The sequence below is a fragment of the Monodelphis domestica genome, chromosome 2 (genome assembly GCF_027887165.1).
Source record: "Monodelphis domestica isolate mMonDom1 chromosome 2, mMonDom1.pri, whole genome shotgun sequence".
Classification (NCBI taxonomy): Eukaryota; Metazoa; Chordata; class Mammalia; order Didelphimorphia; family Didelphidae; genus Monodelphis; species Monodelphis domestica.
This window is the reverse complement of record NC_077228.1, coordinates 412743729-412815817: the sequence shown is the minus strand read 5'-3', so window position 1 is coordinate 412815817 and position 72089 is coordinate 412743729. Positions and strand designations below refer to the sequence as shown.

Genomic DNA, 72089 nt, shown 5'->3' with positions numbered 1-72089 from the left:
TATGATCTCACTTTCTTCGAGGTGCTTAATTCTGGTCGATAGGGACTGGTTTTTCTTTTCAGCTTTGTCTGCCCTTCTATTGGATGCTTAGAGCTCTTTTTCCAATTGAGCAGTCTTATCTGTCAGACTGCTGATCTCTTTCTCCCATTTTTCTTTCCAGGTTTCTATCTTTTGGGTAAGTTCCAGTTTGAGATCTTCCAGAGCTTATTGATAGTTTCCATTTTGGGAGGCATGTTCTGATTTTTTTTGGATTTCATCCTCATCCTCTTCTTTTCCTTGGGTACTTCCACCATAAAAGTTTTCAATAGTCACCTTTTTCCCTTTCTTCCTGGAGGCTTGATTTTGGGCCATGTGAGATGTCCCTTTGGTGGTTTTATTCCCCTTTCCTTTTTGGTCTGGGGTCTGGGTGATATGGGCAGGTTTTCTGTGAATTTAGGTTGCCTCAGACTAGTTCTTCCTAGCCTCCGAGGTTTCTTAGAGAGCTGGGCCCCTGATCACAGCCAAACTGCCCAGGTGTTCAGCTCCACCCAGATGCTCAGCACAACCACCCCGAGTATGGCTCCCTGGGCCCCCTGTACTCAGAGCAGGATTCTCCCATGAAACCGCCCTGGGATGTTTTTTCCTGGCAGTCCCCAGATCCTAAGGACCCTGGAGTGCCCCATCAGACAGAAACGTTCCCCACTCACTCGCTGTCCAGGTGAGCGCTCAGGTAGCTCACTCTGGTTTGGTGGGGGAGGTGGGGCGGGGAAGGGAGGCTCAGTTCACTTTTCTGTGCAAGCTTTTCCTCCTTCTTATTATAGGGTGGAAATGTTCAAACCCCATGTACCTTCACCTCTGTGGGGTACTGGGGAGTACTGGGGAGTCCTTCTGTTCCTCCAAAGGTGATTTTTATGCTCCTTTGATGTAGTCTATTTCGTTCGGTGCTGGGGAGAGGAAGCGTGTGGCGTCTAGATTGCAGCCATGATTACCCGGGCGGTCCCTACTTTCAAGAAGCTCAGATTCTTATGGGAGAGATCACAGGCTAACCTTTACATACATACAAGATCAATACAAGGTAAATTGGAATTAATCTTATGGAAGTCACTAACATAACTATGGTGGGACATAGGAACCTCAAAAAGTCTTGGAGACCCCCTAGCCCTAAAGGATATGTAATAAACATCCTGGCCTCTGAACTCAGGGATGCTGAGTGGCTGGAGAGAGCCCAGGTGCAATCAAAAAGCAGGTGTGTAAACCCTGCAAGAGTTCACATATTATGTCCTGTATATTTATGATCTGAGCCCCTTGCAGAAATGTAGACATTCAGCTCACTACACACACACACACACACACACATTGACTCCTCACAGCAATGTATAATAATTTATCTCACTGATGTGTACCTTCTGTTTGCACCTCAAACATCAATAGCTTCTCCAAGATATGCATATCCCCCACCTTTATGATGAGTGCTTGAGCACAGATATGTAGCTTCATAAACATATTAAAAACAGTGTGTAGCTTGGCTTCGACCCCAGACACCAAGGTACCTCACACAGTAATGTCATTTCATCCTCCTTGTTAGTTTCCTCTTTGCTTACTTCCTGTTAAATAAGCTGCGTCTATGTTCCAAGCTTACCAGTAATTACCCATTGTACAATAATAGCGGATAATTACATAAACTTTAAGGTTTGCAGAGTGTCCCAGAGATCTCCAGAAAAGGTTCCTGGCTCTATTCTCTAGCAGGTCTGGGTTCAGGCCTGGAGAAGCCTGATCCCAAAGAGAGGTAGAATTTGGCTTTTCTCACATTTTCTTGCTCTTTATCTCCACTCCAGTTTTATGGGAGAAATCTCAGGAATAAAGCTTATGCTATCATTCATGCCTAGGGATTCCCCAAAAATATATTATAACAAAATTCCTTCCAAAAATATTCTTAAGAAACATCATAACTATCATGTATGAAAAGAGCTATATTTTTTCTTCTACTACAAAAGAAATGCTTAAAAAATAAAAGACACATAAGCACCTATTAACAAATTCTAAGACCATAAGATGATCACTTAAAGCCTATATTATACTCTCTCAGGAGGGAAGGATGACTCTGTGGGATCCAGGAAGAGATCATTTCACTTTTGCCTCCCATTGGCAGTCCAAGAACAATGTCTGGATCTTGGGGCCACCTGCCAGAAGCATTCTTTTCCAAAAATCTGTTGGAGAAATCAACTCTGATTGAGCAACGAATACTCAGAGGAGGAATTCTCAACTTCTGGAACTCACAAGGACATCTCTAAGACTAGAAATTTCATTTGCCAAGACCATGATTCAATAATTTGTGCTCAGTGAAAGAAACAGAATGTAACAGGCAGTTAAGGACTTGAGGTCTAGTCTCAGGCTCACCAGAGGCTAGTACATATTCTCATGGTTTTGTGAAGGTAAGGAAGAGAGAAGTCTCTCTGCCCCCTTGCTGAAAGTCCAGTGGAAAGCTAGCATTGGCTGTTTCCCAACAAAGAGACCCCTTGGAAGAAGCTAAAAGCCAATCCTCAGCACTCCTTTGCCCACATACACACATAGTGGGAGGTTTTTTCTGACTCATTTGCTCCAGTTACAAGGACCAAGAAATATTAATATGAACTAATATACACACATATATAAGTGTTATGGTTTACAAAGCACTTTACATGTATTTGTATGTTTATATACACCTATATATGTATTTTATATGTATGTACACATGTATGTATATGTATAATCTCATTTGAGATTGCTGTTGAGTCATTCATTGTGGCCAACTCTTCACGACCTGTGGACCACAGCATGTCAACACTGTCCATGGAATTTTCTTGGCAAAGATACTGTAATGGTTTACTATTTCCTTCGCTAGTGGATTAAAGCAAACAGAGGTTAAGTGACTTGACAAGGATCATATAGCTAGTGTCTAACGCTATATTTGAACTTAATTCTCCCTAACTTACAGTCCCTCTATCCACTGAGCCACCTAGCTACCTCCTTGTAACTTGCAATAGCCCCAAAAGGAAGTGTTTTTATAACCCTCATTATAGACATATGGAACCTGAGGCTGAGAGAAATTGAGTGACTTCCCCAGAGTCAGTTAGTTAATAAGTGTCTATGGAAAATTAGAACTCAGAACTTCCATCCCTAGGTCCAGAGCTTTACCTACTGCATTACCTGGATGCCTAGATCGACTAAGATCAGGAGTACTTCAATTGTTTTGTGTCATAGGTCTCTTAAGCAGTCTGGTGAAATCTATGGACCCCGTTTCAGAATGTTTGTCTATATTCATAATCAGAAGAAATGTTAAATTTCAATTCAAGGGTGGGGAGCAGCTGGGTGGCTCAGTGGATTGAGAGTCAGACCTAGAGACTGGAGATCCTGGGTTCAAATCTGACCTCAGACATTTCCTAGCTGGGTAACCCTGGGCAAGTCACTTAACCCCATTATCTAGCCCTTACCACTCTTCTGCTTTGAAACCAATGCATATTATTGATTCTAAGACAGGTAAGAGTTTAAAAAACATTTCAACTCAAGGATAGTGAGATATTTTCCCCCATCCAAGATCAAGGACTCTCTGAAGTCTATCCACACATCTCTTGGAAGGTTAAGAACCTCTGCTCTAAACTCACCTAGGAGCCACCAGTTAGGTATGTTATTTAGCTAGGGGTCAGATGGTGTTTCACTACAAGGGGCCAGAGCACATGCCTCAGTTCATAGGAAGTCATCAGATCCAACTCTGACTTCGTCTTAGTTTATCTAATCCTTCCAATAAACTGGTGAGCTTGATGCTACAGGGACTTTTAAATATGCATTGTGTAAGTACAGAAACTGAGGCTCAAAAAAGTGATCAGACTTCTCCGTAATATAGCCAGTACGTGTCAGAGGAAGGTTCAAAAGCAGGTATCTTCAGATCCTAGACCCAGTATTCCACTATAAAGAAGCTGCTTCACTCAATGAGTTATCTTCCTGTTCCCACCTGACAATATCGAGTCAAATACCATCTATCAAGTACCAAGTTGCATTTAATGTAATATACTCAGATGCAACCATTTCTCCCCACTGCAAAAGACCAAAATAATGGCTTGATTCGGTGCAGGATGAGAATGAAGCAAATTACCCTGAAGAGGAACCCTGAAACAGGACTGCCATTGAGGGCTTGATGTTGTCAGTTACTCTGTCGTCTTCTTAGTAAAGCAATGTGGTTTGGAGGACAGAGCACTGGTGCACGAGTCAGAAAGACTGGGGGCTCAAAACCTACTGACTGTGTCTCACCGGGAAAGATATTTAACTGCTCAGTGCCCAACAAGGATCTGCATGGAGAGGAGGAACTCTCTCATTGAGATTCTGCTACCAAAGGGAAATATTACTTACAGTAAAAAAACAACAATCAGTACTCCTAATAGTGCCTCATTCTATTATCTGGGACAGCATAAAGATGCAATTAACTATTCTAGGATCAAATATGAAGTCCTCTATTTGGCATTGAAAATCCTTCCTAACCTGACCCCTTCCTACCTTTCTAGTCTTCATACACCTTATTCTTTGCAGCCCAGTGAGACTAGCTTCCTTGCTATTCCATAGACAATAAGACCTCCATTTCCCAGCTTTGCTTATTTTCAGTGACTGTCTCCCTTACCTAGAATGCTCTCCCTCTACCACCTTCTAGTCACCCGCAAGTCCCAACTAAAATCTCATAATCTAAAAGAGGGCTTTCTAGCTTTCCCATAATTCTAATGTCTTTACTCCATTGATTATCTCCAATTATACCATATAACTTATATGTACATAGTTGTTAGTATATTGTCTCCTCCACTAGGCTGTAATCTCCTTGAGGTCAGGGATAGTCTTTTTGCTCTTCTTTGAATCCTCAGTGCTTAGTACAGTGCCTGGCACATAGGAGGCCTTTAATAAATGCTTGTTGACTGACTTTAATACCCAGAAAAGAGAGATTTCATGCATTCTTAGTTTGGGAGACTAGTTTTATAATGCTGCTGAATATAGATATAGGATAAGGAGAAAATACAAGAATGAGAAATATTTCATACTCTACTAAAAACCTGATTCATTGAATCTTAACTCATGGGTAAACACAGAATGTTAAGGGAATGGAACCTTGAAATTTGTTTAGCTCATTTCCCCTTTTTTTTTTATATGATGACACTGAATCTGAGAAAGAGGAAGTGACTTTTTTAAGACTGTGCAACTAGTTTGAGGCAGTCAGGAATAGAACCTGCCCAGTTTCCTGACTCCAAGCCAGTTTGCTTCTGCTATACCCTATTTCCCAAGACAAAGAAATAGCTTACCTTTAATTAGAACCATTTCATAGATTATGTTCCTTTCACTGTCCATCAGACCTCAGCTTCCTACTGAACCCAAAATCTTTGTAAGAATTTGTCCTCATTCTCTGCAGAGAAAATTATGGATAGTTGATTCCCATGAAGTCTTTTCTTACCTCTTTTGTGCTAAATACCCAATATTCAGACAGGTGCTTTGTTTTGTTTTGTTTTTAAGTGCAGCTAAACAAACCAGAAATAACTTGGCCATATAAATCCCTGACAGGAAAATAAAAATGTTAATTGACCAAAGATGTTGGTTATATGACCAAATACTAGTCATTTCCAGTGACATTTTCACAACAACCAGGCAAGTGTATCTCAAATTATCTCAAAGCTTATAAAACTCTCAAATCAAGTACAACCAGGTTAGCATAAATAAACTTTCTGTTACACATTTTATAAAGTTCAAAGGAGAGAACTAAAAAATTACACAGCACTTAAGACAAATTGCTCCCCAAAAGTTAAGGAATTTCTGCCATGAATCCTATCTATGGAATGCTAGCACACAAGGAGAGAAATGTTATTCAGTAAAAATAAATGAAGGCTTGTAAAATTTCCCCTCCATTTCTTCTTTTTTAAAAATAAATGTGTTTATTTATAACTTATTTCATGTTTTAAAACTTTTGAGTTCCAAATTCTGTCCCTTTTTCCTTACTCAATGAGAAGACAAGCAATGTGATATCCATTATACATGTGAAATCATGCCAGACATACTTTCATATTAGCTATGTTGCCAAAAAAGGCAAGAAAAAATGTTCCCTCCATTTCTCAAGAGAATCAGTACATTATAATGGAACATTTGGGGAACTCTTTGACCTGCAAAAACACTCCTTAATCTTTCAGTTATAGACATTTGTTTATTTAGATTCCATCAGGGGAAGGTTATTCCTTGAGAAGAAAATCCCTCTGCCAATGTAGATCTGCACCTGCTCTTTGACTTATCATTCTGAGAGAATTTCCTGCGGATACTGAGAGTTGAAGTCATTTGCCTAAAGTCACCCAACCACTGGTGTCCAAGGCCTGACATTCAATCTCCTAAGTTACCTCTATCTATTGTCACACATTACCTCTCTTCACATATGGTATACTGAAAAATAATTTTAATAACATTCTAACATTGATTCATTTAAACAATAAGTACATAAGAATTATTTTTAAAAGATATGCTATTTTATTCTGACTTCCTTTTTATTGCTAGAAAAAAAATTACAAAATGCAAGCATTCAAAACGACAGCTTATTCACTTTTTTTGGTTTAGTTGTCCCAAGAGAAATCATCTCAAAGAATTTTAGAGAAGTGAAAATGACCTTTTTATATACCTTTCTCATCATATAAAGCAAGCAGTTTTTAAAAATAATACTAGTTTACAAAGTAAATTTCAATCTTTTCTTTTTTGATGTTGGGGAATTCATCATATAATGGAGATATTAAAAAAATGTCTTAATATATAAAAAATTTTACTCTCTGAAGAAATACTTGAAGGAACATTTTGAATGTTAAATCTCAACATTGCCCCTACCTTGCTATTTATTTTTACTAAAACTTGTGAGTTTTCTTGTACTTTGATCCCCTCCCCAGAATGGATATAGATCATTAGTTGTCCTAGAATGTTAAGAAAAAAGATAACCAGAAGTGATTTTGATGAAATTTGTATATACACACACCCCCACACACACAGGCATACATACCCCCAAAATACTGGAAATAGCATACTCTTGGTCTGACTGTCAGCAAGGGCAAGCAAAAGAACAAAGCCTAGAATTAGGGACTTCTCATCCTCAATGATTTTTTGAACACATTATTATATCAGCTAAAGTATATAGATACAAGATATATTGACCTTGCTTTGTATATCGGTTGCATTGTTGTTCATATTTAAAACAGTTTAGATGTATATAATAGCATACTTTCCTACTGACATTTCAAACAAATGAAAAAATATCTGCTCTAACCTATAATCAAAATCAAACAGTAGAATCATAACATCTACATAAATTCTATATAGTCCTTGCAAAGAGTTAGTCCAAAGGAAAATCAATTCTTTTTCCCCTTAACTATTTATTTGCAAAGACAACACATGTTCTACATAAAGAAATATTTTTTGGCAATGTGATTGATATTTCAATTTAGAAGCATAAGGAGGTGCTCTGGGGAAGAAACTTTTTTTTTAATTTGAAAATTTTTATTTAATTAATTGATTTAGAATATTTTTCTATGGTTACATGATTCATGTTCTTTCCCTTCCCTCCTCCCACCCCCTTCCTGTAGCCAACAAGCAGTTCCACTGGATTTCATAGGAAAATCAATTCTTAAGAGAGTTTCATAATCATTAAGCCATAGTTCACAGACTAAAACATGTCATAAACATTTTCTCCTCTTAAATCTTTTCTTTATTAGCTTCATAAAATCACATGACCTGGGCAATTTAAAAAATATCCTCATTTTCAATCACTCTCATTAACTCTTTAGGACTTTGATGTTTAAGGAATTCCACTGAAAATGCCAATAATTCAACTAAAGGATCCTTGACTTCATATGTAATTTTGGCTCCCAAGACTTCAATGCCTTAGTAGACTCTGTGAGTATTACAAACACACACACACACACACACACACACACACACACACACACACACACACACACACATCTCTGTATTACTCCCCTATGGCCAACATTCCAATAATAAGACCCATAAGGTTTAGCTAGACTGATCTTTGTATGATAGGCATATAAATAGATCCATTGCTTAACAGTAAGACTTCCCAGTTTGACAGGCCTTATCAGATTTTTTGCTCTAGCAACCTAAACTTTGGTCATCTCTATGCCAGGCTGAATATCAGTTAGTGGAAAGATAACGATATTGTGGCAGGAATTTACTAAAGTCCCATAATCATATTCTTTGAAATAGTGCAAACTTCAAAAATTTACATTACATTACAAAAAATTACATTACACTGATTTACATTCTTTTAAAAAATTTAATTCAATTAATTTAATTTTAATTTTAATTTAATTAGGACAGCTAGGTGGCAAAGTGAGTCAGGGCCTAGAATCAGGAAGATGTGGGTTCAAATCCATTGTCAGATACTTAATAGCTAGGTGATTTTGAACAAGTCACTTAATGTTTACCTCAGTTTATTCATCTATAAAATTATTATAATAATAGCAGTGTTGTTGTGAAGATCAAATGAGACATTTGCAAAGCACTTAGCACAATTCCTAGAACACAGTAGGCACTATATGAATGCTACATGCGACTACTACTACTATTAAACTTCAACACCAAAAAGCAAGTTCATTTGTATACACACACAGAGCACAACACAAAATGAGGATTCTATATGAAATTGTAAATCTCCATATCATAACACCTGTTCTTTTTTAATCACATAAATTCTATACCTTACTTTCGAAACTGCCTTCATCTTCTTCACTGCTTTCTGAATTTCTGTTCTCTTTTTTGAGTTTTTAAAAATATTACAGTGGTCCTTTGTTTCTAACCATCACTATTTCTAGCCCCTAAATCTCTTCCCAGTCAACAGAAAGAAAAACCTTTGTTTTGTAACAAATGAGAATAGTCAAGCAAAATTAATTTATACAATAGCAATGTCTAAAAATATATGTCTGTGTACCCTGGCTCCATCAGTTCTCTTTCAGGAGGTGGATAGCATGTTTCATCAAAGGTTCTCTAGAGACATGGCTGGTCATTGCTTTGATCAAAACTCTTAAGCCTTTCAAAATTGCTTTTCTTTACAATGCTATTATGTATATGTATATGTATATGTATATACATTGCTTTCCAAAGGCTATGTTCACTTCAATGCATCAGCTCCTACTGCCCAGGATTCTCTAAAATAATTTTTAATCATTGCTTGCAGTCCAAAATATTTCATTTCATCCCCGTGACTCAATTTTTTTAGGCATTTTCCAGTTGCCCTGATTTGCATTCTAAAAATAAAGACACTATCATTTCAAGCATACTAGAATTAATTACTAGAATTAGTATTAACAAATGTCCATTGATTTAATCCTCTCCATTCTTAATTCTACCAGCCTAGACTAACCCTCATCACATTATTCCTGAACTTTTAAAGATATTTTTAAATTGGACTTTCTGACTTTAATGTCTTATGCAAAGATAGATATCAATATCTACACACACACACACATATGTCTTTTATATATGTCTAGGTTAATTTATCCTAAATGTCACTTTTAACAAGTCACTCCCCTACTTAAAAATCCTCAGGAAGCACTTAGCACAGTGCTTGGCACATAGTACTTGTTATAGAATTGTTAGATATTATTAGTGATGGAAATGACTGATGACTCCATGATCTTTGCCAAAAAACACCAAATGAAGTCATGAAGAATCAGACACAAATGAAATGACTGAACAACAACAAAAATTATGAATGATAGTAGCCTCCTAAGCTGTTTAATGAACAAGACATTTTATCTCTGAATACTATCTTTTTTTTTGTCTGTCCCTCATACCCAAAATTCTTTCCCTCTTCATCTCAACCTATTGACTTCCCCAGCTACCATTAAGTCCCAACTAAATGATTTACAAATATTATTTCTTCTGATCCTCACAACACCTCTGGGAGCTTGTGACACCTTGTGCATAGGCAGAAATTGAATATTAACTATTAAATAGATTTGGATAAGATGTAATGAAGAATTTATGTTAAAACTGTTGAACTGTAGCCTGAGAATATTCATATTAATGAGATTATAAATCCAAAGACAGATAGAAAATTCACATTTTCCAAACCTGTTTTCTATTATTCACAGGTATCTTGAAGTACAAAACCTTTATATTGTGCTGGTTTCTATTTCCTCCTTTCAAAAGACATTATTTTTAAAAAATAATTCCTTGAAAGAATTTCTTGAAAAATAATTCCACTTTTTCCCCCAAGAAAGCAAGCATTCATACTATATAGAACCCTGAGGATTGAGAATCAATAGGTGTCAGATCCTTTGGTCAGCTAGGACTAAGCCTGAGGGAAAACTCTTTCTTCAGGCAAACTCCAATATTCCCAGGTGTCTGTCTCATCCTTCTACAAGTTTAGAGGGAGCCATAGTCATCCCCCTTCTGATACCAAATTGTGAGGGAATTCTTTTAACGGGCAGGAATGGAATCTTTGGAGAGAAGCATACTCATTGGTAAAGATCAGCTAACTCTTGGTTAAAGAAAATAGGTCAAATTGAAAGCAAAGAAATGTATTAATGTGCTAAGAAATATTGCTCACTGATAGCATCTACAGCTTCCTAGGACACAGATTTAGTTTTTTATAAACTTTCAGTTCTACTTACGGAATATAGCAGGATTCTGTGGCAACTTGGGATGGATAATTAAAGCATTTCATGGGAGATAGAGGGATAGATAAAGAGGAAATCATCCAAAGGAGAAAGGGGGAGTATTTGGAACTGGTAGGATTTTTTACTGGAACAAGAAAATATTCTCTATTCAAAGGCAAGAGATCAAATATTTTACAATTATTCAAGACTTTATTTAGACAAAGCTACAGGTGTCTTATTCAAGAAAAACAAACAGTTATTGCAACAGTGGATGGGATCATCTGTTTTACTGTGTTTTTGCACAGGGTGCTATGTTTTATTTCTCCTTCAATAGTAGCAGTAATAATAATAATAATAATAGCTAGTATTTATTGAGCACATACCATGTGCCAGGTCCAGTGCTAAATGCTTTACAAATATTATCTCATTTTATTCTCATAACAACCCTCTGAGGTAGATACTAGTATTAACCCTATTTTATAGTTGTAGAAACTGAGGCACTTCTGGTCAAGATGGCGGCTTAGAGAAAGCTAAAGTTCAGATCTCTGGAAACCCTTCCTTACCCATCTCAAACTATCTGCTCCTAGGGCACCGAAATTCAAAATGAACAACAGCATAGAACCCGGGAACCCTCCTCCTGGACCTGGATCAAAAGGTACGGCCCCCCAAAAGCCAGAACCCGAGATCACTCGGACCTAAGGGGTAGGCAGAAGGAAGGTACCAGGACCCACCCACCCCAACCCAGAGCGCTGAGTCCAAGGCAGCAGTGGGAACCTCAGAGCCTGCAAAAGGACCTCAGGGCCGGCTATTCTGAAGGCCGCATCCTGAAAACAACCTGACTCAGTCATGGGGGCACCCAACACAGACAGCAGGGAAACAGAGAGAGACAGGGGGGAACCTGTAGCCCCCTGGATGGCTCCTTCCATCCGAGTCTCACAGAAGGTCCCTGCTTCAGGGCACACTCAGCCCAACCCAGCTGAAGTTAATCCTATCAGGAGCCCTCAGAGCTCTGGGAAGCCGCAGTCCCTCCCCCCTCAGAGTGCAGGCTCTTCTGTCCCACTTCTGGCCCACAAAGTCACTAAGATACATTGTGGAGAGTGCCAAGCCAGGCTCAGAGCGTGGAAGTAAGACAACAGAGAAGCATCAGGAGGGAACCGAGGAGGGCAGTAACATCGAAACACCAGCAATTCCTGGCTTCCTCAGGAAGACAGAACAACAACTGCATAGAATGGACAATTTGCCTGGGGCTAAAGCCTCTGAACACCAGACAGAGATAAGAAAAGCTAGTTCTCCCCACCCAGATAGAGATGGCAAACAGCACAGAAAAGCCTCAAAACGCCAATAAAAACAAGAAGAAGGGGGTGACTTTGGATACGTTTTGTGGAGCAAAAATACAAAATACAGAGGAGATAGAAGAGGAAACACAAGCAAATGCTCCGAAACCTTCCAAAGGAAATGGAAACTCTCCACAAACCCATGAAGAACTTGAATCAGAAATGATCAAAAAGATGGAAGCCTTCTGGGAGGAAAAGTGGGAAATAATGCAAAAGAAATTCATGCATCTACAAAACCAGTTTGACCAAAGTGAAAAGGAAAACCAGTCTTTAAAGGTCAGAATTAGGCAACTGGAAGACAGCGAGCATGTAAAAGAGCAAGAATTAATAAAGCAAAGCCAAAAGACCAAGAAATTAGAAGAAAACATAAAATATCTCACTGACAAGGCCATAGACTTGGAAAATACAGGGAGAAGAGACAATTTAAGAATAATTGAACTACCAGAAAAGCCAGAAATAAACAGCAAACTCGACATCGTAATAAAAGATATAATCAAAGAAAATTGCCCAGAGATCCTAGAACAAGGGGGCAATACAGGCATTAAAAGAGTTCACAGAACACCTTCTACACTAAACCCCCAAAAGGCAACTCCCAGGAATGTAATTGCCAAATTCCAAAGCTCTCAAACAAAAGAAAAAATCCTACAGGAAGCCAGAAAAAGACAATTTAGATATAAAGGAATGCCAATCAGGGTCACACAAGACCTTGCAAGTTCTACTCTGAATGATCGTAAGGCATGGAACATGATTTTCAGAAAGGCAAGAGAGCTGGGCCTTCAACCAAGAATCAGCTACCCATCAAAACTGACTATATACTTCCAAGGGAAAGTATGGGCATTCAACAAAATAGAAGATTTCCAAGTTTTTGCAAAGAAAAGACCAGAGCTCTGTGGAAAGTTCAATATCGAAAAACAAAGAGCATGGAATACCTGAAAAGGTAAATATGAAGGAAAGGGAAAAGGAGAAAAATGTTATCTTTTTCTTTTACCCAAACTTTCTTCTGTAAGGACTACATTTATATCAATCTATGTATATTAACGTGGGGAAAACGTAATATGTAAAGAGGGGGAAAAGAAAAACCAAATAGAATAATCTTTCTCACACAAAGATTCACACAAGAAGGGGAGGGGAAGAAAACTCCTATAAGAAGGAGGGGAAGAGAGTTTTTACTTAAACATTACTCTCAGGGAAATCAACTCTGAGAGGGAAGAACATCCAGATCCATTGGGATCTTGAATTCTATCTTACCCAACAAGGCAAGGGAGAAGGGAAAACCAAGGGAGTAGGGGGGGAGTATAAAAAATAGACTTGAATACAGGACTACAATCCCCACAAGCCTTTGCTCCACTTTCCCAGAATGCCTTGTAATCTCACCTTGGCCAAGATCGAGAAGGTATTCAAGCTGATTCAAAGGCTTTTGAGGTCACTCTCTCTTGGGACTCTTGGACTTCCGTTTTGGGGCAGGCCTGGCTTTTTTTCATAATGTAGGTGAGGTTGTGTCTAGGCCACTCTATGGCCTGGACACGTGTTCTTATCCTGTATTTTCTTTAATCCTTAATCTTCAATAAACCTCTAAAAATTTATAATACTCCTTGCAGAGAGAAACTAATTTCTACCTGCCTCAGATGCCTCAGTCTCCCCGTCTCCCCTAAATTTTAATCTTTACAGTTGGCGACCTAATAGGGAAAAAAACTTTCAATCTTCTGATTTCTTTTCTGATCTTTAGTTCAACTTTTAATATCTAGTACCTAGAAAAAAAAGTTTTTTTGAGCCATATCTCTCTGGCCAAGGTTTTGTACCCTCGCAAAGCTGCTACAGGCTCTGGACCTGCTGCCCACCCCACCTGGCTCGGCCCCGTAAATTAGGCAAACACAGAATAGTATACATGTCAGACCTTTGGGAAGGGAAAGACTTTAAAACCAAGCAAGACAAAGAAAGAGTCACAAAATGTAAAATAAATAATTTCAACTGCATCAAATTAAAAAGCTTTTGTACAAACAAAACCAATATAACTAAAATCAGAAGGAAAGCAACAATTTGGGAAGCAATCTTCATAAAAACCTCTGACAAAGGTTTAATTACTCAAATTTACAAAGGACTAAATCAATTGTACAAAAAATCAAGCCATTCTCCAATTGATAAATGGGCAAGGGACATGAACAGGCAGTTCTCAGCCAAAGAAATCAAAACTATTAATAAGCACATGAAAAAGTGTTCTACATCTCTTATAATCAGAGAGATGCAAATCAAAACAACTCTGAGGTATCACCTCACACCTAGCAGATTGGCTAACATGACAGCTATGGAAAGTAATGAATGCTGGAGGGGATGCAGAAAAGTAGGGACACTAAGTCATTGCTGGTGGAGTTGTGAATTGATCCAACCATTCTGGAGGGCAATTTGGAACTATGCCCAAAGGGTGATAAAAGCCTGTCTGCCCTTTGATCCAGCCATAGCACTGCTGGGTTTGTACCCCAAAGAGATAATAAGGAAAAAGACTTGTACAAGAATATTCATAGCTGCACTCTTTGTGGTGGCCAAAAATTGGAAAATGAGGGGATGCCCTTCAATTGGGGAATGAATGGCTGAACAAATTGTGGTATATGTTGGTGATGGAATATTATTGTGCTAAAAGGAATAATTAAGTGGAGGAATTCCATGGAGACTGGAACAACCTCCAGGAAGTGATGCAGAGCAAAAGGAGCAGAAACAGGAAAACATTGTACACAGAGACTAATACACTGTGGTACAATCGAAGGTAATGGACTTCTCCATTAGGGTCAATGCAATGTCCCAGAACAACTTGCAGGGATCTAAAAAACACTATCCACAAGCAGAGGATAAACTGTGGGAGTAAAAACATCGAGGAAAAGCAACTGCTTGACTACAGGGGCTGAGGGGAAATGACTGAGGAGAGACTGTAAATGAACACTCTAGTGCAAATACCAACAACATGGAAATGGGTTCGAATCAAGAACACATGTGAAACCCAGTGGAATCACGCGTCGGCTATGGGGTTGGGGGGGAGGAAAAGAAAATGATCTTTATCTCTAATGAATAATGCTTGGAAATGATCAAATAAAAATTATTTAAAAAAAAAAGAAAATGAGGCAGATTGAGGTTAAATGGCTTGCCCAAGGTTATTAGATAACCAGGTGGTTGGGGGACTTTTACATTATTAACCCATCAATATGTTATTAAATGACTGTGGTTCCTAATTTTCCCCTACAAAAGCAACTTTTTAAAATCCAACACAGTGAGAACAGGAAATAAGGCAAACTTCTAACAATATAGGAGAATGGAAGAAGGAACTATAGTCAAAACCACAACTAACCCCCAACACTCACAACAGCTAAGGTGTCACTAGATCATAAAGTAATCACAAGGTCATAGTAGAGATGATCAAAGGTTGTCTAAAGAGAAAAGAAAGCAGAAAAAGAAAACTAGTCATCAAAGCCAAAAGGATTTGAAGGATGTCTCCTCTCCAAAATAACTGCAAAATTAACATGTAAAAGCAAAAAGTAAGAATGTATAATTCCCTTGTTTTCAACGAGTCTGCTACCCTAAAATATTATCTTCTTTCTCTTCTTTCTTCTAATAATACCATACCATATCCCCTAGTCCTTTGCCTTATTATTCCTTTTTTTTTTAACCATTTAACTTGTTTTAATGTTTCTCCACAAATGGTGAAAAATACAAAAGTACAGACAAGGAATAATCATAATGTTGTGGCCAACATTATAAATATGGAATTATAAATTTAAAACATTTTCTGGTTTAAAAAGTAAATCTGGTAGCAAATGCAGCTCTGCAGGGTTTCTGTGCCTAGTAGGGTCAGTCTCTGCGCTCATGGGATGCTCACCTTTATCCATCTTTCCCGGCCTGCCAAGACTTCCTCTTCTGCTGCCCATTTGCTCCATGAGAGGTCCAGGAGGGCCCCCAGGGCCTCCTCTTCTTCCTCCACCAAAGCCCCCTTGGTCCATGCCTCAACATCCCTGAAAGCCACCTCTGTCTCCATCTCAGCCTTCTCGGAACATACCACCAGGCCCACCATGGTCCATGAGGCCACCTCTGTCACCCCTCATGCCACCAGGGCCACTTTTGCCATGATCACCATCTGGAGGTGGAAAGGGTGGTGGCAGAAATCCCTCCAGCTTAGGATCCTTGCACTGATTACATTCTTGTTCTCCAGGCAAAATTCTGGTTTCCACAACCTGGATTAGGGCACTGTCAATCTCCTGCTCTGTGCTGGACATTTCCTCCTCCCCCTGGGACCTCTTGGTGGAAAACCTCCCCTGTCTCCTCCTCTACTTCCCCTTAGACCCATGGGCCCCCCTGGCCCCCCTGGTCCTCCAGGACCTCCTCGGAGAGGGGAAGGCATCCCTCTGTCTTCACAGGGTGGCATGCCACCTCAAATGCTGTTCATTGGAGGTTTCTTCTGAGCAAGAGACTCTTTTTGCTCCCTTGGAAATCTTTTCCATTAAACCATTCTGTTGCAGCCTTTGCAGTAGGTGGGTCAACCCTAGGACACAGTAGCGTTTCCTTTGTGTTTTCTGGCTTCCTTGTCTGAGTAAATGTTTATCATTGGTTGCCCAGTCCTTTTGTTCATTTTGACAACCCCACACTGTGAAAAAGTCTGCCAGCTGGCAGGTAGTCATGCTCTCATTCAGTCCCTGTATGTAAATTGCATTGTTTTCAGTCTTCATTTGGATCTACAGGTGAGCCTAAGTCAAGGTCTGGTCCTTCTTCCATAGGTCCACCAGGCTTATTGAAGCCACCTTGTTCTCCAGTGCCCATTCCACCGGGTCCTCCTCCTTCCTGCCCAACTCTGTTCATGCCTCTACTATCAATTCCCCCTCTTCCCCTGCCCGGGTTATCAGGGCCACTCATGCTCCAGTTTTCTCCAGGTCCAGAAAAGCCTCCAGATTCCTTGCCCATATACACACACCCACACCACTGAGATGGTCCTGCCGGAATGCACTCTGCTGCCCATAGCTGCTGCTCTGTTGGCTATATTGGCTTGGAGCCTGGTTGTAGGATCCAGTTTGGGGGGGGGGAGGTTACTAGTTCGGGGCTATTGCCCATAGCTGCTCTGCTGCCCATAGGTATTCTGCTGGGAGTAACTGCTCTGATCATAACTACTCGGCTGGGTAGAGGAATGGCTGGTTGGAGGATAGAATAGAGGTACAGTGACTGGCTGCATGGGGTAGCTTCCGGGCACCTGTGGGTAACTGTAGTTGCTCTGCCCATATCCTAGGCTGGGTTGGCTGTAGTCTGCTGTACTAGATTGAGGCTGACTAGTCTCAGTGGGCTTGCTACCACCCTGGGGTCTTGCAGGGGTTACAGTTGCTGGCTGCTGCCCATAGGTTGGGTGAGCAGGCTGGGTGCCAGATGCATATTGGGCTGCATAGGATGATTGGGTGGTTCATTTGATCCTCACAACAAACCTAGGAAATAGGTGCTATTGTCCTTATTTTATTGATAAGGAAACCAAGGCAAAGTGAAGTCAAGTATCCTGTCCAGTCACACAGCTAATAAATGTCTGAGTCAGGATTTGAACTTGGGTCTTTCTGACTCCAGATCCATCATAGTTGATATGGACTTGATCCGGACATGGTTCTGAAATTGATCCAGGTGTAAAGAGAAGGAATAAAAGAGGCAATATAGGAAGTCCTTGCTCTCTATCTCAGGTTATCATGCTGCGGGGAGCTGCTGCAGTGGCCAGGCTGAGACCACCTATGTGGTAGTTTAGATGAGGCATTTTACTTTTATCCTTTTACCTAATTCTGATCTTTTACCTATCCAAGTAATTCTAAAAAACTTTATAAAATTCTAAGGACAAACTCTTTTAAATTTAACTTGTACAGGAATAAGGCCCAGTTAGTTATAAAACTGTGTATAACCTTAGACCCAGGTCTGTTTCCCAAGGCAATCAGGGTAAAAAGGAAAAGAATTCATATGTTCCAAAATATTTATAGCAGTTCTCTTTGGGATGACAAAGAAGTGGAAATTGAGGGAATAAGCATCAGTTAGGGAATGGCTGAACAAACTGTGACATACGATTGTGATGGAATTCTACTGTACTATATAAGAAATGAGCAAGTTAATTTAAAAAAAAAAAAACAACTTGAAAAGACCTACATGAAATAGTAAAGAGTGAAAAGAGTAGAATCAAGAGAATGTTATATATAGTTACAGAATTAATATTTGAAGAGTGACTTTTGAATGTCTACCTCCAGAGAAAGAACTGACCAACAGAAACCCAAATGATAAAGTGTATATATACATATCTTTTTGTTGGGTGGTGCCTTCTGTGGTAAAGGGAGGGAAAAGTGAGATATCTGGGAATAAATTCTATTTTTTTAAGTTAAATTTGGAGCATTGGTGTCAGTGATGGAAGTCCATTCATTGCCAGGCTGGTATGTCTCCCCAAAGAGGAAGTGATGTGGTACATCTGAACTTACTCTTCTTAGGTCTTAGAATCTCTGTTGGAAAGGTCAGTCCACTGGATTCCCTGGGTTTGCTTTTCAATGAATTGGTTGCAGTTTATACCACCTCTAGGATCAGGTTCAATTAGATACTGTTTTTATGCTCTTTCAGCTGAGATATTACAGTGCCCTCTTCTACTAGAATGCTATTGAGATCCTTTTAAAAGGGCAGAGATTCTGGGTTTAGGATTGATTGAAACCTCTTCAGTCCTAATCTAAGGACTGTCACCTTCCAAGCAAGAGTTAAGAGAATTATAGCCACCCCACTCCCCAGCCAAATGTTCCTGGTACAGGGCTCAATTCACTCAGCAAAGTATCTCACATTAACTTATGATGAGCACCCTAGAACATTCCCCAGTTTCCTGTAGGATCTTATGCAAATGAATAGTTATGGGAAGGTAACTGTGTCTTCCAACTTTTTTTTAAATAAGCAATTCATCCAAAACCTCAAAATTGCATTTAAGGTATGCAATCTTTATTTAACATTTCATTGTTTATCTTTTACCTACTTTCAAACTTCAACAACTGTTGAAGTCTAAACTGGGGACATCATTATAATAGTACCAATGATAGTTCATACCACTAAAGAAAACCCCTCCAATCTTTCTTCCTTTGCTAACTTCACCCCTCCTTCTAACAAACAAGTCCAACAATCCCAACAAACTCTGCCAATTATGTCAAATATCTTAGGTGCATGATGTTCCCAACAGAAAGTCCCAGATCTGGAGAGACTGAATCAATATAGAAAATAATAATTATAAATTTACTAATTACAAATACTAAACAAAGATATCTAAGCAAATACTCAGCAAGGATAGACAGCTATAACTTCAGATCCCTGGCCAGGGGAGATAAATAGTTCATCAAATTCAAAGAGCTCCTCTTCCTTCTTAATACTAATTCATATAAGTGGACCTTAACATCTGAATAAAGTTTATGTATTTTCCTTGAATCAACAGTGCCAAGAAATCTAATAAGCCACGTAAGTCCAAGGTCCATGAAAAACAAAGATATAAGACACCAATCAAATGTTGTAAACATGAATATGCTCAACAACCTAGAGCAAGAAATAGGAAACAAAAAGAGAAGTGTTGGCTATGAAAGAGAAAATGGAATCTTTAATTGCAAAATTTCATCCCATTACTAAAAAGTCTGATCGGTCCCTGGATTCTTATTTCGTTTATTTTTGAAGAGAGAACATCTTACCTAAAAGAGCAGGGTTTTTTTTTTCCCCTGGCTAAAATATATTTTTTAAAGTCAATGGAATTGATAACATGTTGTTTGCCTTCTTAATGGGTGAGGAGATATCCTTGGATATCCTTGGAGAAGTTGGGGGGTGAGGGGGGAGAAGGAATCAAGTTTGAAATTCAAATGGATGTTAAAAAAAAGTTTTTACTCATAATTGGGAACTATTTAATGAAATAAAAAATTTAAAGAAAAAATAAAATGGAAGGAAAAGTAGTAGAAATTGAAATAATCAAGAACTAACATAAACAATCTTATTTTCAGGATATCATAGGATCATAGGTTTTGCACTAAAAGAAACCTCAAAGATCATCCAATGCGACCTTCTTATTTTACAGCTGAGAAAACTAAGCATCAGAGGCAAGATTCCACTACAGCCCTCTCTCTACCTTTTCTCTGAGCATACTCCCAGCTTCAAATCTTGCCAATGGTACATACTAGTTATGTGAGCCTGGGCAAATCACTTTAAGTCCCTATTCTCTAGGCATTTCTTAAGACTATAAATTGCAGATCTGATACCAAACTGATTGGTAGAAGGAGTTTCCTCACCAGAGAGGAAACTGGTATCCTGGTAAAATAATAGGTTCAGTATCTATCCCTATGAAGTTTCATGATACCCAGATCTATTTTACAAAAGAGGCATTTCAGGTCATGTGACCTAGTCACAGAGCTAAGAAAGGAGATTCATAGTCAAGTCTTCCTTACTCTAGGTCCAACATTTCTATCTAATATGCCACAATGCCTTTTTTTTTTAACCCTTACTTTCTTTCTTAGGAACAACTCTAGACAAATGAGGTTAAGTGATTTGCCCAGGATCACACAGCTAAGAAGTGTCAGAGGCCACATTTGAATCCAGGACTGGATCTTTATTCACTGTCCTTGCCTAGCTGCTCCCATTATGGCTCTTTAAAGAAACCTCTAAATCTCTACTCACTTTCTCCCTTGCTTCTGGCTCAGAGAAGGTAACCTGGGCCCCTGATTTAATTCCCTTCCTTCATTATTCCGTTTACTCTTATAATCTTAAAACTCTTCCTCAATGGTTCTTCCTTTCTGCCTACAAATACAAAGGAAATAACACACAAAAGGGAACTGGAAAGGGTTTTCTTAGTGTCTAATAGGCAATTAAAGATATAAAACTAAAGATCAGCAGAAAGGTTAAGCCTGGAAAAGTAGAATTGAGAATGATCATCATTTCAAAGTAGTTTAGAGGGGAATTTGGGAAAGCTTAGGCTGAAGCCCTGCCTTTTCCCATCATTTTGAGTTTCTCTCATTTTAATAATTTTTAGAAAAAGGCATTAACTAGTATAGCTAGTAGAAAATAACACATTACCCTGAAAAATGTATGGCAACACTCTCTTACTAGTACATAGGAAAGATAATATTTCCATGAAAAAGGGTGGTATACTAAGGGAATGGAATATTATTGCACTGAAAGAAAATAGGAATCAACCAACAAACATTTGTTTAGCATCTACAATGTGTCAAGCAGTGTGCTACGGATACAAAGAAAAAAAATGAAACAATCTGTTTTCTTAGAGTTCATATACTATTGAAAGGCACATAAAATATAAAGCATATAGAGAAGCATGGAAGACATGAATGAAAAGGCATTTAGGTATTTATATTGCAAATACTATACTATGTGCTAGCTATACAAATACAAAAGTAAGATGGTCTCTGTCCTCAAAGAATTTACAATCATTCTAACAGAAGAGAAAATGTGTATATGAAGCTGGGTTGTAGCCAGAAAAAATGTATTTTGTTCAGGGAAATCATAGGGATAATAAGTGGAACAATAAGGCAGTTGAGTGCCATGTCCTTTGCAGAGGCAATTGTAGTGTTCATTTGATTATAGTTGTTAAACTATGGATTATTGTGATCTGGAGGGAAGACCTGGTGGGTTTGAGGGCTGGGAAAAGGTCGAAGAGCAGAAAATGATGGAGAAAAAAAACTTGGTCCTTGGGAGATCAGGTGTGATAGAGGCTGGCACTAAAGAAAAAGTGCCAGACTGAAGAATATGTGAAACTGATGACCTCTATGGGGGAGGAGTCCCAGGAGTTTGGAATCTGGAAGAGAAGACTCTGGATGGTAGAGAAGTTGGTCTCTCAGTCAGGAAAAGAGGAAGAGAGATGGTTGAAAAAGACTTTCTTCTGAGATTACTCACTTTTTCCTGTCTGTGACTTGAAATCTTTCCCCCCAACATTTCCCAACTGAAAAGATTATTGAAGAGGAAACCTGAGAAAGACATTTTAAAATCTCTGTCCAACTTTACTTCAGCTCCTGTTACCTTGAGTCTGAACTGTGGCCAAGGGGCCAAACACAGGGTGAGTCAACCTGACTTTCTCTCAGGGGGCTCAGGCTGCCAAGCCTGAGTTCCCCCCAAACTTGAGGACGGAGGGGAAAAGGTTTAGATAGAGATAGGGACCTTCTTTTCCCCACTTTCCTCTCCCATTCTTTCCGTGCTAGTTATTCCTTTTGTATTAGCCTGATTGAGTTGACATTAAAATAGTTATCTTTTCCCCAAGCTGTGAATCAAGTGTGAGTGAACAGATCAAGGGGAGACCCTTTGGTCTCAAGTAGTGGAGGGAGAAAAAAAGGGACAGAAGAATTTGGGAGAGCTGCCTAAGCTAAGGAGGGAAGGCAGAAGGGGCAAAATATTCAAACCACCTCTCCTCTCTCTGAGCCAACCTTAAACATCAGCTGTCTCCCCTAAACCCCACTTTGAAAAGGGAGGTCTCCACTCTTTATATATATATATATATGTATGTATATATATATAAAGACTGAACCCCTCAGTTACAACTAAACAACCCCTTGAATATACAGGTCTGAGTGAATTAGTTGCTCTCAGGCATGAACCCTACAGGACCAGATCAGATGATGACATAGCAATAGTTCCTTCTGCTAGAAAGTCTCATGGATCTTAATTTATCCATAACTCTGGATAGAGAGAATGCTCTAACTCTCCATAGACTTGAATATAAGTCATTTCTATTTCCTATAATCTGTAAATAAAACTGTTCTGTGAATACCAGATATTGGCATTCCCAGGTAATACTTGGAAAAGGCAATAAACCAGAGCAATAAGGAGTTCCTGAAACCCACCTAGGCCCTAACATCTTGGTGGTTAACCTATGGCATGTATGTCAGAAGGGGCACTCAGAACCCTCTCTGTGGGCACACAACATTGCCCCAGCATAGAGTTCACAAGAGTTCATTACTAGAAAGCCAGAGAGACACAGGCCCTCCCCTTTCCATGTGAACCTGAGGACATTTCTCATATCACCCATCCCTCTAAAAGGTTCAGTGATCACTGCCCTAACACAAGTGTTTTATCCTCTTTCCTCTTCAGCTTCTTTCATTGTATCATGCCAGTTTAGCTTATTTTACTCCCCTTCGGGCACTATTCTCTACCTGTTCCTTTTATTGTGTTCTTGGGACCTTTCTTCCATAAAAATCTTCTTCATCTTAAATTTTTTTCTTCTCACACTCTTCATCATCTGGTGTCCAAAAATCCTGCCTTTCTTTTCATTTTTGTTTACCACATCCACTGTGACTTGGCCATAAAATGTAAGAAGGAATAGGGCTGAGGGTAGGGTGAAGAAGGCTGAGGAAATACGTAGTAGATTTGATTTCATACTCCTCATCCAACTAGTCCATGGGAAAGAGTCAACATATTTATTCCTTTCTTTCTCCCTATTGACATTTTCAAATCCCCACTCTGTAACCTGGGTTTAGCAACTCCACCTCCTTTAAGATTCATTCTTCTCTTCTATCCAGATCCTGATCATTTAAATAAACTACTGATTCCAAAATAAGAAAGATAATATAAATAAGACAGGATATTTAAAATAGGATAAATAAAAAGGGAAAGTATTGGTTTAGACAATTGCTATTTCATATATATTTAGGTAATATAAAGAAGGATTCCTTACAATTAGTGAGACCCTTCAGAAACTTGCAGATGATGCTATTGATTTTACCATAAAACCATTCAAAAGAGGTAAGCTTAACAATCAATAATGAGGGAAAAAATGGATAAAGAATGTCCATTGTAAAAATTAGTATTACAGTTAAATTGGCCATCCAGAGAGTTAGTCAACCTGAACATAGTACATGTATCTTGAATGGGTATGGCAGATGTATAAAGAACTGAATTATAAGAGAAGAAAGGAACAGAACTGAATGCATTTGGAAAACTACTACAAAAGATGCAGAAAGGTTGCTGTCTTCACTTCCAGAGGGAATAACAACACTGAGAATGATTTACTGAAGATTAAGTATAAAGGACAATATGTGGATTTTTAAAAATTAGCTTCAGAATTATAAAATAGAAAAATATGAAAAGACAATTTTTATGAAAAATATCTGGTGTTATGTTGGACTGTAAGTTCAAAGCAAGTCAATGGTACAACAAAACAACTTTTAAAAAGTGATTTCAGGGGACAGCTGGGTAACTCAGTGGATTGAGAGCCAGGCCCAGAGATGGGAGATCCTGGGTTCAAATCTGGCCTCAGATACTTCCTAGCTGTGTAACCCTGGGCAAGTCACTTGACCTCCACTGCCTAGCCCTTACCACTCTTCTGTCTTAGAATAAAGTATTGATTCTAAGACAGAAGGTAAGGGTTTTAAAAAAGAGAGAAAAATGTGAATACAGTCTTAGGCTATATTGAGAGTAGCATTGTGTTCACATCAGAGGTTGACTCTGACCTAATCAGATCACACCTAAGATACTATAATGTTCAGTTATGGAAACACATTTTAGAAAGGATGCTACTAAGATGAAGACTGTACAGAAGAAGAAGACCAGCATGGTGAGATCTTACAACACTCATATATGATATACAATGATATATAATACAGATAATATAGATATAATACAGATATATATAATATAATATAATACAGATATATAATACAGATAATAAACTAATACAGAACTTTTAGCTTTACAAAGCATTTTATTTCATTCAATCCTCACAACAAATCAATGAAGGCAAGTAGTTTTATACTATCTTCTCTATTTTGCTGATGTAGAAAATAAGTCAAAGAGAAAGGAATCAATTTATCTAGGGTCACACAACTAATATCAGAGGTAAGATTCAAACCCACATCTCTGATGATTCCAAGTCTAGCACTCTTCCTACTACACTGTACTGATTACTATAGAAAGGTTGATTAAAGGAACTGAGGCTATTGCATGTGGAAAACAAAAGATTTAATGGAGGAGAATAGCTAATAGTCAACAGGCAATTCTTTAAGGTGTAGAGAATATGCTCATTTGCACACAGGGAGTGTCCTCACAAAGGAGTTCCCTAACCTAATGAGTCACAGGACCAGTTTCTATTCCTATTCTATGAAGGAAGAAGGATCAAATTTATTCTTTTTGGTCTTAGAGGGCAGATGTAGGTGAAATATGTAGAAGGATATGCTGTAAGAGGTTTCCTAATAATCACAGTTGTGCTAGAGTGAAATGAGTTACTTCAGGAGGTAGTGACAACCACTAAAATTCTTCGAACTAAGGCTGGATGAATATTTATTGTAGATGTTATAATGGAGATTGCTCTAGGTATAAGTTTGATGAGAGGACCCCTGGGGTTTCTGCCAGTTATGAGATACTCTAATTTTGCAATAAGAATTTCTTGTCAATTATGCTTTGGCCATAAGATGTAAGAGGAATAGGGCTGAGGGTAGGGTGAAGAAAAGACTGAGGAAATTAGGTAGTAGATTTTTATTGAGAACTAAGTGATGTATCAGTACTATATAGAGAGCAGTAAAGATGAAAAGTGAGCCCGAAAGACATTTTGAAGGAATATTTGGGAAGAGATTATGAAGGATACATGAGAAGAAAAGTCATCTTTGACCTTTGGATCTCTAGCTTGAGAGACTGGAAGATTTCCAGAAAGAAATGAGAAAATCAACCTATTGTTAGAGGTTAAGTGACTTTGAATGACAAGTATAATTTTCTTAAGATAGTAAAGCAAAAAAAAATCATATTTTAATTAACATTTGGAATTTCAGTTCAGTATAAGGACATATTTCCTAACAATTTCATTTTTCCAAAAATAAAATAAACTACCTCAACAAGCAGTGAGTTATGCATCATTGGGGTTATTTTAAGTACATATCAATTTATGGTATTACCTTGTTCTGTCATAACTAACTCTTCATGACCCCATGAATCATAGCACACCAATACTGTCCATAGTATTTTCCTGGCAAGGATATTGAAGTACTTTGCCATTTCTTTCTCCAGTGGATTAAGGCAAACAGAGGTTAAGTAACTTATCCAGGGTCACATAGCTAGTAAGTTTATGAGGCCAAATTTTAACTAAAGACTTCAAACTCCAAGCCCAGCAATCTATCCACTGAGCCATCTAGCTGCCTCTTGGTATTGTTACCATATTTTTGTTATCCTTTCCCCATTCTACAAACAAGAATTGTTTTATTGTCTCTTACACCTAAATTGTACCGTTTTGTGGGAATGACTTTGGCCCTACCTTCCTTGTTCTAAATTCTTGCTTTAAAGCTGATCTGGTTATATAATTTTTCAGCTAAATCACCAACCCCATATATTCATAGCTCACTATACACTCTCCTTCCTCTTCACTGCTGATACAGTCACACACATAAATCTCAAACCACATAAGTTGAAAACAAGCTTTAGAAGTGATAATTAAGCACAGAAGTGAACTTAACACTTTCTAAAAAGGAAGTTCATCATTAATGGGTTTTGTTGTTGTTGTTGTTGTTGTTTCAGAATCTAGGATCTAATTCACCATTTCTAACTCTACTTTGTGAAATGGTAATCCTTTTTAGGCTTCACTTTATCATTCCTAAAATATCTTTTCCTTTTCTAAGAAGGAATGTAAATATAAACTAAATTCATTAAACACTGTGACTGCTATATCAAGAAACCATTAGGTATATGACATTACTCTATATTAAAAGATAAATATGTATTTTACTTTCGAGTGGAGATTTGACTTTCAGTAAAATAGGCTTAAGTTTATAATAGATATGGAAAGGAACCTAGTTATTAACTATATGAGGTCACTTTTTGTTTTCTCATTTCTAAAATGGAAACAATATACTTTTTCCTTATCTCTAAAGGGTTGACATGATTGTAAACCTTAAAGCACTATATAAGTGAATTGTTATTATACTCCAGATCAGCTGGAAGAATTAGATGATTATAGATCATAAACCCAGTATGCAAATAGGATGTAATTGTAATAGGGCAATGAAATATGTAGTTCCCTCCTAACGCCCCTCTCCCTCCTTGGTTAAAAGCAGAAAGGTTGATTGCCTTCCTAAATATTTCAGTTTTAAAAAGCAAAAGAAGTACCAAAAGGAAATGTTGTTTTGTATCTGATTTGTAAAGAAGGAAGTGGAGCTGAAAAGGAAATGACTTTAGTGAACAGTGTTAGCTATTAACTAATATGAGACCAGATATGAGATACCAGATATGAGACTAGATATGATATACCTCTGGAGAAAACTGAGTGGGAACAGGAAGGAGTCTTCCTGATCTAGACCCAGCACTCTCTCCACTGAGCTACCTAGCTGCCTTCTTGAAAGGACCTAAAGGCAACGTAATTCAATGCGCTTATTTTATGGGGGAAGAAATTGAGGAGAAATGAATGGCTCTCTATATTATGAATTGTGGACTTTGAGCCCAACTCTTGTTGCCTTTGATTATGATAGATAAGTGCTAGATATAGAATCAGGAAGACTCCTTTCTGTTATCACTAAATGTTCTCCAGAGGTATATCATATCTAACTTCTCTAAGGTTCTATTCATCTTGACTTCTTTCTTAATTATTTTATGGTTAGATTTATCCAGTTCAGAGAAAGGAAAGTTGAGGGGCCCCACTAGTATAGTTTTACTTTTATTTCCTCCTGTAATTCACTTAACTTTTCCTTTAACAATTTGGATGCTCTGCCATTTGGTATATATGTTTAATACTGATACTTTTGTTGGTTCTGCCAATCCAGTTTCAAACATTATTTTAATATTGTTTGGAGTGGAGATCTTGGCTGAGTGCTTTTTTACTCTGCCATCTTGACTCTACCCACTGGTTATATTTCTTTATATGGTTTAGGTTCCTCAACTGTAAAATGTTGATAACATGTAGAATTTATCTCAAAAGGTTGCTATAAGGCTCATATTTGTGTAAAAATCTTTGAAAACCTTAAAGTAGTACATAAATGTCAATTAACCATTCTATGGGTCTGTGATCAGAAGAGAACAGGTAAATAGCAGATTCCAAGTACAGTAAGAGATTATTCCTTTTACTAGGTGTCAAACTCCTACCCAAGCAGCAGACTCCCTGGGCTCTGGTCACTCTCCCTGTATATTTTAAAGTTATTCAGTCTGAAGAAGTTTCCAGCCTACAGTCTCTCTGACTCCCCAAAGATTCTATGAAAGGAACTGATATGACCAGTAGGCACAGCCATCCAGAAATAAAGTTCCATTTATAAAACAATACAAGGTATATACATAGACCAGAGGGGTTATAAATACCAGTGATTTATACAGCATACCTGCAGATAAGACCCTTTTCCAATGTTCACTGGAGATTCCTGGAGTCTCTGCTTGAGAAGGAATCTATCTCATGGATAAGGGAATATGCAGAATGTCCAAAGAGGAAATGACCCTGCTAAGCCAAACAGGAATCTGAAGAGATCCACTGAAGGGAACAAATGACCTTTGTATCAGGATGAAAAAGCTGAAATGCCAACAGAAATGCAGATGGAGAACAAGAATATCATGGAGCATAGAGTCAAGGTCAGGCAAAACTATGAAAAAGAAGCTTTGGGGTTTTATACCTCTGTAGTCCCTGGAAAGATAGGCAAAAAATGTAAGACCCTGCCTTGACATGGAGCCAAAGAACAGGGAAGAAGAAATAGATATAGCAAGGAGCTACTTGCAATCCAGCACAAAACTATGAGGACTTTACTGGTTCTTCACCATAAACTTACATATAAACTTTTTCTATGTCCTTATGTATATAAAACAATTTTCTTCTAAAGCCTTGTTAGCTTGAGGTCTTGTAAGAGGAATTTGTAGGGTAACTATTGGTAATGTATATGCCAATGCTCAAGTTCCCTAGCTTTCTTCTCAGTGCTGGCAACAAATCAGAAAAGTGGTGTACCCAGCCCCTTTATATCAGATTGAAGTCTGAAAAAAAAAAGTCAAAAAAATAAAATTGCCTAGGGTGACATGAATTAACACTAATTGGGTCTCATACAAAGAATTAATTGATGACTGAAATTCATTCCATTCTGAGGAAATAAACTTTATTATAAAAGAATATAATAAGAGTAGCTAGTATAGTAATTAAGGTAAGGAGTTATGGCAAGTAAAGGTAGAGAGTGACAGAGAAAAAAGGTATGATGGAAGAGAATAAAAGGGAAAAGGCAAAATGTGGGTAGGGATTTTCAGGAATGCTTTTTGGGAGGTGGGGAAGCTGGGTAGCTCAGTGGACTGAGAGCCAGGCCTAGGGACAGGAGGTCCTAGGTTCAAATGTGACCTCAGACACTTCCCAGCTGTGTGACCCTGGGCAAGTCACTTAACTCCCATTGCCTAGCCCTCATTACTCTTCTGCCTTGGAACCAATACACAGTTACTTGGGAAGGGGTCATTTGTTGGAGCAGTTTTTGCCCTGTGGTTCTAGGGAACTGATGTCACTCTACCCATGGTTCACTTTGGTCTGTGAAGATTTACCCATAGTTCACTGTTTGTCCACTGGGATGGTGGGCAATAAGGTAAGTGGAATGTTAATGATATATGTTAAATACCCAAGCGCAACTTTGGGTCAAATTTTACTCTTTTCTGTACAGACTAAGAAAGCCAGTAAGTGTGGAAACTGACTAGGTGACTCAAACACTGAACCAATTATACTCCTAGTCAAGAGCCCCCCAACCAAGATTATATCTAAACATTAAAGAGAGGAGTTTTATCATAATTGTGAATTTAAGCAACTCTTATGTTTTATATGAAAATTAGCCCCATTCTAATCAACTAGTTATTATTTCTGTGTTCTTTTGATTGGTTTGGCAGGGTTTGTAGGCATATTTCAGCCCACATTGTAAATATTTGTTCACAATGTTGTTGCCTCCATTAGAATATAAGCTCCTTTAGGACAGGCACTATATTTTGCCTTTATTTATTTATTTATTTTTTATCTCCAGAGCTTAGCACAATGCCTGGTACATGACAGGCACCTAATAAATGTTTATTTATTGATAGTTATGTGTATGTTTTGCAAACTTTAATGTAATATATAAAACACTAGGCATTATCATCCTATGTAGTTTGTTTTGCAAACCTTAAAGCCTATATAAGTTCTATTATCATATATTGATCCCTTTACAAACTATAAAGCACTACATTAATGACAGCTATTATTGTTATCCCATGCTAAAAAACTATTAATGTATAGCACAGTGCCTAGTATATTGGAAGCGCCTAATAATTCTTTATTATCGCATAAATCAATCACGTTGCAACCCTTAAAGCACAGACTTTATTATTTGGTAATTCACCTTGCAAACCTTAGTTTTATAACCTCTTATCCCATGTAACAGCTTTAACAACCTTAAACCCTATATAAATGCTATTATCATATGTAAATAGTTTTCCATTATATAAACCCTAGCTTTTATACTATGTAGACAGCTTTGCAAACTTAAAGGGCTTTATATATACCAAGTATTATTATCAAATGTAGATGGATAATTTTGCAAACCCTAAAGCGTTATATAAAAGCTAGGTATTATCATTATTTATCCCAGATAGATCACTAAGTAAATCTTCAAGCCTATATAAGTGTTATATATAAATCGTTTTGCAAACCCTAAAGCGATATGTATGTGGAGCTATTTTTATTCTGCATATTCTGCCTCGTAGTTTATGACATGCACCGCTTGGCTTTCAATAGGAGACTCTTGCCAGGATGGTGCTCACTATTGCTCAAAGGCTAGGTAACTAGAAAAAGCCGACAAGTCTGGAAACTGCCCAGGAATCTACTTAGTAGGTGTGGTATACCGTGAAACCTGCCACAGGAAGACTCGGAAACAAGCTTTCTCAGTCTGCGGTTCGGGTGTGATCTAGCCACCGCGAGAAGAGGGAGGGAGAAGACGGGAGGGGGCGGGGCCAAACGACGATCAAGGTCTTTCTCACGAGGTTAACCGCAGAAGGGTCTGAAGACCCAGTCCTGCTAGGCGGACTAGGTGCAACTTCGGAGTGGGGGTGATCGGAATCACTGCAGCCACCACAGACAACCACGCCTTGGGGGCCTCGGGGAGGAGGAAGGAGAGACCTTTCACTTGAGGCCTACTCAGTCTCCGTCCACTCTGTTTCTAGCCCACGCCCGCCTCTGGGAACACCAATCCGCAAGCGGCCGGAAGTGACGCTCTCGGGGCTTCGTGGGCTGGGGTTGGTGGTTTGTGTTGAAGAACTCAGTCGGGGAAACCCTACCCCACTGACGGCGGTCCCCTCCTTTGGGATCCTGTGGCGGCGACCGGAGCCTGGGGCTGGATCCTGCAGGGAAGGGGTGGGGATGAGGCCCAGGCTCCCTGGGGCCTCTGGGGTATCCCCCAACCTCCTTTTCCTTGCTTTTCTGCCTTGGTGTTGGGCAGAGACCCCGACCTGGCTGTCCTCGACGTCCGTAGGTAGGGGTCGTGGAATCGCCGTTGGGTGCGGTTGGGAGGGTGGGGCGCTGCCAGTTTAGCTACTAAGGGCCCCAGAAAACCTCCTCTGCTGCCTCGACCCAACTCTGCTCTTAGCATCTAGGCCTTCCTTCTTGGAATTTCCCAGAACTTTAGTCGCTAGTCACACCGTCTCTCTGTGGTTTGTGTGGACTTTGAAGGGGAAGGAGAAGAAGGGAGAGAAGGTGAAGAAGAAGGGAGAGAAGGGACCAGAGTGAACCAATCCATCCTGACTGAGTGAAAACCGAGCCCTGGAGAAGTCATTTTTTCCCAAAGATAGGGGGTTTCCTCATTTTTGTTTATGCGTCCCAAACTAATGCCAGCCCCTCCCCTCCAAAGAAAACCTATCGAATTTGTCTTGTAGCCTTGGGGAAGGGGGATGGGCATTGTCCCCGTTATCTGGAGAATGCTGTTTGCTTGTTTATAAACAATTAAGAGTTTCGCTGTTTGAAATTACCCTGGAAATTATTTTTAAATTGAGGAAGGTTTAACCAGCCTTTCAGAAATGACCAAAAGGAAGATTTTTTTGTGTGTCCTTTTGTCAGTAAGGATTACTCCTAATTGTAATGGATGTAAGGTGTGCTGGGACCTAAGACTACTTTTACCTTTGTTGGTTATGGGTCCTGGGAACCTTTATTAGAATCACCCTTAGGTGCCTGTGCAAGCTTTGGATCTTTGGGGTCCTTGGGTATCTTCATCCTCTCGATTCTATGTATTGCATTGGGCGATTTGAGTATTGTGATTTTAAAAAGACTATTCCGAGATATGTTTATATTTTCTAAAAGTTATTTTTTTCAATTGCAGCAATTATAACTTACTGATATTTCTTGATAGGATAGGTACTTCAAATGTTTTTCTAATTAAATAAATGTTATGCTGTACAGTCTTGATTGTAAAAGTTAGGAAAGGAATTGATTATCCAGAAAAATGAAAACCCTCACATCCTCTTCCTTTGACTAGTCAGAAGCTTTTTTTCTAGCTCTCCTCTTGCACTTCCTTTCTTTATTATGACTTTGTCATCAGATTTACTTTTCCCAGATGTGAAACTTGACAACCACAATTTCCATTGATATAAACATTGAAAGGGTGAGATTGGAATCAAGAACCAAAAATCCTTGTGATACTATTTGAGGTATTTTGGAGACTCTTAAGCGAATTTTTTGTTGTTGTTTATTTGTTCTCTCTTTCTAACCAGTGGGAGGAGTGGTAGAATGGATAAAGATTCTGGTAGTAGTATCTAGCTGTTAGTGTCCTTCCAAAGCCTGCTACATGTGAGGGGAATAAAATGCATGACAAGTACAAAGAATACTAGACTTGAACTTGGTGCACTCAAGTTCAAATTTACTTCCTGTGAGACCTTATCCAAGCCATTAATCTGTCTGGATCTTAATATCTTCCTTAGTAAAACGAGGGAATTGAATTAAATAACGCTTAGGTTCCTTCCTGCTTGAAATCTGTGATCCTGAATACAAGTGGATACCAGTCTTGGGGGAAGGAGACTTACCGAACTGTAGGGAGGCATGCCCAGATTGTTAGAATGGGGTCTATTGGGTTAGCTTGGTGGAAAGAATTGGTTTTATATTTACTTAATAAGACAGTACATTCTTGTGCAAATAGACATTCTATAAATGTTTATTGGATCAAATAAGGAAAACAATTCCTTACATACTATTTCATGTGTAAAACTAACCCATCAGTCTAGCTATGCTACACTCTATACTTATTAAGTGCTGGGAATACAAAGAAAAGGTTAAAAAACAGTACTTGACCCCAAGGAGCTTAAATTCTAATAGGGAAGGTTGGCAATACATAAATGTATTATATATATGTATATTTTTTTTATAAAATGCATTATATTTATGGTGATAAGGAAGACTATACATATCTATATACAATATCCTTTCAATCATAAAAATATTTCTGGTTTATATATAATGATATAAACATTAATAAATATTTTGTGTTTATAAATGTTCCTTATTACCATATAATTGTGTGTTTATATCTATATATATGCATGTATGTGTATGTATGCATATATATCTACATACATATTTGTATAGATTTGTAGATAAATACATATTAATAGTTACCTCATAACCTTATGAGCTAAGATACTCAGGGAAGAAGGACCAGAAAATTACTTCTGTAAAAGATGCCACTTGGGATAAATCTTGACAGATTACTAGGAATCTAAGGTGAGACAGGAGGAGCATTCTAGATATGAGGCTTAGCCAGTAAGAAACAGTGAAGGAGAGGTGAGCCTGGCTAAGGCAGGCTATAAAAGTATTGCTATTAAAGCAGAGTTGGGTTTAAGAAAACTGGAAAGATAAAGGGACAGGTTGTGAAGGGCTTTCAATGCTAGAGGAGTTTATATTTGCTGCTAGAAGTAATAGGGAATAACTGGAATTCAGGTGAGAAGAGAGTTAGTTGAACTATACTTAGGGGGAAAAATCAGTTTGTTGAATGTGGAGGAAGGATTGCAGTAGGGAAGAGACTTGGGGAAATGTGACCAATTAGGTGGCCCCAAATGAGGGTGGTGGCTGTGAGTGGATAGAAGGGGAACATATTGCAAAGTGTTGTAGAGTTTAAAAATCCAATAAAATAAGACATTTATCAAGCTCCTACTTTGTGCCAGCCACTGAATAAGTACTGGGGATGCAATTGATGAAAAAGAAAAAAGTCACTGCCCTCTAGGAGTTTATAATCTGATGGGAGGAGATCACACAGGAGACAAGTTTCAGAGTAGAGTAAAGGTAGAAGTGGGAATGAATTGAATGAGAAAATGGAACTTGTACAGCAGATAGCTTCAGGGTTTGTTTGTGTAAAGTGCTAGAGCCTGGCCTTGAACTGGGAGTAAGGTAGTGCTGTGGATTACTTCAATGAGTGAAGTGGTTTAGTAGAGCAACTGGGTTGAGTGAGATATCCAATTAGAGAGAAATAGGATTGCCTTGATGTACTGAGGGCCCAGTTGAAATTAGGTAACACATTTCTTTGGGACCCAGTCAGTATAGTTCCTTTGCAGAAGTTAGGACATCAAAGTGAAGAGATCAGAACTAGGAGAGCCCTGCACCCAGTAACAGCTGCAATATTATTGTTCTCTGATCAATTGTGAATAACATCTATTCCCAGCAATACAGTGTGATAATGATCTAAAAACAGTTCTGAAGAACTTATTATGAAAAATGCTATCCACCTACAGAGAAAGAAGCATTGGAGTCTAAATACAGATTGAAGCATACTTTTTTTTTTTACTTTATTGGGGGTGGGGGTCTATGTCTTCTTCAGAACATGACTCATATGGAATTGTGTTTTGTGACTACACATCTATAACCTATAGTAAATTGTTTGCCTCTCCTGGAGAGGGAAGGGGTGAGAGTAAGAGAAAATTTGGAACTAAGAATTTTTAAAGACAAATGTTAAAGAATTTTACATGTAATTGGAAAAAACAATTTTAAAAATCTTTTTCATCTATTTTTTAAAATTCAAGATGGTTGTTCTTAGGGAATGGTAAAGATGGGGAAATTCAAATACAAAAATTAAAGAGTAGTAAGATCCATTTTAAAAAATAATTTGAGGAATTTAATGAAGAAGCAGAATTCTTACAGAAGGTGGCAAAAAATCAAGGTCATGACTATACCTGTCTATATTTGAAATAAAATGAAAGAGTTGTCCTGCTTTGTGTACTAGTGGCTCCTAGTGGCTGTATTTCTAGTTTCTAACTTTACTGTAAGTAATGTCTGAGGAAAGTACTATTTCCTCTATATTCTGTGATTCATTCATTAGACCCATCTTTATTATACTAGTCTTTTCCCCCAACCCTTGCTCTTTAAGCTTTTCTCCTTTTGACTACAGTACATTCTGCCCTGGAAGATATGTTAAATTTCATTTCAAAACTTTTCCTTTTAAATTTTATGTTCAGGATGTTACCATTTTAACACAACTGTTTGAACTGTTTGATGGTGTGTTATACTGGGTTTCATTTGGATTTTGATTTTTTCCCCTACAAAAATCATTCATATTAACTTTAGAGGTCATATTCCCTCCCCCCCCCCCTTTTTTAGAAGTAAAACTAAATAGACCACAGTAATAGAGTGTTAGACAATATAGGAACTCACAGCATTTTGGAATACTGCAGTTGTTAAATGACAAGAGAGATATAATGTGCCCAATTTGAGGCACTGTAAAATAATAATGAAATTTGGCTGTAAATAAAATAAATTCCTGTTAATGATTTTTCTGCACAATGAATTTTTTGGTATATTATTTGCACCTTTGATATAAAAAGTTTTAGTCACATTCTGCATTTTTTTTTAAACCCTTACCTTCCGTCTTGGAGTCAATATTGTGTATTGGCTCCAAGGCACAAGAGTGGTAAGGGCTAGGCAATGGGGGTCAAGTGACTTGCCCAGGATGGCACAGCTGGGAAGTGTCTGAGGCCAGATTTGAACCTAGGACCTCCCATCTCTAAGCCTGGCTCTCAATCCACTGAGCTACCCAGATGCCCCCAACACATTCTGCATTTTAAATATTTTTTTCATATAATTTCAGATTAATTTTGTAGCAACATGAGAAAATTCAATGACTTTATCAACCAAGAAGTTCTTTGAACCCCATCATGAAATAATACTATGATTAAAATTCTCTGGAAACAGTATCTTAATTTATAATTATTTATTAAATAATAAAAGCTGTTCCTGAGAAAGAAAAGGCACCAGCTATGTATGGCTGACCATTCCCTTAGCAGCCTCCTCTCAAGCCAGCTGGGCAGCTAGACCTTGAGAAAACAAGTGCTCTCTTAACCACCTTCTCTGTCCAGGGTTTCCAGGCAAAAACCACTACTTCTTCCTCCCCCTACTCCAGTTTATACTCTTCTTGTCTCCATTCTTGTTCAACAGGGGAGTAGGAGAAGAAGCAAGCTGTAGTTTCAGTTTTAAGATTAAACTATCTTCCCTTTAAGATCCAAAGGTTGTCTTAGGGTGCCGAAGAACAAAGTACATGAAAGTGTTAAATTTTCACAATAAGTAGAGAGAAAATAAGTTCTAATTCAACAATTTGATATGGGGATGACTTTTGCTACATTATATTAAGACCACAACCATTGCTTAAAACAATAGCAATTTAGATTTTTCACCTCCCCAAAAAACTTGATATATTCTGGACATTTTTCATCCAGCAGGCATTGTTATTTAAACAAAGTAATCATGTGTACAGTTAATAATGACAGCTAACTTTTATTTAGTCTTTTAAGATTTACAAAGATAACCAGCATATATCAGTATAAACAATAAACAAAGGAATCTATATTATATGTTTTTTGTATGTATACATCTGAAGAATCTGTATAAAAAGATTGTTTAACCCATGGAAACCTATGAGAGAAGGTAACAGCCTAGGACAGAGCCTTAGGGAACACCTCTCAAGGGCATAAAATGGATGATGAGTCAGTAAAGGAGACTTTAGAGGGAGAAACCAGCAGTTAGGAAGAGAGTAGAAACAGAAAAGAGATACTGTCTATGAGAAAGCTCTTCTTTGGACCTTCATACAGGGTAAATGATCAGAAATTACTTTTATTACTTCATTTTTCTATTCTGTGTATCCTCCAGGTCACAGGATGGCATTTAAAATGAGAAGGAACCTTAAAAATCATCAAGTCCTTCTCCGGACACCATTTTACAAATGGGAAAACCAAGGCAAACAGAGCTTAAGTGATTTGCTCAGAATCATACAAGTAGTGAATGATGTGGATTTGAAAGTTGGTCTTTCTCACTCACAGTTCTGTTACCTATTCACTGCACTATGCTGCCCCTCTGTTTTGGCATTTTTTAATGCATTTTTTGCTTCTGGGTGATCAAGATCTGCTTCTTTTCCAACAGAGGAAGATTTTTTATTCTATTCCTTACTCTTCATTTCCTTGTTCCTTTTGGGTCCAGAATGCTCTTTTCCAGGTAGTTTGAGATTTTACTCTGTGTAGGCTATATAGACAGTTCTTGCTTTATGTAAATTTGCATTACTTAAATTCAACCTTTCAGAAAGAATTCTGAATGAAATCTTTATTCTAACAAAACAGCTTTATTAACTGTATATGTAACCTAATGCTTTCTCCTTCTCTCCTTCTCCTTCACTTCTGGGCCCTGTGGCCTCCTACCTCCTCAATTAAAAAAAAAAAGAAAGAAAGAAAAAGAAACCCTTCAAGTGAAAGCAGACCCAGAGGCTGAAGAGGCCACCAGAAGGGAACTTGACTTGAGACCTCTGGGACCCAAAGAGGAGATCTTTGCCCTGTGTCCTCTGTCCATCCACTTCTGTATCTCCCCATGTTCCTCTTCCCGATCTCACTTCTCTGTCCAAAGGCCCCCCATATATCTTTGAATTGTGTGTATTATAGACCTCTTCCTCCCTTTTTTCTTTTCTCCCTCACTCTCTCCTTTCTCCAGGTCCTTAAATAGAGGGTACAGAATAGCCCCCTTAGGGAAAGCAATCTATCTGTAAGACATTCACCAAAGGTTTTCTACAAGTTAGCATGATTGGACACTTCCAAAAAATTTAGTTAATATTTTTTGAGAAGATAGTAATGTATTTTTCTTTAAAAAAATTTTTTTTTGTAGTTTCCAAGCACGTAGAAGGTACAAGGAATGGGAATTTGTTTTAAATTCAGTTTTGTTATAACTTGAAATTTTTAATATTCATATACTAACATGAGACGCTTTTCCCAAAATTTGATCTGAAAGTAGCTATTTTTTCATCTGTTGTGTGACTTCAAAAAAAACATGTTTAATACCCACATCATTTTTCATGTGTTAAAAACACAGTTTGTAACATCAAAAGCTTCTCTTTAAACCTACTCATCCTTTCTGTCTTAACTTTGGAACCTCCAATCTGTCTCTTAACTGGCTTTTAGGATAGGACATTCATATTCTTCCTATAGGCATACATTATTCAGCTGTGGTTGTATGTAAATCATATCTGTCTTCCCTTTCTTTCCTTTCAGCCTCTCTCCTTTTGACATTTCTTGACTATCTCATCTTAGTCTTCAGTTCCAAACTCCCCTTACATAATCATCCTACAAATATTTTTATTACAAAAATAAAAAAGAAACTGAGATGAGAAGAATTAACAGTAATTTACATTTATATAGCACTTGGGAAGATTGCAAAGTGTTTTACAAGTATCTCATCACAAAAGCTCTGGAAGATAGGTGTTATTAGTATCCTTATTTCGCAGGTGAAGAAGTTGAGGCAGAATAAGGTTGACTTGGCCAAGGATCACACAGCTTCTAAGTATCTGAAGCAGGATTTAAATTCAGGTCACTGATTTCAGACTATCTACCATAAGCTCTAATTTAATCAAGGTATACTTAAATAACATTTAAAATTCAAGATTATACATAATTTGACCCATAATCAAAATGAATGTGTATGTTACAATAGGTTCTTCCTCAAAAGACAGTCCAACCTGTTGTACCTTTGTTCAGCTTTGAGCAAAACTGATTCTTCAATTGTAGTGTCTCTTTAAGGTGCTTTTTCCAGTGGACTAGCCCTTTGGTTTATTGTTCTACCTGCATATCACAGCCAGGACAATAAACAGTTTTCTTACCTGTAGTTTTCCTTATGTTGATAATTAGGCCAAACACTTTGGGGGTGATTGTGGATCTTACTTAAGGAGGCTATGAAGTGTTCTAGAACTTAGCACATTTTTATCCACAAAAAGGAATATCTGGAAGATTTCAACCTATGTAGGAACTGCCCTTTTCCTTGGGAAGACAGCATAAAATCAACTGTTTTCAAACAAGCAATATTCAAGAATGAAGTGAATCATAGGACACTAGCATTAAAGGGGGTTAAGAAAGATGTCAAATAGAAGATAGAATTTTGAAAGAAGCCAGGAATCAGAGATGAGGAGGGAGAGTATTCCAGGAAAAATAAATAGCAAGTAAAAATCCCCAGAGGCTAAAAAATGGAGTGTCTTGGCCTAGGCAGGCTAGGCAGCAGCTGTCACTGAATCACAGATTATATAGTTACCAGGACTTTTCTTTACTCTTTTTTTTGAACATTTGATTTTCTACTTACTTTTGATTCATTATTCTTTTTTTAGGAATCAATATTATATTTCCTTACCACCACCACCACCACCCCAAACTCTCATTGCCCCTAATAATGTAAAACCAACCCATATAATGGGCATGTCTGAAAATTTATGTCTGTCTTTCATCTATCTCCTCTCTGCCATGAGGTAGTAAGGATATGCTTCATTAGTCTTCTGGAATAGTAATTAGTCATTTCATTGATCCTAGTTCTTGAGCCTTTCAAAGTTGTTTTCTTTAACTATGTTGTAGTCAATTGTAGTTTTTTTCTACCTTTTTAAAAAAAAAAATCCTAACTTTACGATTTAGAATCAGTTCTAAGCATCAGTTCCAAGGCAGAAGAGCAATAAGGGCTAGGCAGGTGGGGAAGTTGACTTGCCCAGGGTCACACAGCTAGGAAGAGTATGGGGTGAGATTTGAAACCTACTCCTCTCTCATCTTCAGGCCTGGCTTTCTATCCACTGAGCCACCTAGCTGTCCTGTGGGTAAGTTTTCCCACTATCTGTTCTAAGTTCTTTATGCTATCAATTTTTTTTTCTTCTCAAATTCATTTCCCTTCTAATTTCAGTCTTTTAGCTTATGCTTCATTTCTCTTGCCTCTCTTTGAAGTCCTTGAAGCCAAGCCATTTTCTCCCCATAGGTTTTGCTAGTAGTTGTTAATGGGGTTGTCCTCTTCTGGGTTTTCTCTTAAATCATTGTATTTCCATTTGCTTTCATTGTGTTTGGTTACTGACAATTTTATCCTCAGTTCCTGGATTGGGATCTCATGTTCAAACCAATCTCTTGTACCATTACTGGGTTGAGTTAGCCTTGTTAAAGTCTTGCTCCTCCCCTGTCTAAGTGCTGCTACAGATGTGGATGGAGTAGTTGGTGTGTGTGTCCACATTCTGCCTCAATCCCTGCCTTCTCTCTTTTCTATGGTGGTCCATTGTGTGTTTTCAGACCTGAGTTGGTCTCTCTTTTTTTTCCCCTTCTCTTTCCATGATCCTCAATCAAGAGTCCAAGTAGGATATTGGAGATTACTGGTGTCAGACATTTGTGACTCACATGCTTGCTCATAGGATGATGACATGGATATGTTCCCTTCAGTCTTTTAAAAAAATATTTTTTTAATCTGGATCTCCTTATTTGTTTCAGGTTTTAAGTGAAGAAGGCACTTAGGCACAGTTTAACTACAGATTGGCACTGAAGATTTGATCTCTATTTTTTTCCAACCTGGGCTTTTTTTTTTCCTCCTGAGAGAATCTGGTGGTTTTATCATGGTGCCAGATTTAGTAAGAACATTTAGTTGGCTTTTAGCTCTTCTGCAGCCCAAACATCCTGAGCTCAGGTGATCCATCAGCTTTAGCCTTCCTAGTATCAATGAATCAACCAGTCAGTAAACATTTATTAAATGCCTACTATGTGCCAAGAGAAGAGACAAAAAACAGTTCCTACCCTGAAGGAACTTATAGTCTAATGAATTATTAATAAAATTATTATTAATAAGAAATCCCCTATTAGTGGGGATTATAGGTTCTACCATACATACTCTAAAAGTTAAAATTAAATCTCAATAAGAATATTATATTTTAAGAGATTTATTAATGATCATTAGAAATCAAGGAATTAAGAAGATACAAAATAAAAACCACATGCCCATGGCTGGTTAGCTATTTTTTAATCAACCCCACTCACCACCATCAATGCTGATACTACATCAGAGAGAGCAAGCCTCCAAAGCCCACATCCTTTATCCTCTGTCTACAGGAAGTACGTAATAACAGGAAGTTAGTGGGCTCTTGGGATATGTAGTTCTTTTTTTAGGGTAACAAATTTTCAATCATACATTCCCCCCCTGAGACCTGTGGAAGACTAGTCTCTCCAGTGGGTCTTGTAAACATACCAACTTTGAAATTGCAATAATTTGAGGATAAGAGGAAAAGAGAACAAAACCAACCATTGCTAGGTGCATTGACAAAAAGCCAGTTAGGGGGCAGTCCCCTTTTGGCATAAGAGTATATATTAAAATTAAGTGTTCAATCAACCACACCTAAAGTTCATTCTGAATCTTCTTAATGTAGTTTGTGGTCTGTGGAGGCATCTTCATTGTGCCTTCTAAGAGTTTATTTTCTGGATTTGAAGAGGTATCATGTTTCTTAACCTAATTACTCTCAGAATTTTAAATTGGCAATTTAAAATAATAATAATACATTCCCACACAGGGATCACTTAGGGATGCATGGCTGAGTTATGAGGTATATGAATCAATTGGCAAGAGAAATAAAAAAATATTTTTTAAAAATCCAAATAAAAAAATAAGTTCTGGATGAAATATAGACTATCAAAGTCTTATGTGTAAAAATTCTAAGTAAAGGAAAAATAAATCCATAACAGGTCCTTGAATCAGGGCCCAATTAAAATGATTTAAGCAATTCTGCATTTACCCCGTCAGTAGCCAGGACTATAGAAAGTTTGCCACACCATGAAAGACAGAAAAGGGACTAGATTATAGGAGCCAGGTAGGAACCAAATTTGAGATATTTGGTAGAATGTGGGATAAGGAAGACCTGCCTTTAACACATGTTAAATAGCTGCAACCTCAAACCCCAAACAAGCTCAAGTCCTCTTGTCTTTTTTTTTTCATGAATCCCATTGGGATTTGTTGGTCTCTTTGACCTTGTGCTCGATAGGCACTATGCAGTTTAGCTTTGTGCTTCTTTGGCACTGTGCAATGGCTCTTTTTGTATTCTCTTGTCCTGGAATGAGACAGAATCATTAAGCAAAGTCCCATAATTCTTTTTTAAACAATCAGTGGCATCATTTTTATAGTCTCAAGCTTTTGGGGCATGCATTGACATTATAGTGAATATATTTTAAACTTACATTACTGAAAAATCAAAAGAGTTAAAGAAAATCTTCTCAATGCTGGTGATGTGCTTCAAATACAAAATGGAGAGAAAAAATAAAACTTAAATAGTATATTGTACATGCAAGCAAAAACAATAACAAAAGAGTTTTAAAAACCAAAAATATATAGCTTACAATCATTGACACTTGACACCTAAGGAAATGTAGAAGACAAAGGTTTCTCACCAAAAATGAGATCCATTTCCTCTTCAAACCTGGCCATGATCTAGTGTGAGTACAAGCAAATGATTTTCACAAAGTAACAGTTTTTTATAAAGAACAATAGTGCAACATGTTATGCACATTCAAAAAGTATCAAAATCCCCAAAATTATAATAGCCCATTTAATGACAATAGCAAACAAACCCGCTATCATATTTCATATAAGTTGCTGTATGACCCCCCCCCAAAAAAACCCTATGAACTGATGGATACTTGTCACAATTTTTACAGATGTAGCAAATCTTTCAATATTGGCAAGTATATTTTTAAACAAAGTAAAACCTTTTTGGATCTAGAACATCATCAAGAAATAATAGATTGTTCTGGTGGAAGTAAATTAAACTGAAGAATTTTGCAGGAGCTCTTTTTGGCTTTCTGCTTCATAGAAATACCTTGGTAGGAACATTTCTTTGTTTCTCTACCTTTATTACAACATTCTTTAAAATATAAATATAAAAAGTCTCATCCATTCAGAAACCACTAGCTAATTAAAATTATTTCTGAAGACCCCTTAACATTACAATTAAATTCGTAGCTTATTAAATTCTCTAAAGGTTGTTAGCCAGGTTGACTCCATCCATCATCAATGTCACAATTAACAAATGCAAAATGGGGGTTGGAGGGAAGGCTGTTTATGGGATTTTACAGTTTTTTACAATAGTTTGTTCAGTAGTCATAAGGGGAAGGTAACACTATATCTAATATTAAAACACAGATTAAAATGATTCAGTGTAACAGAACAATATTGAATACATTTAATATATGATGAACTTACAACAGCAAAATACAATAAGATACAGAGACTTTCATTAAAAAAAAAAAGAGTCTGAAAAAGCTTAAAATTTCACCTCCAGACCCTTTAAAGTTCCTTTTTTCTAAAATTCAGATCCCTGTTGTCAGCACTGTGATATCTCCCATAGTGAGGGAGAACATGGGTTTTAGGAATCTCAAACTGGGAAGGCCCAAATGACAAAGGGTTGTAGTGGGATGGATTTCTCCCTTGAATCTCAAGCAAGATAATTGAAAGGATCAGTGGTAGAAAGAAAAAACATCCTAAAGCTGGAAATTGTTTGAAATAGGTAATGCAGTGCTCTTTCATAGAATACGCCATGATTGTAATCAATTTCCTGTTTGGAAGAGTCTCTTCCTTCTCTCCGTCCCCCCTGAGGTAAAATGGTAGTTTCCCTAGAAGGAGTTAGGAGGTTAGTCATTGCCTAAGAAAAAAGACACCTGTTTTTTTTGTTTTGTTTTTGTTTTTTGTTTTTTTACCATCTGCCCTGAGGAGCAACTCCAAGGACTTCTAGCTTCTTGGTTGCAGCAATCAGCCCAGTAGAGGCAGCAACAGTGGTCAGGGTCTGGGTGGAGGCCAACTTAGGATTGGAGCTAGAGATCAGGAAGAGGATTTCTGGAGGCCAGGGGCTGGGGCTGGGTGAGTGATCCTGATCCAGAAGATCAGGAGGAAGAAGTATCAGCAATGCCAGAGTCAGCAGCGAGGAAGAAAAAAGGAGGAATGAAGGACTCAAGCAGTTGAAGGAGAGAAGCAGTTTAGAGTTGGAGTGTTCGAGGGTGGTTGGGGTGGGCAAAAAGCCTTGGCAGGAGAAATGTGGCTTAAAAAAATTTTATCTAGGCTATCTTAAAAATTTAAGATGTTCTTCTCTGACTAGTGGTTGCCATCAATGTAAAAGTTAAAATTAAATCTCAGTAAGAATATTATATTTTAAGAGATTTATTAAGGATCATTAGAAATCATGGAATAAAGATATAAAATAAAAACCATGTGCCCATGGCTGGTTAGCCATTTTTTAGTCAATCCCATTCACCACTATCAATTCTGATTCTGCATCAGAGAGAGCAAGCCTCCAAAGCCCCCACCCTTTATCCTCTTGTCTACAGGAAGTATGTAATGACAGGAAGTCAGTGGGCTCTTGGGATATGTAGTTCTTTTTTAGGGTAACAGATTTTCAATCATAGAATACATCAGACCCTTTCCCCCTGTGCAGTAACCAGTGGAGGTTGATTCTATGCCTCATTTCTGTCCTGAAAGACCCAGGTTGAAATCTTCCTTCAGGCACCTAGTTGCAGAAGTATTGCTGGCTTGAAATGACCCAGGTTAAGGCTGTAATTTTTTGGGGGGGAGAGGGGAGACTCTCCTTACATGGAGAAATGAGGGTTGAAGGCAGTGAGGAAAAGGTTGGTGAAAATGGCTTCCCTCACTACTCCCTTCTGGAGTCCCTGAATTACTTGAGGGTGAAAAAATGGAGATCTCCCCTCAGTGAAGACTTGCCTTCTCTATAAGGAGAGATCTGAGGGACCTCAATCTGGATATGTGCTGCTTTGGGGCACTCACAAGCCTCCCCTCGGGTCTTCTTGAAAACTGGCAACAAGATGGAGTCTTCCAGTGGGCTTATTACTCTCTAGATATAAACAAACAAGATTGAATTCCCCATCTGACTGCTTGTTAGATTTAGTTGTTGATTAGGGCAAAGGGTCAAGGTTAGAGGGTTCTGGGTCTCCCTAAATCTCTTTCTAAATAAAACTAATTACTGAAGTACAAGGTTTTCTCATAGCCAGGGGAGAGGTGGGAAAAGGGGAGAGTACTGTTCACCGATTTGAATCTAGTATCTCAATAGTTCATGGAATGAAAGTCTTTGAAGAAATTAGGTTTCTTGATAGGAACCTGATGTTTTGATCAAGAATCCTCAATGTTAGGATTTCTGTCAGTGACAGAAATCTCCACAGGTGTCTTGAAATGACCCAGAGAAGTGCTTCCTCCTTCCACTCCCTTCTGTGTCTCAGCACCCAAGACCTTGCTCCTCAGGAGAATTTCCCAGAAGTCCTTGTTCAGTTTCCAGCTGTCATTCCTACATTCCAATTTCCCCCAAGGGTTCTTTTGTCCTACTCCCCTCCATTACAAGCCTCATCTATCAACCACAAATTTGCAAAGGGTTGCAATTTTTTTCTTAAGGGAGGGGACACATTTCAATGCTCTAAATAACTCTAGTAACCTGGCAAAGAATTAGTTGGGTGGAAGGGAATTAGGGTTGGGAAGGGGAGGAGACAAGTCAGCTTAGAGTCCAACAAACATGTTATCTTTGAATAGTGTATAAAGAGAAAACCGTATGCTAGAGTTATGTTAGGAACCGTATGCTAGATTATGATTGACTTGAATCAGAATTGTTAGTTACACATAACTTACTCTTCTGATCATTGAAATGTGTGCCTTCCCTTTAAAAAAAAAAGAATTTACAGATAAACCGCAGCAGCCACTTTTTCCTTCACACCCTGAATGTTGTTAGTCACCATAAACCTTTGTGGTTGATAGATGCTTAATGTGCTCTTCTGAGAAAATTGGTCTCTTTTCCATTTCATTATTTTAATTTTTTTAAATACCCCATTTAATTGCTGTAGTGTATTTAGAATTTATATACTTATATTCAGTGGCTTAAAATATACTTTTGAGTGACATTTATATCTAACCAGCTCTAACACCTTCCTCTTCACACAGTCTCCCAGTTTTCCCTGCCATCTTCATTACATGCTGAACTGTGGGATTAAAGCTATACCCTCCCATCCCCTGCTTTGGAGTAATGCACATTGATCAGAGTACACTAGAGCTAGCCAACTGACCATGCTTCTCTTCCTTCCTGACATGCTCCATCCCTTTGATTTCTTGCTCTGGGAACAATGGACCAATGCTTACCATTGCTTCTGGAAAGGACATGTCAATTAATTACCCTTTTGCCACCACTTCAATCTCCCAGGCCACCATTCCCCCAGATATGTTTTCTTCTCTTACTAGAATTAAGTTTATTGAGGGCAGAGAGTCTTTTTTTATCCCCAGCACTTGTCAGAGTGTCTGCCTTAAATTCAGCATTTAATAACATTTTTTAAAAGTTGTTTATTAAACTTCTTTCACTCATCTTTAGACCAGCATAGACAAATTAAGCCCACAAAAAGAAATGGTTCATATCTCTGCCTTAACCTGCATAACACATGTAGATTATTAACAAAAATGACAGAAATTTGAGGAACAAAGAAGATATATGGAATGGAATCAGTAGGTGCTATTAGAAAGATAGCCAGAGGAGCTGGATAGGACAGAGCTAAAACTAGTGAGAGTATTTGCTTTTTAATTGAGTGTATGGGGACTTCAAGGACCAAAGACCATAAAATCATAGTAAGTGACATATAAGGTCACAAAACTAAGTAATAGATGAACATGATTAGAACTAAGAGCCAAGACTTATGACCTCCATCCATTTTCCCACCATCCCAAAACCTAGGTGGAGTGTGGATTTACAGATAGAGGTGTGCAAAAAAGGTCAGAGCTTATCCATCTTCAGATCTTACAAGAAAACTAGTCTTCCATGTACAAGTGAAATATTCCCATACAAATTCATATTTGTGATGATATCAAGATAAAAACTGGAATCAAAATCATCAAAAGTGGAAAGAATCTTAGGAATCATTTAGAGCAACCTCACAATATTACAGCCATGAGGATTTGGAAAAAGAGAATATGGATGGATTGTAACAGGGAATGGAGGTGAAGGGACAGAGGGAATAGGGAGGGCTGGTGAGATAAAGGGCTGAGAGATGATCTGTGAAATTCTCTTTTCCTCACCCTTCAAACCCAAGAGAGAGGTAACCCTGAGCTGATATTAAGGCAAGGATGAACAGGAGCTGTGTCTCAAGGAGTAGGCTTCTGGGGAATAATGGAGTTTACTTCACTCAAGGCTTGGCTGGTATTTCTAACCCCAGAAGTCCCACTAGTCCAGCAGGCTGACAGTTCCTGTTGGCTTTGTTATCAGCCAAAGCTAAATGGCTACCTGGCCCATCACCTTCTCTTTCTTTTTTCTTCTATGATGTGAATCTGACTGCTTGTTTCTTCAATATAAAGTTGTTTAATAGTTCAAGTAATAAAAGGGGAGGGGGGTTGTGGGAATAGAAGACCTTACAGGTTGTCTTTGTCCTCCCTCGGCCTCAGCTTCTTTTTCTCCTTCTCTAATCATTATTACTATACTAAACTAAACAGATATCAAGTGTCCTTCTTGGGAAAGTCAAAGTATGGGAAGGGTCTTTGGGGTGACCCTGTGAAGTTCAAGGGATCAGCCCCTTTCAGCAGCAATTGTTCTTTTGCTTTCTTGTATTGATCATCTAAAGAAATCAGGCTTCTCTCTTCAGGGCAAAGGAAATGAAGACAAGGTTTTGTCCCCACAGGTTGGGATCTCAAACTTTGGCCCTAGCTCCTCACTCTCCAGAGTTCAGAGGGCAAAGACCTCTTTTTCCCCCCTTTTCTCCCACAAGTCTCTTCTGCTGCTCCAACTGCTGCTCCCCCTCCCTCCCATCTAAAGGATGGTTTCTCAGTCTCAATGGGCAGAAATACAAAAGTTTGAGTCTCAGTTTTCCTTTCCTTAGCCAAAGAATGTCAGTCCTCTCAAGCTTTCAAATATTTGAAAGTGAAAACCATATTCCCCTTAAGTTATCTAGGGATGTTTACCTTGTAATTTCTTGAACTAATTATCCTATGATATAGTTTTGATTTCCTTCATTATCCTGATAAATTTAATAGATTGTCCTGGTCACTTATCTAGGTAGATAAATTCTATTTTATCAGTGTCCCTTCTAAAATGCAGTTCCCCAGAACTAATCACATTGTTCCCTATGTGATCCAGCCAAAGAAGGTGACAGTGAGACCATCAGCCTTCTCATTTTTAGACTCTATGCTTCTATACATTACTTATAGTTGCAATGGCATAGTATTGACCCTTTTTGAGCTTTATGGTCTGTGTCATTTTCATATGAACTACTTTCTAGCAACATACTGTAAATATTTGGGGCTAGGTCTCTATTTCCTCATCTGTAAAAGGAAAGCTAGATGACCTCTAACATCTCATGCTTCTCTTGGTTTCATGAAAGCATTGTTTAATTTACTAAAAACATTTTATTGATGTGTGACTTGAATTTAACTAGTTCAAATTGTCATTAAGTTCATAATTATAAATCATATTGAATTAATAATTCCATAATGACCTGAGATTTACTATAAATGAGAATTTATTTTATACAAGTTAAAGCTCAAAATATAAAAATTTCTGTATTCCTTTCTACTGTTTATGTTGCTAAAATTCATTTCTTAACATTTTTATTTAAAATAACTGAATTTCTTACAGTGCCTGCACCAACTAATGTTGAAATAAAATCCTACAATTTGAATCCTCAAGTATCTTGGAATTACCCAGTAATGTCTCAGCCTCCTAATTTCACAGTGGAGTTAAAGAATTATGAGTAAGTGTTATTGTTTTGCTAAGTTTGTTTTCTTTTTCTTTTTTCCCTTAGTCTCAAACACAAAAGGATCTCTGGCTAACTTCATATTGACATAGAAAATCACAAATTAACCTTATTTATGTTGTATTTTTATTTTGTTAAATATTTTTCCATTTTATACTTTAATCTGGCACCAGAGTCCTACTTGGGCCAGAAATTTCATCCCTCTGTTAAACAATTCTAAGGCTCTTGAGTAGATACCGGTGAGTATTACTTATAGGTAATTTCTTAGAAGAAGCTCCTATGCTGTTCTTTCCCTGTGTTCTTCCCAGGATTGTATAGGCCCGTGTTGGCGAACCTATGACATGTGTGCTGGAGGAGACTTCTCCCCTCCCCCTCTCCACACACCTGAGGGCATTTCTCACATGACCTGCCCCTCTGCCCAGAAGCCCAGTGGGAGCAGTTCCTCCCTCCCCTGTCTGGGGTAAGGTGGGGAGCTCACATATAGCATGAGGATGCAGTTTGGGCACTCAGTCTCTAAAAGTTTTGCCATTACAGGCCTAGGCTATCAACAACCTCTCTTAATGCAGCCTCTCAATCAGTGTATAGTTCTAGGCCTTCCTCTAACCCTTTCCCCACTCCTCAGAAGCCATTATTCAAAACCGATTCACTATTTATAGCATTGTTCCTATAGTACTCACTGTTTTCCATCTGTATTGTTTTGGATATGGTTGTTTTCATGGAACTAGTTAATGGTATTATGGAAAATATTCCTATACTCTGTATAGGTATTAGAAGTGCTTATACCTATGTCTTTGGATAGATGCTATCTTAAGGCTTTCATTATTTTTAATGAAATTAAATTTTTAGTACTTCTACACTCCTCCCTATTTGGGTTATCTCATTTAATGCTGTCTACTATTTGGGTATATTTATGTGATGACTGTAACAAGTTGCCTTTTTTTTCTTTATCAGGGAAGGGAAATGGATTGAAGTCTGCACCAATATTTCTCAAAAATTTTGTACCATATTTGACCATGTTAAAAGCCCAGATCTTTCTTATTGGGCCAGAGTTAAAGCTACCATTGGACAAAAAGAATCTCCTTTTGCTGATTCTTCAGTTTTTAAAATGTGTAAACAGGGTGAGTGTGAACATAAAATCTCCTAATAGAAAAAAAATTTTAACCCTTACCTTATGTCATAGAATTGATCCTGAATATCAGTTCCAAGGCAGAAGAGCAGTAAGGGCTAGGCAGTTGGGTTAAGTGACTTGCCCAGGGTTATACAGCTAAAGTGTCTGAGGCCAAATTTGAAGCCAGGTCCTTCCAACTCCAGGTCTCATGTTGTGTCTGCTGAGCCACCTTGCTTCCTGATTTTTAAATGTCTTTTTATGTTTTTGAATGAATAAAAAAGTATTAAGGACTTGTGTGCCATATGATGAGTATTCAAATATCAAGTAGAAAGAAGCCTCTGCTATTCTAAGAATTACCCCTTCATAAGAGACATTAAGACAAAGAGAAGTAGTGGTCAGGAGAGGGGTATTTTGAAAAGGGATAATGAGTAGAGCCATAGGACTTGTCCTTTAAAGGTTTGGGGTTGATTTTTGATTACTGTTCTGAAGTAAGTTTGAAAAGCAGTAGGGAAAAGGATTGCACACATGATGGTGTGAAATAGCAATAGCAGAAAGCAGCATTGTTGTTCTGGGTCAGCACTAGTTATGAAGAACTCTCACCAGTCAGAAGTACAGGTCCCTATAGTGGGAGCTAAAGAACTGGGTCCCAAGTGAGGAGATTCACAATTTTTTACTTTTGCAACATTTTCTAGAAATGTTACCTCCATGAAAGTTGAGGGTTGACGGTATGCATGTTCAAACAAAACAAATCCTCTTAATGGCTTTCCACAAAAATATATATGTCTCATTCTGCATCGTAAGTCTTATCCCCCCTCTGTAAGGTTTAGCTTGTTTCATTATTGGTTCCCTAGAATTTGATGGGGTCATTTTTTCAAAGGCCTTATAGCCTTCAAAGAGGTTTATTTTTACAGTTATAAATTCTCCTTGTTCTGTTCATTTCTTTCTTTATACATTTATAAAAGTCCTCAAAATTGTTCATTTTTCTATTGATTGGATGATATAAATTCTTCTAACTCTCCTCACTTCACTCTGCTTCAGTTCATATAAATCTTTCCATGTCTTTTGAAATTATTTCCTCATTTCTTATAGCAAAATAGTACTCCAGCACATTTATATACTACAATATGATTTGTTCTTTGATCTGACATTTCATTCTTTTTCAAAAGCTTTTTAAAAGATACGTGTGTGTATATGTATATACATATATATTGCATGATGATCAGTAAATTAGATATATATTGTTTTCTGCCATTTCTTTTTATTGATTCAAAGATTAAGTGACTTGTCCAGGGTCACACGGAAAGTATCTGAGGTCAGATTTGAACCCAGGTCCTCTTAACTCCAGGCCTGGTGCTCTATTCACTTTGCTACCCAACTGCCTCCATATCTGTTTCTGATTCTGAACTATTTGACAATGCTAAGTGAGAGCTTTATTTTCTTGTCCTTCAGTATCTATGACTATTTGCAAAAGGCAGAAGCTACAGTACCCACAGAGACAATTGATAAATTGAATCCTTAAATGTATTGTTTCCCTGGATTCTTTGCTGTCACTAAAGAAGAGAACACTTAAAAATAAGCCTTCAGAAACATGGCAAAATAGCAAGAATGTTGGATCTAGGAATCAGAAGAGCCGTAGGGGTTGATGTTGCACTGCTGTTCCTGGGGCTTTGAGGCTTACTTGTCTTAGTGATATTTGGTTGTTGGATGATGATAATGATGATGGTGGTGGTGGTAGGAATGATGAGCTTCTTCTCTACAGATATTGTTGGAAGTAATACTGGTCTTAGGTTCATTACAATTAGTGGGGCGCTTGGACTCTGGATCCTGTCAATCTTCTGGGGTATGAGGAGAGAAAGAGGTGGAGATCTTGATCTGTCTGGTTTATGTCATCTCCTATCTTTCATGATACCATACTGCTTCAGCTAGAATGGCTAGTCTGCCCATTGGTGGCAGTTGTTCAGCAATTAATGGGGAGAGTAGTCCCTTTCTCTGTGGAGTTTGCTCTTCAGGGTAGTGACTGAGAATCAAGCTGGGAACAAGATTGGTTGTTAGCGGGTTGTTGGGGCTGCTATTCTTGGAGTTACCGGGTTTATCCAAAAGAGAAAAAAATGTTAAATGAGTTCTATGCTAAGTTCAAGAAGATTTTTCTCTTTGAAACATAACTTAATATATATTCAGGCCTATTATGCATTGTACCCATTTAGTTTTTATTTGTACTTAAACATATGATGTGTTTAGAATTTATGAAGTTATTCTCCTTGGGGAAAATACCCTGTAATTCAGATTTGTCATTCTATCCAACTTTAATATTTAATATTCCTTAATATTCCGATTTGGTGTCCTTTAATTGGATTTAGGAAAGAGACCTTCAAAAGTACCTTTGAGAATATTTTGCTCAAAAAACAATAGTTAGTAGAATATACCTATAACAGAAAGGAACTTCAGTAATTTCTAGGTAGATAATTTGACAATATACCAGAAGTTCTTTGACTAGAAAGGATGTTACTGGCAGAGAAATTTTTCATTATGCTTTCTACTACTTATGTGATCTCGTAACCTCTCTTGGCTTTAAATCCCTTGCATGCAAAATAAAGGTTTTAAATATGTGATTCTTTCCAACTAAATTATGACATTGGACAGCTAGTAAAGAATGTGATAAGACAAACAGCCTTTTGATATTAGCAAAAATGAAAAATGGAATCATGAATCAATCCTATACTTAATTCTGATAAAGTCTGGAGTCAGGAAAATTCACCTTCCTGAGTTCAAATGCTTTTGGTCTCAGTTTTCTTCATATGTAAAATGATCTGGAGAAGGAAATAACAAGCCACTCCAATATCTTTACCAAGAAGACCTCAAATGGAACCATGAAGATCAGGCCTGAGTGAACAAGAAGTTCTGTATTAGTAGGCAGGTAGTGTGATAGAGGCAAGCCTCTATCACAGTAGGTGAAACAGTTGATAAAGTGCTCAGCCTGGAATCAGGAAGACTTGAATTCAAATATAACCTCAGACACTTACTAGCAGTGTGACCTTTGGCAAGTTACATAAACTCAATTTGCCTCAGTTTCCTTGGCTGTAAAATAACAATAGCACTTGTCTCTCATGCTTGTTTTGAAGATCAGTGAGATATCATTTATAAGTCACTTAGCCTAGTGCCTGGTATGTAGTGGATATTGCTATGTGAATGCTAGCTATTATTAAACATAATATTGTAGAAATGATATTATAAATATGATTAATAATAGTAGCTAGTATTTACATATGTCTCTGGCATTAGAGATCTCATTATTGTTGTTAGATTAACATAATCAAAGTGTTTTGTAAAGACTTGGAGCATTCCAGTGAAGCCAGTCTATTAATGAACATTTATTAAAGACTTATTATATGCCAAGCACTATGGATATAAACAAAAGCTGAACCAGTTCCTGACTTCAAAGAGCTTGTATTCTCATGGACTAGAAATTATACTTATTCTGCTTTACTTCAGAGAACAGAGATAGGAGCAATAGATAAAATTTGCAGCTAATCTAGTTTAGCTCACTGGAAAAGAACAATCAGAAGTATCCAAAATAGAATGAACTACTGTAGGAGAATAAGGACTTCTTTATCTTCTCTTGAAGGTCTTCAAGCAGAGGCTTTATAACTACTAACTGTCAGGGTTATTACAGAGGGAATTCCTATTCAGGTATGAGTTCTGGATGACATTTGAGTTTCTTCCAGTGCTAGAATTATGCATTTGTTTTTAAATTGGTCAAGGATTCCTAAAATTTCTAGTGCAACACTCTCAGGAGACTAGGTTTGTAAATCCATATACAAAGGTAAGAAGGGTCAGCTTACCAGCTCATCATTTTAGAGATGTTAAGACTCGCTGTCAAATTTTCTCCACTGAGAATAAGATGGAATTAAATTGCATAAGGAATTTCCTGAGCGAATTTTGCTGAATGTTAGATTACAAAGGAAAGTTAATAAAGTCTTTTCTGAATAGCTTATAGAATGATTTTTTAAAAAATCCTACCATAATGAACTAAGTATTACTTTACTTAGGCAAAGACTATATTTCTCCTAAAGTTTTCCTATATGGAGGGCTAGGACCTGGACTTAACACCTAACTCGCTGCTTGCCTTTTGCTGGGCTATTTGGTTTCAACCCCAGGGAACCTATTCCTGCAATATTAACCCCCTGCCTTCCAGTTTCCTTTTGTCTTTTCTGTTGTCTTCCCCTATGAGTTTTTTTAAGTTCCTTGAGGACAAGGGCTTTCTTTGTTATTTGTATCCTCCAGGGCTTGATACAGAGTAGACATTTAACAAATATTTATATTATTTTATTAAGCTCATGTGCCTAAAATAATATTGCTGTTTATTTCAGGAAAAATTGGACCACCTAAACTGAAGGTTCAAATGAAAGATCACCAACTTATCATTGATATAAGCCATCCTCTAATAATTGTTGAAGGTAAAGAGAAAGGAGTTGTGTATGATTATTATGAGGATGAATGCAGCATGTTCTCATACAAGGTGTATTGGAAGATAAATGGAAGTATGGTATGTTCAGCATTTTTCAAATTAGAAATATTCTGACTATAATATAAGTTGGTTATCAGTAGAATAACAAAAGTTCTGAATATCTGTACATAAAGGCAGAGAAATAAGTAAAGAAAATATTAATATTGTTTAGGTGAGGTTAAGTTTAATCAAATCAGCTTAAACTACTAAAGTTCAGTAAAATATTTACTTCACTCTAATAGCTGGGTGTACACAAATAATATTGTGACCTTATTGCCATTTCTTATAAAAGTTTAATGTGAAACAGTTGCTACAAGAAGGAAGACCAGACTCTGTCTTCATCAGCAAGTGTTGGTGCACCTTGCCAGGCAGAGAAATGGCAGCCAAGGACAATCCTGCCTTAAAACATAAAATCATTTGTGAAATAATTGAAGAGGATGTGTAACCTTGGATACATAACCTGACTTTTCTGAGCTTTATGCAAAAATAAGAGTTAAACTAGATAACTCTAAAATCCCTCCAGCTTTTAAATCTGTGTTCCTAAGACCGTTAATGATAGAAAATTTAGTGGCATGGCTTTATAAAACATAGAATACATTACACACAAAAACAAGTATTAATGTTTGGCATAAGACCCAAAACACAGAATTTGAGATCTAGAAGGGACATCAGGCCATCTAGTACAACCCATATTTCAAAAGAACCCTTACTACAACATAGTTGATGAGCACCAATGAGCCATCATCCCAAGAGCACTTATTAAGATACCTGGCAGGAGGATAATAAGTACATGTAAAGAACAAATTTGTTAAAAATAGAATACATTTTTCAAATTTTCTCTAATTGTTTATTTTCATCATCACTGTCAAAGGAAATCATTGTATTTGAGGTACATGAGGTGGACTACGAGGAGAAGGCAGAAGTGATTTATTTCATTGCCAAAGACAACAGCTTTTGCATTGGAAATGCCTGAAAGCAATGGCTGTCAGACAGTTGACACCTAAAATAGTAAGAGAGCACCTTGTTGCCCTTAACAAATTCAAGGGACTTGGTCCAGATTAATTATGCCTTCAAGTACTAAAAGAACTGGCAGTTTAGTAATAACTGAGACACTATTAATAATAACTGAAAAATCATGGAAATTGGATGGTCTTCCACAATGAAAGAAAAATAAATATCTTTTTTTTTTTTTTAGGAAGCTTCTCCGGAATATATACAGGTCAGTAAGCATGACCTTAATTCCTGGGGAAATTATTAAATAATTGGTAATCCAGAAAAGGAAGTGATGATTACAAAGGACCAGAGCGGCTTCATCAAGAAGAGTTTAAACCTTTTATACTATCCTCAAGCTTCCTGTACTTCCCTCATTCCTGTTTTTTTGAGCTAAAGACCTTGCTGTTCACTGAGAAATTTGAATTTTGTTTTGGGCTCTTCCTATTCTTTTCATCTCAAAACCACATAAAGTTATTACCCACTCTTTTCCTTGCGTTTGGGAAAGAAATGACCCTTTTTTCTTTGCTAAAGTTCACTACTCTATATGTATATGTGATCCACTTTCCCTCCCTGACTTCTCCAGAAGATTGCATCCTCTGTCATGCCCCATTCACTTTTGAATCTTCAATTTCTCTATGAGTTTCTTTTCTACTGTCTTCAAACTTTGTCCATGTCTTTTCCCCATCCTTAAAAGACCTTTACTGGACCCCACATCCTCTCAAATTTTCATCCTGTGATGATCCTATTTCCTCTCTTATCTCAGCCAAACTGTCCATAGCCAAGTGCTCTATAGTTAATGTCTCCATTTATTCCCCTCTCATGCCCTAATCCTTTGAAATCTGACTTCCAAACTCATCATTTCAACTGAAACTGTTCTCTCCGAAGTTTACTAATTGCCAAATTTAATGATCTTTTGATCTTTCCTCAGTCCTATTTGCTGCAATAGGCACGGTTGACCTCCTAAATACTCTCCTTTCTGCCTGTTTGTTCCTCAGTCTCTTTTGCTGACTCATTATCCATATCAGATATCCCTAACGTTTAGTACCCTCTTATTCCATCTTAAGTTTTTCTCTTCTCCCTTTATGTTCTCTCTTGGAAACCTCCTCAGCTTTCATGGGTTTAAATCATCATCCCTATGCAGATGGCCAATAGAACTCTATTGCCCCGATTTCTTGGCTGAGCTTTAGTACCATGTTACCATTTGGATAGTTCAGACCTTTGTTACTTTGCGAAGCCTAGATTATTGCAGCAAATTGTCCTACCTGCCTCCATCTCTCACCTCTCTGGTATACTCTGCTGCCAAAGTACTTTCCTTAAGTAAAATTTGACTGTGCCATTCCCCTACTCAATCAAATCCAATGATTCCTTTTTAACTTTAATATAAAATATAAATTTCTGCATATTTTTATAGCTCTCTTCATTCAAGCCCCAGTCTGTTTTTCTAGTGTCATTGTACATTTTTCTCCTCCCCAAACTCTGTCATTCAAACTAGGTGGTTTCTCATCATCATACACAATACTGTCTCCCCTCTCTTTGCTTTTTATTGACTATTCCATATGTCTGGAATGTATTTCTGTGTTATCTTTAGTTCATGAGTCCTAATTTTCTGTTACGATGAAGCTCAAGCACCATATCCCACTTAAAACATTTATTCATCTAACCCCACAACCATCTATAACCTCCTACCTCCCAAACTATCATGTATGTAATTATTTTGTATATATTTATTCTTGTGTTAGGTATACATGTATATATACACAGATCTCATTTAATTTGTACAACACAAATTTGACTTTACATGAAGATTTCTGAAAGACATCTATATTTCAAAAAAAGCATATAATTTGACTTTACTGAATAGTACCATACTCTTTCTCTGCTTATGCCTTACAGCTTGGTATTGTATAGCCTTGCACTACCAGCAACATTAAAAAACAACCTTAAATTGCTCCCAACTAAAAGCAGAGGAATGGTTGCTCAATCCTATTTGGAGCTTGGCTTGATTACTCTGAGACCTTTATGCTGCTTGTTGTCTCTCTTCTGTTGGTCAAGCTCAAGTACTATATGTCTGTCCCTGGCCCTTCTCTGTGTCCAGGTCTGGTCCCCATGTGTCTGCCCCTCCACCCCATTTTTCTTCTGGTTCTGGCCGTGCCACCAGCCTCTCTATATTATTCCCCCTACTATCACTTCTCTGTCTTCTGCCCCCATATGTCCTTGAACCATGTGTTCTCCCCTTCCCTCCATGAGATTAGAGCCCCTTCTTCCTTCCCTCTCTTCCACATGTCTGTGCATATTAGGTAAAAATCACTTTACATAAAAGTCTATGAAATAATCCACTTAAGTAAAGTGAGAACTGTCTGTATATGTTGTGGCTCCAATTAAAATATAAGTTCCACTAAGAAGAAACTAATTCATTCTTTGTACTTCTATGCCCATTACCTGGCACATAAGGATTGATTGATTAATATCAAACCAAGCTTTTTTTTTTTAAGTTATTGTATAAATAGATAAGATATTCTATAGATAGTATACAAAGATTTTAGTTAAGTTTTAGATCATATGACTCAAAACACTGTCTAAATAAGAAAACAATGAAATAGATTCAGAACTGATTATATGACTAGACTCATGATAGTTGTTAATGATAAAATATTGATTAGATGTTTTCTAAGATTTCTGAAGTTTTGTGGTATTGGAAAATGTAAAAATCGTTCTTACTTCTAAGAGCCCTACAAAAATAGCTTTTGTGCCTTCACAAACTCCTAAATTATCACATAATTCTTTCCTTTCTATATTGAATCCTCTTTATCTAATTTGTTGTTGGTCCCTTCCAGTTTGGACATCTACAGATTTAATAATTATTTAAATGATTATGCTATTTTATGAATGTCTCTAGACTGAAATGAAAATTATTTTAAAATGTTTAATATTTTATTCATTTTAATAACTTATACAGATCATTGAGGAAGAAAATGATCATCTGTCTTGCAATGAGACGCAATGTCAATTAATTATACAAGGAGCTTCATTTAATTCAGAGTATTGTGTTTCTGCTGAAGGATTTTCACAATACTCAATTTGGTCATTTAAATTTGAGAAATCAGAAGAACTGTGTATTAAAACTCCATCTGGGAAAGAAAAAGGTAATGTTTTGTTAACTCTCCTTTAATCCTACCAATAAGCCTAAGTATTGTGACTAACAGCTATAAAAAGTTTTCAAAAATGTGATCTAATTTGAAATTTAGGCAGCCTCCACTTTGAGATGTTTTAACAGTTGAGTAATTTTATCTTGTGCAAAAATCAAAAATACCAAAAAAAATGTCTCTCAGACCATAAAATATAGTAAAACCTGGTTTAACTGGAATATTCAAAAAAGAAATAGAAGATTTATTCAGGTCAAAGGGCTGAACTGAAGGCTTGAAGTTTTCTACTAAAATTTTTTCTTCCTGAAATTTTTATGTATATCAAATTTAGGATCATTTTTATTAGTAATGAGATTGTTTTCTTTTTAAAGTCTCTATAAAATACAGAGCTTACTTTTGATTTCTTTTTTTTTCATTTTTTAATTAATTAATTTAGAATTTTTTTCATAGTTAACATGATTCATATTTTTTCCCTTCCCTCCTTCTTCCTCCCCCTCCTGAAGCCAACAAACAATTCCACTTTGACCTCATTTTAAAACACATACAGAGGATTGGGGAATGGCTGAACAAATTGTGGTATCTTATGGTGATGGAATAATTATGTGCTGAAAGGAATAAGGAAATTGAGAAATTCCATGTGAACTGGAATGAGCTCCAGGAATTGATGCAGAGCAAAAGGAACAAAACCAGAAGAAAAATGTATACAGAGACCGATACATTATGGCACAATTGAATGTAATGGACTTTTCTGCCAGCAGCAATGCAATGACCCAGGACAATCCAGAGGAATTTAGGAGAAAGAATGTTGGCCACATTCAGAGAAAGAACTGTGGAACCAGAAATGCATTAGGAAAATATATGTTCTATCACATGGTACAATAGGGATGTGATTAGGGTTTTGATGTTAAGAGATCACTCTACTGCAAATATTAATAACAGAAATATGTTTTGAACAATGATACATATATAACCCAGGAGAACTGCTTGTTGGCTTTGGGAGGGGGAGGAGAGAGCGATCGGGGGAAGTAGGAATTGTGAATCACATAACCATGGAAAAATATTCTAAATAAAACAGAGAGAGAGAGAGAGAACTTAGGTTTAAATCAGGCCTGAGATACTTCCTAGCTTTGTGATCCAGAGTGGGGAACTGTTTTGCCCATGCACACATAAAGACAGGAATCATAATCCTGTACTCTCAATTTACAGCTCTGTTTTTCTTCACTATTCAAGGGTAGCTTCATCCAACTATTCCTATTAGGTTCTGAATGTTTCTATATTAAGAAATAATTTTAAACAACTCATAAGTTATTCACATTGTTGTACCAGTGTTCTATGTTCATGTTAATCTTGTTTCTTTTCTCTTTTTTTAGATACTTCTGTGCTCATCCTAATTATTTCTCTAAGTCTTACCTCTGTTGTATGCTTATTAGTAGTACCTGTCATAATTTGCCAGGTCAGAAAGAGAAAGGTGTTTCAGAGAGAGACCTTCATATTGCCCAAGTCATTGGTAATTTATTTAAATATTTTTCCATTAACTCTAATGTATTTTAAACTTGAAGTTTTAATAATTTTATTCATCACTTTCCTTGTGGTTGTGTTACCCCTCCTGAAATGGATCTCAGTCCCTCCCCAAAAGATCGGAAGAGATCTGTGAGGAGTAAGCACAATGACAGTAAACAAATGGTGAAAGACAGAAAACTAGAGAGTAGGCACAGTTAATATCATTTAACATGCTCGTAACCCTCAGTATTCTCTAAGGTCATCACTGTAATGCAGCATATTAATGCCATTCTTTTTTCTGGACCTATAACTTCATTGGTGTGGGTAATTACAGATAATTGAAAATTCCTTCTACAGTGCAAATTGGCAATGATTTTGCAATTTTTAGTCTAGGAGAGAGTTACTTATATTCATTATATTTGTTTATGTATGCATGGCAGTGTGATGTCAACAGTAAAGGACTGACCTTAAAATCAGGACTACCTATATTCAAAATTGGAAAGGAAGAACATTTGCAATCTTTTTTGTTGTTGCTCTAAATAATGACCTTCAAACTTCTCCTTGAAGGAATGGTTTGCCTTTAATTCTATTCTTCTACACTGATTATATATAGTTGTGAGTCATTGAACACTATAGTTTCCAAATAACTGAAAATGTGTCATAACTCATAGCAGGGAAGAGGAGCATGATGGGTATGAACACAAAAGAAAATTGATTAAAAGATGTCATCAAGAAAAAAAGAAGATAGGTGGTCATATGGGAAGAGTGCAAAATTACCTACAAAAAAGTTTCACATAAAAGGTTCTCCTGAAGGAAGAAAACAAAAGATTCCAAGAAACAGATAGGAAGTGAAGGCCATTTTGATTGAACTGTGGAATGAAGATAGCATGTTGTATTATAAGACTAGGAAAGTAGGTTAGAGAAAGATGGTAAAGAATTTTAAATATCAAACAGGAATTCATCTTGTATCCTAGAGATGTCAGGGAAGAGAACTAGTTGCAAGAGGGTAGGGAAGGAAGAGAGAATGATGGATGAGGTCAAAGGATTTTGTGGGACAGGAGAGAAGATAGAATGCCTAACAAATGAGATCTTTCTTAACAAAGTATAAGAGAGACCTTTAGCTAAGAGCATGGAGAGAAAGAAATGGAGGAATAGATCATGAGTACTGAGTAGATTGAGAAATTGGGAGTTTATAAGAGTATTTGAGGGGGCATCAGAATGTATATTGAAGTCCCTTGGTGCAAGGGCAGATGTTGGAAGTAGAGATACAGGCCAAGTCAGGTATTGAACTTGTAAAAGGAGCAAGAATGACTTGAGGCCACTATAAAACTGCTACAAGAACTGTATAATGTGAACCTCAGAGGAAAAAAGGTTGACAAGAGTAGCAAAGATACAGTCTGGAAGTTTCAGTGTGGAACAAATAATATCCCTACTTATTCCCACAACCTGTCCTTTTGGAATAGAGATGGAAGGTAATCTGGGAAAAGGCTAGGTCTCTTGAGAGATTGAGAAGATGAAAAATCCCCAGATGAAGAAGTTTAAATGAAGGGGAAGAATATGCAGTTGGTTGAGTTGTAAATCACTCCAACCATTATAGAAATCAGTTTAGAACCATAAACTCCAGCCCAGCAATACCCACCACAAGGCATATTCCACAGTGAGGTCAGAAAGCAGATAGGTAGGAACAACACCTGTTTTAGGTAGATTGAGGTAATTTAAAGGGATGGGGAAGCAATTTGACTTTGTTACTGTCCATCCTAGCCAACAGGCAATTGTAGGTTTTAACAGGTTCTGACTACCTTGTGTGAAGGCTTTTCTCAGTCTGTCATAGCCTATTAGCATAGTGAATACAAAGGAAGGAAGAGGTAGTGTTTTATCTGAGTGAGTATACTTTTAAACTCGGGGGGGGGGAAGTGTATCTCTTTTCATCATGGTGGTGCAATAAAATTTGAAGTTGGCCCTAATGAGTGATTACTTGATAATCTCAGTGAATTCCTGAGGACGGGGTCAATTAGTAAACAGGAGTCCAAAATAAAGCAAAAAGGTACTTATTTAAATGGCTAGGTAAGTGTAGAAACATCTACTCTAAGCATAGAGTAAATGTGTTCTTTATATACTGCTTTTAGGCAACATTCTGCAGCATTAACAGAAATAGTTTAAACTATAGTAGCGTCAGCTTTCATATCAGCTAATTATCAGGATGGATGGACACAGTTTATCATTAAGGGAATACAATGAATGCATTTTTTGACTTCTTGGAATATGAAATTGCAAAAGTTATTTCAATCCACAGTTTTGTATTTTATCACATCATTCTAAGTTGTTCTTATTGCATTTATGTTCTAGCAATATGTTGTTGCATTCTAACTCTTAAGATTGAATCAGTAGATTGCTCTGAGTTGGTCCTGGTCTACAACAGGAGGGAAAGGATTCTTGTAAAGAAATACTCCTATCATTTTAGTACTTTTTGTTGTGGCAAAGATTTGTAAATAAAGTTGGTATTTATCAATTGGTAAGTGATGTATAAATTCTAGTACACATATTTAATGGAATATAACTTTGTTATAAGAAATGATGGAAAGAACAGATTCAGAGAAACTTGTGGAGATTTATGAACTAATGTAAAATGAAATGATCAGTATGATCATTATTAGGAGAATAATATATAACTTCAGTACTCTGTAAATGAAATCTCTGAAAGACTTGAGTTGATCATTGTATTGAGCTAGCCTCAAAAGGCTGATTATGAAGTGTATTCCCACCTCCTGCTAGAAGTGAGCGACTAAAGATAAATTTTCAGAAATGAATATATGGATTTGTTTGAAGAGAAAACTTTTGTTTTCAGAAAGAATATTTATAGATAACTATTATTATAATTCCTTCAAAAAAAGGAAGGAAAAAGCATCAATAAAATATCTAAAAATACTCTACAGAAGAGACAGATAAGCCAGACAGTCTTGTAACTTTTATTAAATTTTAATATGTAAGGGCAGCTATGTGGCACAATGTATAGAGTACCAGACCGAAAGTCAAGAGGACCTGGGTTTAAGATCTAGCCTCAACACTTTCTAACTGTGTGAACCTGGACAAGTCATTTATCTCTTCCCCTTCTGTCTTAAGAATCATTATTATTAGAACAGAAGGTAAGGGTTTAAAATTATGTTCATGTTTTAAGGGTACATTATAGAAGTTTATAGTTCCACATATTTTATTTGTATATGTTAATATATATTACAAATCTTTAAAAAAATAAATGAAAGGAAGTTTAACTACAGAACTGTAAGAGGATACTGTAAAAGGGGACTAGTATGGTTTGGGTGGAACATGAAAAGAATAAGTCTGAGAAGAATAGAGATGAGAAAAAAGTAAAGGGGAGTAGCTTTTTCTGAGATAGTCTGTGATTGGTCATCACAAAAACTGGGAAAGAAGAGATGGAGTGAGTTTGGTAGATAGAGACTGAGTCTAGGTATATCTGCATTAAAGGGATATTGAGCCCAATTATAATGGTATGAAACTGCCCAAGGGTCACCTTAGGAGTAAGTGACTAAACAAGGACAGATCTAGATCATTAAGACCTGATCCTAGATTGTCTAGATCTTAAGGTTCCCTTCTAGATCTCTGCTCTGTGAAACAAGTATATGGCTAGATTGTAGGACACATGATCTTTTGAGTACTTGATGGTAGAAAGTATGATTCTGAATACCAAAAGTAAACTGTTCACTCTTATTTCACTCATAGTTCATTTTAAAGTAGCAAATTGCCTAGGATTTGGCTTGATTTTATTTATATAATTTGTGAACAGGAGGCTTAAATTTGTTTCCATCTAACATCTATTTTTTCCCCCTTTAGGTGGTCTCTGTGGTAAGAAATTTGAATTCACGAAACATTTTAGAGGTGAAACCTGAAACGAAGTATATTTCTATTGTTGAAACATCAAACTTGACAGTCCCAGAAAGTGAGGAAAAAAGCATTGCTCATTTGACCCCAGTGAGTAGTATTAATTCTGGAGACAGTGGAGAAAAAGACCACTTCCAAGAAATATCAAGCAAAACAGAAGAAATGACTGTTGAAGAAAATATTACTGAAATGATCTCTGATAGTCATCAGAGTACAATGATAAAAGAAAACTATTTTCATCCTAACAGTAGCCAAACTGAATCTGGCAGTCTCATTTCAAACTCTTGCCTTCTTGGAGATGATTCTGAGAATAGACATGTAGAATCTTGCAATTCCATGTCTCACCCAGAGTCTCCACAAAATGACTCTGAAACACAGGTGGACATACAAGACAACATCACTATAAGGAAGGTTTCATCTTTTGGCTATGATAAACCTCATGTTCTAGTAGATATACTTACAGACACCAATGACAAAGACACTTTGATTGGTTATCGACCAGGTCCTGAACCATCCGTGGAAATTTCATAGCATTCAGCTTAAACAAAGAAAACTTGAAATTTTGCAGCTCCTAAAAGATGACTGTTTGGGTTTTGCTTAAAGCAGGTAGCATATTCAAGGTCAGTGATGCTGAGTCTAGATTTTGAGTCAGAAGTTCAAAACTCCATTCTGTATAACATTGAATAGCTTTTTCATTCTTTAGGACCCCTATTTCCTCCTCTATAAAATGGGTTTGGAATTGCTATATTTTATGGCCTTTTTATGTAATACTATTATGATCTTACATGCAGAACATGTGTTGAATGAAATGAGATAGTTAACAATGTTTAATACAGTTCATGTCCATTTACGTTATGATTCTTGCATCTGCATTGGGTAACTGAAAGCATAGATATATGCAAATACTTGCTGACTTTTATATATGTGTGCTCTTTTTCTTTGGTCCTGCGCCTCGGCTAGGTGTGCCCAGAACTCCTACCCTACCACAAAAAAAAAAACAAAAAACACAGATTTTGACTGTGGGTAACTGGAACCATGGATTAAGTGGGGAGACAACTGTAAATAAATAGATCCTTGCTGGAGCTCCAGTTCTGAATACTACTAAAAGTATGAAATAGAAAATCATTAAAGCTAATAAGCCAAGTGTTTTTCACAATTTGAGGTGTCTTAGTTTTTTCCTTTCTATCTTTCCCATATACTCCTTGAGGAGTAAAGGATTTAGATTAGTTATCAGTGTTATGTGAGACTAAAGAAAATCAAAAGTAACCAAAATAGTACAAATCTAACCAAGACATTTTGGATCCTGTTTTTAAAAAAACAATAGCATGTTATTATGTGCATATTCAGGTGTACCTAATTAAAAATAATGTTTTTTAAATCAGTGTTAAGATTTGTAAATTATACTGTGTGCTTGGAACCAAAATTTCAACCACAATTCATAATTTTAGGTGGTGGGGAGAAACTTGGGTCTTTTTATCTCAACCAGGCTAGAACTACAGTGGCAATTCTTAGGCTTGATCCCATTGCTAATAAGCAATAAACTTTGACCAGTTGCTTTTTTTTCTGACTGAGTTTATTGACTCCTCCTTAGGCAGCCTAGTGATCTCCACTCTCAGGAGTTTACCACATTAGTGTGGACACCCATTTGATTTCAGTGCCACTTCAACTCAGAGGCCCTGAACTCAAGTGATTCACAAAGCCTTGGCCTCTTCCAGGAGAGAGATCACAGACACTCAACTCATAAGGCAAATCATTTTTGTCCCTGAAAAAGTTTTGTCCTACAATGATGGCTCTTTCTAAAAAGTAGATGCAGTTATTAGTTGTTTTAAGACTACTGATTTATTTTTACTATTCACTCAACAAAATTATGCCCATGAGAGGCAACATAGAATAACTGATTACAAAGAACTCAGTCTTTATGAGCTATTGCCACAAAATTGTCTAGTTTACATGCAACCTTCCCCCCCCCTCCCACTGTAAGTCAAAGTCCAGACAAGCCCAAGTACCCAAAAAAAAATCGCTTTTGACTCTCAAGTCTGCATTCAGCTCTTCATGACTAATGCAGCAACTTATGGCACCCTAATCATTTGTTCCTTTTCTTCATATGAGTGCATTTCACCCACCAATATAATTTTGCTTATTTTCCCTCTTTTGCTAGCCATTCCAGTGCATCAGGCTTGTCTTACATAAAATAACTAAAAAGTAACCTATTGGGTTTTTTTATCCTAATTCTAAGAGCCCTCCAGAGATAAACAAAACCAGTAGAATTATTAATTCAAGATCTTGATTTTTATGAGTGAGAAAAAAAGAGGTCTAGGTAAGTCAAGTGACTTGTGTAGTTTGTGATGGAGTCAGGACCACTACCTCATGCTCCTGTTCTTTTGATTGTGCCATGTTACCTCACTTGGAGTTCTTGAATTGAAGATGCCACATGGAAGTATTTTTTAGACATCAGCGTTGTAAGTCCCAACTAAAATCCCATTTTTTTGTAGGAAACCTTTCCCAACCCCTGTTAATTCTAGCACTTTCCCTCTTAAATTATTTCCTATTCCTCAAGTATATAGCTTGCTTTGCATTTATTGGTTGTCTTGCCATTTTAGACTGACCTCCTTGAGGACAAGGGACTATCTTTGGCCCTTTTTTGTATTCCCTCACTTAACACAATTCCTGGCACATGCTAGGTACTTAATAAATGTTTATTGATTGGTTGATTACTCTACTCTGGGGAGTGGAGCCATGAACTCCAAAATCTTCATTTAAGAAGAGAACTCAGCTTGCATCTCATTTCTTACTTGGCCTCACTACTCTGGTACTTCTCTTTCTTCCTCATCATGCCCCAGAGTGTGGTGTCTTCATTCTCCTACCTCCACTTATGTGTTGTTATAAGGTTATTATTGTTATTTGAACTATTCATTTAGAATTTCATTGTATAGTGTCTGTGGATCTCAATTGTTTGTGATCCCTGACCTAATTACTTTTATTGCATTTTGCTTTTTATTGCATATTTTTGTGGTCTATAAAGGATGTATTAACTATTTTTGCCTTTTTATATTTGTTTGCCTATCTGTACTCTAATACATGGTAAACTTGTGAAAGTTCAATGTGGTGCTGAAACATGTATATTCTTTAGCTTTCCCATTTAGGAGATACCATAAATCTTTTAATTTCTCCACTAATTTGTTCAGTTCCATTTTCTCTCTTTTGTTTATCTTTCTGTCAAACTTAGAACTGAGAGAAGGATATTGAACTATCCTGTCACTATTGTAGTACTTTGGTCTGTGTCTTCTTGTAATTCAGATAATATTTATAAATTTCAATGCTAAGATATTTGTAATACCTTAGTTTATTGCTGGTATTAGTTTGTCATCTATGGTTCCTTTCATCATAATATAATTTCCTTGTTTATCCTTTTTTTAATGTTTGTTTTTGTTTTTTCAAATAGCATGATTGCAACTCATGCTCTTGTAGATTTACTGATGCATAGTAATTTTTTTCCTATCATAGTTTTATTTTGTCTGTCTTTGTTTTTCTAATATGTTTCTCAAATGCAATATATTATATCCTATGCAAAATCTCTTTTCACTTAATTAGATAATTTAATCCGTGCACATTTGCATTTATCAAAATTAGGGTTATATCTTCCTCAACCTGACTCTAATATAGGGACTTTTTTTAGGTTATGATTTTTTCCCTCTTGTGCTGTAGACATGGTACTACATTCAGTTACTTTGCCCTAATCTTTTAATATGGCCCTGTTCCCACTCTCTTCTCCCATTCTCTTTTCCCTTCATCTCTGACCCTCTCTTCTTATCTTTGGGGCTGTACTTATTTGGTCCTGTTTCTCTCCTGTGTCTATTTTTGTGGTATAATCCCTCCCCCTTTTATTTTGCCTCAGTCAAGTAAATTCCTACAATTCAACTAGACCTATTCATTAGGTTTTTTTTTTCTTTTTTGCATTCCTTTCCAAAAAGGATTTCTTTCACTTCATTATTAATCCTTTCTGTCAACTCTACCTCTCCATTCTCAGATTCATGACCCCTATAATTATCTGATCATTTCTCTTTCCTTCCTAATGCAATCAAAACTTCCAAGATATCCATTCTAAGCTCTCCCATGGAGGCCATTTCTGCCACTGCCCTATGAAGTTTCCCCCATAGACTATTGTGCCTTACTCCCCAAACTAGTATTTATTGCAGATGTCAAAGAAGACACTGCCCCATGGTAGAGCAGACCTCCAATTATCAATACCCTCATAATTCCCTCTTTTCACTCATTTTGCTTCCAGAAATCTTCCCTGAGTTCTGTCCTTCCCTTTTTCTCATGCACTTCCCTGAGTGCAAGTTGTCCCCAGGAGCTTCAACTTCCCCACTGCCAAGATAGAATGAGTAGAATTTTGAAGGACTAAATCCCTCAGGCCATACCCAGAGCAATGTTTTCATCCCTTTACAAAACCATCTTTTTTCACCCAAAGAAGCATTCATTAGTGGAACCCCCTCTCACCACCAAACTAGGGCCTTGTTCCTTCTACCCTGCTTTTCAATTTTTTTCTCCTTCTTTATCCACTCTCCTAGAGGCTCTTCTCAGAGACTCCAGATTGCCTTTCCATCATTGCTAGCTCTTGGTTTGATTTGAGAGTAGTATACATTCCTCTCTCATCTTGTTCTCCTTTCCATTTCACGTGCCCTTCCATCTTGTAATACTTCACCAAAAAAATTGATTCACCTGTGGTTGGAGTATCATCAGGTTCTGTCCATAATGTCTCATGCTGGCCTCTTCACTGTTATTTGTACCATATTTCTGCCTTCCTTATATCCATGTGTACATTTGGAAATAAGTTTCATACTGATCTCTGTGCCATCACTCTGTTGTTGACTTGACTGCTACAATCATTTATTTCTATATTTTTGTTGTTTGGGATGTTCAAGAAGCAAATAATCTCTTCATTTATGGTTTTGTCCCTAAAAATCTTTCAGATACCTCTATTATTGGATGTCTACCCTTTTTCATGTGTAGTTAAGCTCAAGAGAGAGGTCCTCCTGGACTGCATCCTTAGCTCCATTGCCCTTTGGAACATATTATTTTATTTATTACCTCTTATATTTTCTGGAAGGTACAGAATAGTTTTGCATTACCTTTGTAATTGGAGATCTTTTTTCTGATCTCTTAAAAGCACCTATTTTTTCTAAATTGTATAGTTAAATTTAACCATGTTGTTTGAAATTTGTAGCCTTGATTTTTTTAGTGGAGGTAATCTGTGAATTCTTTCAATTGATACTTTGTTTTCTATGTTCAGAAAGCCACTCTTCCATTATTTCCTGCATTATGGCATTAAGGTTTTTTGTCTTAGTATGCCTTTCTATAAGAATTAAAATACTTCAGCTGTCTCATTCTTTCTTTAAAATCAGTATATTTTGCTTACATAGTGAGCATATTTTCTTTTAATATTTTTCCCTCTTTTCTTCTAGATTATCTTTCACATCTGTATATTTGCATTCCCAATCTCATCCGAAAACTTGTTTGCTGAGACATGCCATCATAGATTCCAGTTCTGCCCTTTATTTTTGATCTGCAGGCCATATATTTTGATTTCATGAATCTCATTTTCTTTTGAATCCCTCCAGAACAGTATGTTATGGTTCCATCTTCTCACATTCCACAGGGTCCTCTGTCTCCTCAAGTGTTATTTTCTGTTGTTAATGCAGCACTTATTCATAGAAGCCTAAATTCATTTATTAAATCTTGAGGCCATATTTCCTTCTGTTAATATTTTTCCCTGTTGATTTATCTGCATATGTTCAAAATCTTTGAGTCTTCTCCTCTTCCTCTTTCTCCTCCTCCTCCTCCTTCTCCTTCTCCTTACTCCTCCTCCTCCTCTTTTTCTTTCCTCCTCCTCCTCTTCCTCCTTCATTTTCTTCTTGAGGTCTTTGGAAATTTCTGTCTTTTCCTTGCCTGATTTCCCTCTCTTCACTTTGTAACTTTTCCCCTACTAATGTTGATTTCTTTAGGGGCTGGATCTCAGAGTCACCTCTCCAGCTAGACAGTTCACAGTTCACCAACTTAAGTCTAAACCCCAAATGACTCTCAGGTACTCAGAAATGGCCCCCTGCTAAATACTATGCTCTTTCTCTTAGGTGTATTAGAGTACTACACAGCCCACCAAATGCACAATGGCTTGTCTTACTGTTCTCTTAGTTTCTCTGGCCTTGCAGTTCTAAGATGTGCCATGCTAGTGACATGGGGTTGGCTGCCCTGGCACCTCTGGTATTATGGTGGTGTTCCCCCTTGGCATAGGTACTGGTAGCTCTGCAGGCTCTTGTACCTGGATGGAAAGGCTGTAGCAGCCCTAGCTCTCCATTCCAGCAGGCAAGCTTGCATAGCCTAGAGTTGGGGAGGTTACATTTTGTGGGGCTGAGAGGGTTGTAAAAAGTCTTTATTAGGTCCTCAAGTCTGATGGTTCAGCCTTGCATGGGATGTGGAGGAATCAGGCTGAGTGACCCCAGAGATGGGTTTGGAATTTGTTTTTTATCTTTTAGATTCTGAGTATCTTTAACCATGGAGACAATTGAAGTTGTTTTGTCTTTGAGGCATTATTTCTGTTCTGGAGAAGTTTGAGACATGAGGATCAGAGCCCTCCATCTTGCTCACATGACCTGTCAGTTCTTCAAGGCTTGCCAACAAGATGTCAATGAGAATAAGTGTGCTTTCTTAGGAGTCACACTCATTTTAGGTTTCAGCTCCTAATAACAATTCTTGTTCTTTCTTTTCCAATCAAAAGATAATGTTCCTTAGAGGAGAAAATAGAAGCAAGAGCTGGGGAGTTCTCTCTACTCTTTATTATCTTCCCATCTACTCAGAGAATATTTGTCTCTGCTCCTTCACTGGCATCTAACAAGGCTTCCCCCCCTCATCAAAAAATAACAGCACTTATTCAAAACTATGCTATCTTTATGTATTCATCCTCTCGTGGCTTTGCTTAATTCCATACTATAAATGTATATATACATGTTTAATATAAAATGTGTGTGCCTGTCATACACATACACATGCAATACCATTTTGGGTATGTTAAAAGTCTAAGCTGATTGACAATTGGCCCTGTATGGCCACCCAGTTCTCCTTAGTCCCCTTTCTTTCTTACTGGAATCCTGGAGTATTCTCTCCTTATTTGGAGTTTCTGGTTTCTTTCAAGACACCTCAGGTACCTTTTCCTCAGTCCCTTCTAGCTGCTAAGTGCCTTACCCTCCATGACTATATCTGTTTTATTTGTGTTTTGTTTATGCCAATGAATGTAAATGTTATCTCCCTGGTCTGTTTGTCCTTGAGTTTTACTTTTGCATAGACAAAATACACTGGTATTCCTCATTCTTAGCACAATGTAGAGAAAATGGTAAGTTTGCTTAATAAAGTGCCTGAAATAACCATTCTCCCTGACCCAGAGGTTCCAATACTAGAACTCTACCTCAAAGAGAGTATTAATTAAAAAGAAAGACCCAATATATCATAATATTTCTAACATAATTGTGACAAATTTATTTGTGACAAAGAACTGGAAGCAAAGGAGATAACCATCTATTGAAGAATGATCAAACAAATTGTGGTACATTAAGGTGTAGGGATATTAAGAAATGATGATGACTTCCGGTCAAGATGGCGGCTTAGAGGCAGCAAAAGTTCAGACCTCTGAAAACCCTTCCTTACTTATCACAAACTGAATGCTCCTAGGGGACTGAAATTCAAAATTAACAACAGGACATATCCGGGGAACTCTCATTTTGGACTCGGATCAAAAGATACACCCCCCCAAAAGCCACAATCCTAGATCACTCGAGTCTAAGGGGAAGCAGAAGGAAGGTCCCAGGACCCCCCTCCCCTGCCCCTCCAACCCAGAGCGTTGAGCCTGCGGCAGCAGCAGAAACCTCAGAGCCAGCAAAAGGGCCTCAGGGCCGACTGTTCTAAAGGGTGCACCTTGAAAGAAACCTGAGCCAGTCTTGGGGGCATCCAACACAGATGGCAGGGAAACAGAGAGATGGGGGGCTCCATCTGAGTCTC

The 72089-nt window shown here is 37.4% G+C and overlaps 1 protein-coding gene and 1 pseudogene across 2 annotated transcripts; one reads left to right on the top strand and one right to left on the bottom strand.

The window, feature by feature from the left end:
- Positions 1 to 15790: 15790 nt before the first annotated feature.
- On the bottom strand, positions 15791 to 17384 carry LOC100618170 (RNA-binding protein EWS-like; annotated as a pseudogene).
- Positions 17385 to 30831: 13447 nt separating this feature from the next.
- Positions 30832 to 65196, top strand: IFNGR1 (interferon gamma receptor 1). 2 transcript variants are annotated; one of them, XM_007484619.3, is made up of 8 exons: positions 30832 to 31377; positions 48778 to 48892; positions 49847 to 50013; positions 54371 to 54546; positions 55703 to 55726; positions 58457 to 58643; positions 60014 to 60150; positions 63993 to 65196. In XM_007484619.3, exons 1-8 carry the CDS (start codon positions 31266 to 31268, stop codon positions 64569 to 64571), a joined length of 1497 nt encoding a protein of 498 aa, XP_007484681.2. In that variant the 5' UTR covers positions 30832 to 31265; the 3' UTR covers positions 64572 to 65196. The 2 variants fall into 2 exon arrangements, with proteins under 2 accessions (XP_007484681.2, XP_056674849.1); XM_056818871.1 differs by lacking the exon at positions 30832 to 31377 and adding an exon at positions 31446 to 32545.
- The last annotated feature ends 6893 nt before the right edge of the window (positions 65197 to 72089 follow it).

Excerpts from the sequence above, each read along its gene's own strand:
- IFNGR1 (XM_007484619.3), top strand. The coding sequence starts at position 31,266 with ATGAGGCCCAGGCTCCCTGGGGCCTCTGGGGTATCCCCCAACCTCCTT. Across the intron at positions 50,014-54,370 it reads TTTTAAAATGTGTAAACAGG|GAAAAATTGGACCACCTAAA; the intron begins GTGAGTGTGAAC and ends TGTTTATTTCAG. Across the intron at positions 55,727-58,456 it reads CTTCTCCGGAATATATACAG|ATCATTGAGGAAGAAAATGA; the intron begins GTCAGTAAGCAT and ends TAACTTATACAG.